At 47.1% G+C, this 72,089-nt stretch overlaps 1 protein-coding gene across 1 annotated transcript; it reads left to right on the top strand.

Annotated features, from left to right (window-relative positions):
- The first annotated feature begins 50,899 nt into the window (after nt 1–50,899).
- plppr2a (phospholipid phosphatase related 2a) lies at nt 50,900–71,598 on the top strand. Its single transcript, XM_072248259.1, has 8 exons — nt 50,900–51,109; nt 53,312–53,403; nt 57,571–57,759; nt 58,764–58,887; nt 60,687–60,937; nt 66,567–66,743; nt 67,665–67,783; nt 69,237–71,598. Exons 2-8 carry the CDS (start codon nt 53,338–53,340, stop codon nt 69,337–69,339), a joined length of 1,029 nt encoding a protein of 342 aa, XP_072104360.1. The 5' UTR covers nt 50,900–51,109; nt 53,312–53,337; the 3' UTR covers nt 69,340–71,598.
- Nucleotides 71,599–72,089: the final 491 nt, after the last annotated feature.

The following is a 72,089-nucleotide window of genomic DNA, read 5'->3' as shown; positions in this document are numbered from 1 at the left end:
CTGTTTTGGGCTGCGAGTGGTGTTTTATTTCCCACCTGCCCTGTGTATCTAGAGAGCATTCCCCAATCCACCACCCGGGAATGTACCCAGTGTGGGACAGAAAACCCCTCATGGTTTATTATTATTGTTGTATTTTTATTTTTTTCAGCTCAGGCTGGTAAAGCTTGAGGTACGCGCATAGCCAAGCACACTCATTTCTCAATTGCTAGGAGCTTTCTAACTATTCTAGTGGTGTTTAATACTGTGGCTTTCTGGAAGTTTACGTAAATATTGCTGTGTAGGCCAAATTGTTTATTGCTATTGTGTAGAGCATTTGGGATGATACCAGTTGTGGATATTACTATTGGTACAATGTATACGCTGTTAATGTTCCATAATCTTTCAATTTCCTCTTTAAATTCTGCATATTTCTGGCACTTTTCACATACTGATTTCTGTATGTTACATGTGTTTGGAATGGCTATATCTACTAAGTAAGTTGTTCTTATTTGTTATCCTGTATTATTATATTATGAATTGTTCTAGCTGTAATAACAGATCGATCGTAATATAATCTGTGGGATTTTTGACTCTAAAACTGGATTAGGCTTGTATTTATAGTAAGCTGTGGTTTCTAGTGTGAGTTTGTATTTTAAAGCAAGATTTTAGTGAATCATGTTTGCCACCTGATTGTGCCTGTGTAAGTAATCAGATTGTGTTAAACTGCTACAGGATCCTGTAGTGTGTTAGATTGTTTCTAGTTTCTCTTTGCATTTTCTAGCGTAGCCCCCCCCCCCCCGGCAAGCCTCAGGGTCGCTCAGCTCGCTGTCGTCTAGGGAAACAGCCCTCGGCCCCACCAAACTGGATAATAGTTTGTGTGGATGCTGTGTGATGTACCCCACCCCGCCCAAATAACAGACAATACACCAGGAACTATATGATTAATAGAGAATAAAATATAAAAGGAAAATAAAGGGCACCACACTTATCAAAGTTCAATCTCTTCATGCACAAACAGTTGGAGCTCAGGGCCCTCCTTCTTCACCCTGCGATCCTCTCAGACCACCCGACCTGCTGCCTGGGACCAACGACAGTGGTCGACCAGACGCTCCACACGAGTCCTCCTCCGTCTCCTCTCTTTGCTGAACACCCTGGACCTCGGACTCCTGCTCGGGGTCTGACCCCGTTAGCGGACTCACAGCACCTTGTCCATCCTGTCTCTCTCTCCCGTCTTCTCCCCAAAAACCCGCGCATTACACTAACTTACAGACACACAGAAAGAATAACATCTCTCCCGATTGGTTTTTTCACCCTCTTATCAGTAACATGATCCAAACAAACTGCTAGCGGGAGGAGTTTCTCAGCAGTTAACATAACAAAGAAGCCATTTCAATTATAACATAACAAGGAAGCCATTTTAATTAGACTACGCAGTAACATAAAAGAAGAAACCCCTTACACTACATTTATCGCCTTGACTTTGCTGTTTTCTTATTGTGTATTTTTGATAATTATTTGTGTTAACCACCTGGCCCTGTATTGCCACAAGGAACCCAACTGTTTCTGGGAAGAGGTCTCCAACTCTGAGCCAGGTGCTCAATGTTTCCTTGTGAACACCTAGTCTGCTCAGATCATGGGGATGTCTTCCATGGAGGGTCATGCTCTTCCATTGGTTAACCTTTTCTTCCATAGTGATAATGTCTTCATTTTTCTGGGCCGTGTTCTCATTTATGTCTAGTGGTGCATACTTCTTATCAGAGCTGCATATGCTCACATAGAGTGCTGAATCCTGGTTTCATTGATGAAAATATATCCTTATGAAGTTTTATCTAACTATTGTGTAAATTTTAATGACTGTTATTCCACTTCCTCCTTCTGGCCTACATATTTTTTTTATTTGCGTGGTTTATCTTCTTTTGCACATTGGTTGTTTGTCAGTCTTTGTGTGTAGTTCTTCATCGATTCTATTGTACTTATTTGTTCTACAGTGAATGCCAGCAAGGAAATGATTCTCAGGGAAGTAGTATATGGTGATATTTACATACTTCAAAATAAATATACTTTGAAACTTGAGTAACAGGGTGACCGACCAGGGAGACGCTCTGTAAAGGACAGATAGTGGCAGCTTGATATTGTGTTCCTCCCAAGTAGCGTCAGAGGGAGTCTGACACCTACGAAAGAGAGTGGACAGAGCCTTGATCTGGTACTTCAATAATGCGTGGCATTCCCAGTGGTGCAGAATCCCTGCAGTGCTGCACTGGGCATTTCAACCTACCCTACGGTCTCAAAACTCTCTCAGGTGAGACTCTAGCCTTTGACCTCTGACTCCGAGCTGGAAGCTTGGCCTTTGATTGGCCTTGTTCTTTATCTTCCAAATGCCAGGATAGGGGGAGGGGGATCAAATAAAGGCTCGTACGTTGTGTTTCTCTTTAGTCCCTATGTTGTCCTGAGATTTTCATCCTGTGGCATCCCTGGCAAGCTGAACCTGAATTATTTATGTCTGACATTTGAGAAGGGAATCAGATGTCAGGCAGCAGGCTTGCTCTCCCAATGTCATGAAGCGGATGAAAACTTGAATGAAGAACAAACCAAGGAGTCGGTTTCCCTTGGCCATTGGGTGGCGAGTGGTGGAGGGGTGCCCTCATCTCAAGAGGTGGCTCATTCACAATGCCAACTCTATTGTCACCTGGGAAGGGAGCTGGTCAAGTGCCAAGAGCAGCTCAGCACACAGTTTTTAATGGCGTTGACCCAGGGACCTGTATCGGGCAGGACCATGGGACATGGAGAGAGTTCAATAAGAGTTCACCAGACTGATCTCCAGTAAGGCAGGACTGACGAATGAGAGGAGATAAGATCAAGCTGATTTTTAAGCACCACGGTTAAGGTGGTTGGCGTCAGTGGAGATCATCTAAAATTCTTCAGGTATGGACAGATTAGATACAGGAAAGATATTCCCAATGGACCGGGGAGAGAGTCTAAGGACAATATAGAACACAGAAGAGGAGTAGTACAGGCTCTTCTTCCCGTGATATTGTTCCAACCATTATAAACCTACTCCACGATAAATCCATCCCTTCCCTCCCACACATTTTTCTTAAATGCATGTACCTATGTTAGCCCATAGGCAGCCTGTCAGAGTACTCTGTCCTGGGCCAGTCTTTCAAGTTGCCTCTAGGTATAGCCCAGTGAAGGGTCTCGGCCCAAAATGCCGACTGTTTACTCTTTCCCTAGGTGCTGCCTGGCCTGCCGAGTTCCTGTAGCATTTTGTGTGTGTTGCTGCGGATTTCTAGCATCTGCAGCTTTTTAGATTATGAGAACACTCAGTTCTCTTTTATTGTCATTTAGAAATGCATACATGCATTAAGAAATGATACAATGTTTCTCTGGCGTGATATCACAGAAAACAGGACAAACCAAAGACTAACTCTGACAGAACCACAGAATTATAACATATAGTTACAGCAGTGCAAAACAATACCGTAATTTGATGAAGAACAGATCATAGGCACAGTAAAAAAAAGTCTCAAAGTCCCCGAGTCGATCGACTCCCGAGTCCCCGATAGCAGGCGGCAAAAGGGAGAAACTCCCTGCCATAAACCTCCAGGCACCGTCAACTTGCTGATGCCTTGGAAGCATCCGACCACAGCCGACACTGAGCCTGTCCGTCCGAAAACTTCGAGCTTCCGACCAGCCTCTCTGATACAGCCTCCCGAGCGCCATCCTCTGCCGAGCGCCTTCGACCTTGCCCCGGCCGCTGAAACAAGCAAAGCCGAGGATTTCGGGGCCTTCTGCTCTGGAGATTCCGATTACCACACAGTAGCAGCGGCAGCGAAGCGGGCATTTCAGAAGTTTTCTCTTGTTTGTGAAGATCCTTCCTCTCCCAATGATGAGGACTTCTTTAGTCATTGTGTAGCGTGGGCTTTTTTATAGGATGGAGATGCTAATCCTGTGCCAACCCTCTCCTTTCGCAGCCCGGCTGGGGACCATCCATGCCAGAGTTACGTGTCTGTGTAAGAGTTTTTTAAATGTGCATCTTGTGTCAGCCTCTACCATCACCCCCGACAGTGTGTTCTGGACACCTACCACACTGAGTAAAAGAACTGTCTCTGATATCTCCTTTCTAAGACTGAAATGTGGAGAAGTTCCTTCTTCCAGGGACTGGTGAACTTCTGGAGTCTGTTACTACAGAAAACAGTCAAGAGCAAATCAAATGACCTGCCCTCAGTAAATTGAAAGGTCAGTGCATACTTACGAGGGAAATATTCTATTGGTGTTCTGGTAAGATGGTAGCGTGTTCGTACACAGTGGCCGCTCAGGGGCCAACAAAGGTGCTTTTCTCTTTGTTAAGTGTCATGTTTTGTGATTGCAAGACAATGCTGGACTCCAAGGACTTTGGGTACTGCAGGTCTACCTGTCAGTGAGCTGCTGGACTGGGTGCCGACCGTACTATCAGAAACGGTGCACAAAGGTGGCATGTCTTCTTGGATGTTTCTCTTACGATCACAAGACTCTATTGGATATTGATAATGTAAGATGCTGGAAGCCTGTTTCCCCTGTTTGGTGGTGTGACACATGGCAGGGGCGTTGCGTGGCCTCACTTGTAGCAAGGACTAGGTCTCAAGCTGCAGGAGTCTCCAGAACAGATTTGAGCTCAGTTGGGGATTGTCCTCTCCCTTCAGTGCTGCCCTCTAGTGCTCAATCAGTGAAATGACAGGCTGGATTGCATGCTTATGTTTGTCTGTGCGCTGCCAAGCACTGCACTATCAAATTGTGGGACATGCCACTTGGTGACTTGAGCTCTATATATGTTTTTTTTTTGCATGACTGTGTGTGTGCTTGCTATTTTGAATATGCTGTGTATGTTTTGCATCTTGGGCCCAGAGCAACACTGTTTCATTCAGCTGTGTTCATGTATGGTTGAATGATAACTAAGCAATTTGAATTTGGTGTTCCTTGCCTTCATACAAGGCCACAATACAGTACTGAGTCAGAGCCTCAGTGTTATACCGCACAGAAACAGACCCTTCAACCCAACTTTTCCAGGATGTGTACTTGAACTCGTGCCATTTGCCTGTGTTTGGCCAGTGTCCCTCTCAACTTTTCCTAACTGTGTAGCTGTCCGAATGTCTTCAAGCACTGTAACTGTACCCACCCCTACAGCTTCCTCTGGCAGCTTGTCCCAGATCCACACCACTCTCTGCATGAAAGGTTTGTCCATTTGGACCCTTTTGAGTTAGTCCCCTCTCACCTCAGACCTCTGCTCTCTAGTTTTAAACTCCTCCACCCTGGGGAAAAGGCTGTGACCATCCACCTTATTGATGCCTATGTGACTTTATATTCTGTTAGAAGGATGACGCTTAGCCTCCTGCACTCCAGGGAAAAACGTCCCAGCCGATCAAACACCTCAAACCCGCCAGTCCTGATAACAACCTCGTGGATCCTTTCTGCACCCTTTCCAGCTTACTGATATCTTCCCTTTAGCTGGAACAGGACTCCAACTGCGGTGTCACCTTTGACTTGCACAGATGTGTAATGCCCTGGTTTGATTTTTTACTGTTATGCTGAATGTATTTAATTTTGGCATTTCTGTAAGAGCAGCTAGATTGCAGCTTGCTCCGTTTTCAGCTTGTTCGGGTTACTGTCGAAGATAAAGGGGTTTAGTGGGAGGTTTCCTTGGTGAGAGATAATAAGGTTGGTCTTGGGCTTTTTTTTTTGGTTTGGTGGGAGATGAAGGGAGAGGACACTGGGGAGAACCGGTCGTAGCATACAATCCGGTGGGAGACCTGTTCATTCGAGGTGGACTGCGAGCGACATCTGGAAGGTGGTGTGGGCACTCACGCTGATGTGGGCCCAGCTGGTGAGAAGTTCAAGATGATCTTCAACTTGTGCACATTTGACTGTTCAATTAGAAAGGGCCCTTTTCTTTTGTTATTCTTTACTAACCCTTTAGGTTAAGATTCATAAATATAATTTCTTTAATCGTATGCCGTGCCCTGTCTGTTATTTCCTGGCACCGGTTTGTAACGGGGTAGCAAATCACACAGAATCCACACAAACCGGGGTTTGGGGTGGAAGAGCACCTCAATCTCATGAGTTTGGCGAGGCTGGAGGTTAGCTTCCCTAGACTTACTCAGCCAAGGAAACCAGGGGGTTTCAGGTGCAACATTCAACTCCTTTATAAAGACTCCTAGTGCACTCCAATGGATTGGAGGGGACAGTTGACATGGAGCAGAGTGGTGGTTGGTTCAAAGCTTTGTTATAGATACCAGAAACCACGCCCGGCATGTCAAACAATGAGAGTCTTGAGACATTATTGGAACTACAATGAAACCCAAGGTGTTCAATTGATGCTCTCACTGGGGAGTCAGTAGATAAAGAACAAGGTTAGATAACAGTGAAATCAGATGAAGGTTGCGTCTGCTCTTTTGGGATGATCCCTCTTGCGGGCTGCCACTGTCTGTCCTTCACGGAGCATCACAGTGGCCAGTCATCCTATCATTGCCCCGTTGCAGAATGTGGGATCCCCGTGTACGTGAATTGGCTGCAATAGACATACTTCACTGCAACTTCTACAAGGACTTTAGGTCTCTGAAGGAAACTGCTACATGTTGCCTCATTTCCACCCCTATCTCCCCTGGAGTACAACTTTGGACTGGATACCCGACCTACTGAGTGTGGTTCCACTGTGGATGAACCGATGTTCCAGCACTGTGTTCCAAAAGCATTCGTGAAGAATGAAATGGCAGTTCTTTTATGCAGGTCAGGCATTTCTGTCCTGAATTACACTCAGTGGCCACTTTATTAGATACACCGGTACACCTGCTCTTTAATGCAAATCAGCCAAGCGTTTGGCAGCAACTTCATGCATAAAAGCATGCCGACATGGTCAAGAGGTTCAAGGAGCTCAATACATCCAGGATAAGGTGTTTTGCTTGACTGCCACCCTTCCATCACACCAAACATTCATTCCCTCCACCACAGTGCACTGCGGATGCAGTGTGTACCATCTACAATGCAGGAATCCTTGTCTTCATCCACTCCACCACACAAGGCAAAAAAACTCTCAAATACTATATGATCCAAGGAGGCTACATGTGCAGCACTGGCCCTCAGTACACAGAATGTTCTTACACTACTATGAGACAGATTTATGGAGCCATACATAAGCTGAAGAACATATCTACCCAAAATTAGTGAATATCTTCGATCTACTTATTAAGAATGCATTGTAAAGGCCCATAACACAAGACTGATGTAACACAAACTTAACATAGCAACTTAATCAAAAAATATCTCTCAGGAAACAGTGAGCACAAGATTGAACATTTACTCTATAGTTTCTTTAATGTATTATAAACATTACAAGACAATCCAGAAGAGTATTTATCATACAAAGATTCACTCCAGTGATATTAAGTGTCATTAGGGGAAGTGATTACATGCTTGGTTGAAGAGGCAGATTTCAAACGGTGTATTAGTAGAGAAAAGAGAAGGAGAGCACTTTACCTGCCAGTCTGCTGGGGCCGTCTATTGTTTTGGTGCTCCCGATGCGGCTTCCTTTACATTGGTGAGACTCCTTCTAAATTGGAGGACCGCCTCATCAAGCGCTTCCACTCCATCCGCCAAAAGCGGTACTTCCTGGTGGCCAAACATTTTAATTCCGCTTCCTGTTCCCCTAGCCTCCAGCCTGATAGTTGTCAAATTACCGAAGGGTGAATGAAGACAGAGGAGAAAGATTAGAAGCAGCCATAGGTCATTCATCTGGAGCCACATCTGGAGTACTGCATGCAGTTCTGGTCTCCCTACTTGCAGAAGGACATACTGGCCTTGGAGACGGTGCAGAGGGGGTTCACCAGGTTGATTCCAGAGGTGAGGGGGCTAGACGATGAGGAGAGATTGAGTCACCTGGGACTGTACTCACTGGAATTCAGAAGTATGAGAGGAGATCTTATAGAAACATATAAAATTATGGAAGGGATAGATAAGATAGAGGCAGGAAAGTTGTTCCCACTGATAGGTGAGACTACAACCAGGGGACATAGCCTCAAGGTTCGGGGGACTAGACTTGGGATGGAGATGAAGAGGAACTGCTTTTCCCAGAGAGTGGTGAATCTGTTGAATTCCCTGCCCATGAAGCAGTGGAGGCTACCTCGGTAATTATATTTAAGACAAGGTTGGATAGATTTTTGCATAGTAGGGGAATTCAGGGTTATGGGGAAAAGGCAGGCAGGTGGAGATGAGTCCATGGTCAGATCAGCCAGGATCTTATTGAATGACGGAGCAGGCTCGACAGGCTGGATAACCAACTCCTGCTCCTATTTCTTACGCTCTTATGCTCTTTTTCAGCTTCCATACTTTCTCTGCAATTCCATGAGATCATGGCTACTTCTGTCTTCTGTTCATTTCTCCACTCAATCTCTCACAGCCTTGGATCCAAACTTCTAGAATCTATCACTCCCTGCCCTGAATGTACTTATCACCTGAGCATCCACAGCTCCCTAAAGAAATCTTTTTCCTCTTCTCAGACCCAAAGATAAGTAATATGGCTTGTTGCATGCCTCTCAGTTCTAAACTCACCAACTGCACAAATTAGCTGCTCCTCAAAGTTCAAAGCTCAAGGTTCAAAGTAAATTTATTATGTCACCATACACTACCTTGAGATACATTTTCTTGCAGGTGTTCACAGTGGAACAGAGAACTACAATAGAATCAATGTAGAACTACACACAAAGACTGATAAAAAAAAACCCACAGAATTCTGGAGGAGTTCATCAGGTAGGCAGCATCTTTGGAGAGGAATAAAGAGCCAGCATTTTGTGTGTGCTGCTCTGGATTTTCAACATCTGCAGAATCTGGCTCTGAACTTGGTGATGGCCACCTAAGGCTGTTTCATCCTTTCATCTGTCACTGAATCCTATACACTTAAATGAGTTCACCTCTCATGTTTCTTGTCTCCAATAAGTACAGACTACTCCTTCAGTTCCTCATCAGAGGACAATCTCATGCGAGGAAACAATCTATTAAACCAAATCTGCATTTTTGTAGATGCTAAGACCAAAGTTAAATGGTTTTGCTGTGATGGATATTCACTGTTTTGGGCCAGGGGTCCTTTTGTCTTTGCCCCGCTCAGCTTTCTAGCATAGCGGCCAACACTTGTGAAGGTTAAACCGTCGCTTTTGAATCAGTTAAACTTCCAGCTAATATTCTTTGTTTAGCTTCTGGTTGTAAACAGAAGTCAGTCTTCATTTCTTAATGTATATAGTCATAGTCATAGTCATACTTTATTGATCCCGGAGGAAATTGGTTTTCGTTACAGTTGCACCATAAATAATTAAATAGTAGTATGTAAATTATGCCAGGAAATAAGTCCAGGACCAGCCTATTGGCTCAGGGTGTCTGACCCTCCAAGGGAGGGGTTGTAAAGTTTGATGGCCACAGGCAGGAATGACTTCCTATGATGCTCTGTGTTGCATCTCGGTGGAGTGAGCCTCTGGCTGAATGTACTCCTGTGCCCACCCAGTACATTATGTAGTGGATGGGAGACATTGTCCAAGATGGCATGCAACTTGGACAGCATCCTCTTTTCAGCCACCACCATCAGAAAGCAGTAATCAGCTTGAAGTTAAAAAGACAGCTTTGCAAACAGTACCATTTGAGAAACACAGACTTACTGGCTCATAGGATAAGGCTTGTTGTTGAAGGGGTGCAGTATAAGACAATGAGTTATTTAATTTGGCTTTGTCCAAAACAGTTAATACTGGCTAAGTTGTTCAGTTCAAGGAAGCTTGCAGACTAGATGGATATTATTATTTAGCATTTGAAAACTGATCGGTTAATGGTTGGAAAGTTTTATGTACTGAAAAGAGTCATCTTCACTACATCAAATGCAGGTACCTGGGAACTCTGTCTTCAGGAACCTTTAGACCATTTGTGTGGAAAACTATCATGTGTGTGAAGTCACCCGGGTGGTAGAAAAACACTACAAATCGAGAGAGCAGTTCGGGATTTTTAGGAATGGTCCAGGTAATCAAGAAGAATAACAGAGACACGGGGTGAACTAGAATCCATTCTTCTACCATCAATTTCCGCGACGAATGACTAGTTCATTTGCAACTCAGGCATATGTCTTTTTAGCTTATATGCATTTTACCTGTGCTTTGGAAATCCCTAATGTTTTCGAAATTGTAATTTAGAACTCCTTTATGAGATAGAAATCCTCTGTGAGGTTTAAATGTTTTTTAAGGACATTGTTTGGATTTAAACGTGTATCAGTGAAAATAAATGAACTGTGTTTAAACTACTTTGTCAGCTGAAGGTATTTTCCCTTTGTAGAGAGGGGGGATACCACCACTCAAATAGTGGGTATTGGCAGCTACACTCACAGTGGGGGAATAAACAGGGAAGTGAAGCTTGGGTAGTTACAGTATCATCTCCCTTTAGTGAGAGTACTCATGACTATTTATATCAGATAGGGCTCAAGGTCGTTGTTTGAGCTTAAAGTTTCATGGTCAGTGCATCACAGAGCAAGACATCCCTATTTACATGCCCCAAACTGCTTGCAATAAATCCCAGCAAATTATTTACACCTTGATTGCCTCTGGTACCCTTCCAGTAAGATGGCGGTGTATTCGGTCACAGCAGCTTCTATGGGGTCAACAAAAGGTTATTTCAACGTATTTTTGATGATCACAAGATCATGCTGTACATTAAGTACTGTAGGCCTACACCATCAACGAGTTGCTCGCTGGCGGAGGAGTAAATAAAGGAGCTGTGCATCGTGCTGCTGCCTGAGTCAATGGAGGTTTACAGTCCAATAGGGAGTGGCTGTCACGGTCACTTTTCTTGTGATCGCCGGACCCCCTTGGACATTGTTCATCTGGTATGCCACAAGTTCGATTCACTAATGTATTGGCTGAGAGCAGGGTGGATGGCACGGGAGCTGCGTGACCTCGGATGTAGTGAGGACTGGGCCTCAAGCCACAGAGTCACCTGTTTGCAGCCGCCTGGAGAGAGGCATTGAAGCCAGGGCGCTCCACCAGGGAGCAGTGTGGCACAGTGTCCAGGATGGAGTCAGTGCTGCCCTCCCAGTGCTTTGGTTGGCAGAAGACAAGCACTGTTGTGTTCAACTGTAGATTTCGGCAGCACTCAATGGACTTGGGCCTCAAGCCGCGGGGTCAACTGTTTGCAACCACCGATAAGAGAGGCATCCAAGCCAATGTGCTCCACTGGGGGCGGCGTGGCATGCATCCAGGTTGGAGTTAGTGCTGCCCCTCCCTTCAGCGTTCACTCAGCTGAGAACAAGCTCTATTGTGGTGGACTGAAGACTGAAGGGTCTGCACTATATACATGTATATTTTGCGTGGCGTTTTTTGCTGATATTCGGTGTGTGTTTGCTGCATTGTGTATGTGAGGACTGGGCCTGAAGCCGCAATGTTGCCTGGGGGGTGTCAAGACCGGTGCACTCCACCGGGGGGGGGGGGGGGCGGGGTGCTTCCTCCCCCACCTTCTCCGGCGTTCTCTTGGCAGAAGACAAGCTCTAATATGGTCGACTTCAGATTTCAATGGGCTGAAGGTCCGGATACATACATGTATATTTTGTGTGTTGCATTTTACCAACATTCCATATGGGCTTGTTGTCTTGCATGTGCAAGGACTAGGCCTCAAGCTACAGTGTCGCGTGGGAGGGCAGAAGAGGTGGTGTGGCTCAGCATCCAGGCTGGAGTAGGTGCTCACTCCCCCCCAGTGTTCAATCGGTGGAAGACGGACTCTACTGTGGTTGACTGTGGATTGATGGTGCGAGTTTTGGAATCTTTTCGTGTGTGATTGTGATACCATCTGTGCTTGCTATCTTGTGTGTGCTTTGTTCTGTGTGTGACTGTCGGTACTACGTTTTGCACCTTGACCCCGCTGTAACACTGTTTCATTTGGCTACATTCATGAGTGTTCAAGTATAGTTGAATGACAATTAAACTTGAATTGAACTGATTGCTTACTCTCTTCATCTCATAAATCCCTCCGTACATTGTGCTTAAAAGGTTGTCACTGTTTAAAAAAATGATTTACAGTTTTCCCTTCAAACTGTAACCTTTGTTTTCCTAAATTATGCTCAATCTACCATCTTCTTGTCTATTCATTCCAACTACCCGTATCGCAATGTCAAAAACACAGTTCAGTATGTTTTGAGCTCAGTGATATGCCAAAAGTTAGCTTGTAGGAATTTGATCAGAATGGTTGAGATAGTCATTGTAAGAAAATATCAGCAACATCGCAGAATAGTAACACAGGGTATTGTGGGCAGGAAGGTAATCAAAGGAAGAAAGACAGAACCAAGGATATTGAATCACCATTAATCAACTTCTTTATAAGCCGACCAACCACTAGATGTATCATTTTGTGCTCCTAGTACCCAAACAAGACCAGGTCATATTTCTCCTGAGAAAACAGAAGCACATCATGCTAGTTGGGTTTTTGATAAGAGAAAGGAAATGCCAGTCCATTTAGAAAGATAAACAAGTTAAACTGGTGCCAATAGTGTGGGTTTAGCAGAAGGAGTCTCAGCAGGAATTAGCAAGATTCTGCAGGTTCACGCATGGCTTCAGGTAAGTTAGTGATGGATGGAGATGCCATGGAATCGATTGTTATATACACAGTTGGATCCTTTTATGATACAAAGGTTCATTGAAAGTCATGAATGAGGCATAAAGTTCATCACTCATGTTTGTTTTATTAAGTGAACAAGAGCAAAGGAGAAGCCGATGAAGAAGAGAGACAAAGAAAAGAGTAGGTTTAAACGTAGTCACAAGAGGTACTGCATATCCTGAAAATCTAGAACAATACACACAACGTGCAGATCAGGCAGATCTCTGACCCTCGACTCAGCCCAGCTTCAATCACCTCATGTCTTCAGTGCTTGTTTAGCATAATTTTTTACAGAAAAAGAAGTTATTAATGAAGTATTAGTTGTATTTCTTATTTTGTTATCTGCCAGTAATTAGTTGCTAGGCTTTAATGGATGCTTATAAGTGACTAAGGATAAACATGCCAATGGATTACGGACAATTGAGGAGAAAGGAGAGGACAGATCTGATGTGATGTCACTATCAAGTGAATTGTCTCCTTGACATTAGCTCTGACCTGTCCACACCAGTGCTCCCAGCAAGTCTGGATAAAATGGCACCTGGGGGTTGTGCTTGTGAAGTGGTGGGGCTCAGTACCTTAATGAGGAGGTTTGCTGCAGCCCTCGCCCAAACCTTGAGCAACACACTAATAGATAAAAGACCCTGAGAGACACAGGTCCAGAGGTACAGAACAAGACTGATTTGGAAGAAGGGTGAAGTAGTCACTGTGAGAAGCCAATAAATAAGAAACACGCCTGGTCGATTATATTATTAAATCTTCAAAGTTTATTTGTACAACATCCTGGACACAGGAACTAGTGCTGGCTATTGAACACAAGGCCAGGGAGTCACAGGATAATACAATGAGGAAACACACCCTTCTCCCAATTCATCCATCAATGCTCGTCCCATGTGCCTGACCTTTGCCCATATCCCTCTAACCCTTTCCTATCCATGTACCTGTTCAATTGTCCTTTAAATGGTGTTACTGTAACTGCCCCAACCTCCTCCTCTGGCAGCTTATTCTCTATATGCTCCACCCTCCAAATACCTTATAAATCCCTCAAGTACCTTATAAATTCCCTCTGTTTTTTTAAGTTCCCCTTCCCTGGAAAAAAAGACTGTGCATTCACCCTATCTATGCCTCTCGTGATATAATGCACCTCCACAAAGGTCAGCCCCTCAGTTTCCTGCACTCCAAGGCATAAAGTCCTGTTCAGCCTCTCCTTATGACTCAGGCCCTCAAGTGCTAGCAACATCCTGGCAAGCTTCCTCTGCCAGTTTAAAAATGTCTTTCCTGTAACAGAGCAATCAAAGCTGCAAACAATATCCCCAGTGCGACCTCACCAACGCCTTGCACAGTTGCAGCAGAAGGTCCCAACTCCTGTACTCATTGCCCTGACTGATGAAGACCGGTGGACCACACACCTTCGTCACCACCCTGTCTACCTGAGATGCCAGTGGGGGCTGAGTGCTGGATCCTGACCCTTGGGCATAAGGTGGTGGAGGCATGGGTGTCAGGAGTTGAAGATTGGATGTAAGGTTGTGGCTCTTGGGATTTGGGTAAAGGATTCTGGGTCCCTCACCCACTACCCAGTGCATTGTAACTAGTGTCTTGGTTCCCAGTTCCCAGATACAAGGTCTGGGAGCCAGCCCCCAACATGAGGTCACAAAAAACAAAGGAGTGTCCAAGGTATTAACGTCGGGGAGAAAAGAACAGCAGAACCTAGAGGTCTGGAGGAGATGTCATTACAGCTTCAGTCCAGGACAGGAGAGTTGCTATTGAAGAACACAAAGCAGAACACATAGCAACACATTAACAAGCTGGTGAAACTTGATGGGCCAGGCAGCATCTATAGAGAAAAATGGACAGTCGATGCTTCAGACTGAGACCCTTCATCTACTCTTCCCAACCCAAAATGGCGACCATCTATTTCCCTCCATGGATGCTGCCTGACCTGCTGAGTCCCTCCAGATGTTTTTGCATGCTGCTCCAGATTCCAGCATCAGCCACCCCTTGTGTTTCCATTCAAGACTGTGAAGGTCAGGTTTAAGACAGATATCAGTGGAGGTTCCTTCATGATTGCGGGTGGGATGAAAGTTAAAAGGGGACGGATCCAAGTTCTGCCTCAAGTTATAGTCATTAACTGGTGGGCCTACATCCACTGACCTAGATTATTTATCAGACAGATGGGTTCAACTTACCTCGTCACTCAAGGAAAGAAATCATCTTTATCTGCTCTAGTCCTCATGTGAATAGAGACCCTCCAACGAGGTTGACTTTTAGCTATGGGTGCCCTGTGAATGAATAATGTTTTTACACGAAGATACATAACAGAAGGTCACTAACAAAAGGTTTGTGGTTTCCCATGCAGAACTAAAAGGTGGAGCAGTTAAGTGGGCAGGACATTGGCTATAGAAGCACACAAAACAAGTTTAATTCCAAGGGAAGCCAGCCAAGTAATTTAATTTGGAAAAGGGCACAAGTGACTGAGAGATAAGGTTAGTACACGATGCACAGTATAATTGTTGAAGTGAAGAGAGTAAGCAATTTCAAGTTTTAAGATGTCAAGATCTCTGGGGATCTAAATAACCTGGTCCCAACATATCGATGCAGCTATACTTCATTGGGAGTTTGAGGAGTGGCTGTACTTCATTGGGAGTTTGAGATTTGGTAGGTCAATTAAAACACATTCAAATTTCTAAAGGTTTACTGTGAAGAGTGTTCTAACTATCTGGTATGGGGGAGGGTGTGAATCAAAATAAGCTGCAAAAAGTTGTAAGCTCAACCAGTTCCAATATGGGCTCCAGCCTCCGTAGTATCCAGGACTCCAGAACGTCTTCAAGGAGCAAAGCCTCAAAAATGCAGAGTCCATCATGAAGGACCCTCATCACCCAGGACGTGCCCTCTTCTCATTGCTACCATCAGGGAGGAGGTACAGAAGCCTGAAGGCACACACTCAGTGATTCAGGAACAGCTTCTTCCCCTCTGTCATCAGATTCCTAGATAGACATTGAACCAGTGAACACTACCTCACTATTTTTTAATTTCTATCTTTGCACTTCTTATTCAACTGTTATACACTTACTGTAATTCACTTTTTTCTATTATTATGTATTGCGATGTACTGTTGCCACATAACAACAAATTTCACGACATGTGTCAGTGATATTAACCCTGATTCTGGTGCTCACAGAGTTTAAAAGTGGAAGGAATGGCATCCAAGATTCTGAGGAATCAAGCGATCATTAAATAATAAATTTTGTTAGTGCACCATATGACTATTTAGTAAACCAGATTATTTGGTATCTGGTTCACCTGCACCTTTTTACCTCACGAAAGTCTCAGCGTCCATCCCTTCGACATTTTTTAAAATTGCGAAGAAAGCAAGACAGCATCCCTACTTCCCTAGGAGTCTGTGGACATTTGACATGACATCTAAAACTTTGATAGACTTCTATAGATGTGTAATGGAGAGTGCATTGACTGGCTGCATCACAGGCTGGTATGGAAACACCAATACCTTTGAAAGGAAAACCCTACAGAAGGTAGTGGATTTGGCCCAGTTCATCATGAGGAAAGCTCTTCCAATCATTGAACATATCTACATGAAACACTGTCATAGGAAAGCAACACCCATCATCAGAGTTCCTCACCACCCAGGACTTGTACTTTTCTCACTGCTGCCATCAGGTAGCAGGTACATGACCCTCAGGACCTGCACCACCAGGTTCAAGAACAGCTTCAAACATCAGGCTCTTGAATAAAGGGATTAACTACACTCACTTGCTCATCCACTGAGATGTTCCCACAACCAATGATCTCACTTTAAGGTTTATCTTGTTATCTCATGTTCTTGTTATTTATTTGTAATTGCATTTGCAGAGTTTGTTGTCTCCTGCACTCTGGTTGATCTTTCATTGATCCTGTTATAATTACTATTCTATAGATTTGCTGAGTATGCCCATAGGAAAATGAATCTTAGGGTTGTGTGTGGTGACTTTGATTGTAAATTTACTTTGAACTTTACCAGGTTCAACTCGAAATTGTGCAAGCCCTAAATAAAAGTGAATTAAGATTGTGTTGGGTATTATCGGAATAGCAACCAGCAGTCTGGAAAATCTGCCTTTCTGACACCACCAAAGTGCTGTGCGTGCTGGTTTAGAAGTGGAGAGGCACCTGAAATAGCAGTTAGTAATCAGCTATGAAAACCTCATAATGGGTTAAATCACAGTGCCTTTGAACAGCAAAGTAAATCATAAAATTTCAAAGAAATGCTGGAAATCGGTGATAGGAATCTTTAATTTCAACGTTTGAGAGAAACTTGGATAGGTACGTGGATAGGAGGAGCATTGAAGGCTATGGTCCACGTGACCAAGCAGAGTGATGGTTCAGCATAGGAAGGTCAAAGAGCTGGTTTCTGGGCTGTAGTTTTCAATGGCTCTATGAAATGCTGGAAACACTGATGAGACACAAGTTCATGAAGGGCTGCCAAAACGCCTGCCCCACCACAGAATGCCAGGAGAAGGCAATACGAGCACCAGCCCATGATTTTGGCAAATCCTTTGATATGGTTCTCCTGGATTGGCCAAGAGTAAACGGATAATGGGCGGTAACAAAGGAATCAGTAAAGCTTTAATACTCCAGAACGCTCGGGGCTACTGTAACGTCAGGACTAGCATATTGGATGTTATTAAATCCCAACATATTTTAATTCAGATTTTTAAATTTTATACAGTATTATAATAAATTTTCTGGAGAACCTGGCATTTTTTAAAGGGAGTACAGGAATTGGTTCTCTGTTAATTCTCATCAGCTATGACTGACTGAGCCAGATTCCAAACCAACCATATTTCCTCACAGTGGTGTGGTGGATTATCTGAGTTTTATTGTATTCTTCTGCATAATTCCTTGACCACTTCACTAAACTGGAGGTGAAGTGATTGTCAGTGAGGTGGACCGTGGTTTTCCTCGCCCGCTGCCTATTTTTCTAGAGAATGAGATCAAATGCTTCTCTTCCCCTGTTTCAATTCAGATCCATGACCCTGAGACGGACTTTGCCTCAGTCTGTTGAAGAAGAACAAGCTCATGCTGGAAATCTAGCGCAATATATGTACCGTGCTGGAGGAGCTCAGCAGATCAGGCAGCATCTACGGATGGGAATAAACAGTCAACGTTTCAGGCCGAGTCTCTTCACTGGGACCTGTCATGAGCTCAAGATCTTCTCGTACAGAGCCAGGAGAGCCGAGATGTCAGATCGCCAGGACACTGTGGATGTGGGGATGGACGATGATGGATGGAGACTGAAAGAGATTGTGCAGAGTTGAGAGAGAGAGATCAGCCCAGGAACTCGGTGACTGGAATGAAGCAAAACTTGTCTGTTAAAGTTAGATATTAAGGTAGCCATGAAGACAGTGTCCTGGGACATTTGTGCCACCTGCACCGAGTTGTCTCATCAGATCATGGGCCAGAGGCAGTCACGCCAGGTTTATCACTGCTGTTTCCTCCATGTTAAAGCAGCGGCACAGTCCGAGGTGTGACAGTCACTCGACAAACCAGGCTTTCAGCGTTACATCACCGCACAGCACTGGCAACGCTTCCCTTTACACCGGGCCACATCCAAAGCATGAGCTTCGCGTTGCCCAGTCTGCCGCTGGCCCGCGCATCTGTCTGTGCCAGCAAACGCCACTCCATCCCGGCAAGGTGCGGGCAGCTGAGGGACCAGCGCATTTGTTGGGAGACTTGTACAATGACGGTCACCGTCAGCAGCCGAGGCCAACAACAGAGGCGACAACTCATTGGCGACCCCTTCCTCTCGCTCCAGTCCCACCCCATCCTGTAGATCAGTGCCCGCCCCCTCAAGTTGGTCACTCACCAGTCTCTCCCATAAGTCACAGCCTGCTCCCTCCATGAGGTCACTAATAACCCCCTCCGGTAGATCAGTTCCCACTGCTTCCTGCAGATCTCTAATCACCCCCTCTTTCCGATCGCTGACCGTCCCCTCCTGTAGATTGCTGGCCAGTCCTTCTTTCCAATCGCTGACCGTCCCCTTCTTTTGACCAGTGCCCACCCCCTGCTGTAGGTCACAGTCTGTCCCCACCATGATGTCATTACCTGGCCCCTCCACTGGATCACTGACATCCCCCATCAGCAGATCAGTGCCCATCACCTCCAGCTGATCAGTGCCCATTCCCTCCCTCAGATCATTGACAGCTCCCTCCCGTTTATCAGTGCCCGTGTCCTGAGAGCCTGGTCCCTCCTGCAGATCGCTAACCTCCTTCAAACCACCCACCATCCCCTCCTTCAAATCACCGAACGTCCCTTCATTCAAATCACCAACAATCCCCTCCTTCAAACCACCAACCATCCCTTCCTTCAAATCACCAACCGTCCCATCCTTCAAATCACCAACCATCCCCTCCTTCAAATCACTGACCGTACCCTCCTTCAAATCACCGACCGTACCCTCCTTCAAATCACCAACCGTCCCCTCCTTCAAGTCACTGACCGTACCCTCCTTCAAATCACCGACCGTACTCTCCTTCAAATCACCGACCGCCACCTCCTTCAAACCACCCACTATCTCCTCCTTCAAATCACTGAACATCCCCTCCTGCAGATCACTGACCGTCCCCTCCTTCAAATCTCCGACTGTCCCCTCTTTCAAATCACCAACCGTCCTCTCAATCAAATCACCGACCGTCCCCTCCTTTAAATCATCGACGGTTCCTTCCTTCAAATGACCGACCACCTCCTCCTTCAAATCACCGACCGTCCCCTCGTTCAAATCACCGACCGTCCCCTCCTTCAAATCACCGACCGTCCCCTCCTTCAAATCACCGACCGTCCCTTCCTTCAAATCACCGACCGTCCTCTCTTTCAAATCACCGACCGTCCCCTCTATCAAATCACCGACCGTCCCCTCTTTCAAATCACCGACCGTTCCTTCCTTCAAATCTCCGACCGTCCCCTCATTCAAATCACCAACCGTCCCCTCCTTTAAATCACCGACCGTCCCTTCCTTCAAATAACCAACCGCCTCCTCCTTCAAATCACTGACGGTCCCTTCCTTCAAATCACCGACTGTCCCCTCCTTCAAATCACCAACCGTCCCCTCCTTCGGATCACCGACTGTCCCCTCCTTCAAATCACCGACCGTCCCCTCCTTCAAATCACCGACCGTCAATTCCTTCAAATCACCGACTGTCCCCTCCTTCAAATCACCGACCGTCCCCTCCTCCAATTCATGAGCGTCATGTTGCCCAGTCTGCCGCTGGCTCTCACATCTGTTCGTGCCAGGAAACACCACTCCATCCCAGCAAGGTGTGAGCAGCTGAGGGACCAGCACATTTCTTGGGAGACTTGTACAATGATGGTCACCATCAGCACCCGAGGCCAACAACAGAGGCCAGAACTCATTGGCGACTCCTTCCTCTCGCTCCAGTCCCACCCCATCCTGTAGATGAATGCCCACCCCCTCGAGCTGATCACTGACTGCCCCCTCGAGTTGATCACTCAACACCCTCTCCCGTAAGTCACAGCCTGCTCCCTCCATGAGGTCAATGATAACCCCCTCCGGTAGATCAGTTCCCGCCGCTTCCTGCAGATCTCTAACCGCCCCCTCTTTCAGATCTCTAACCACCCCCTTCTTTTTACCAGTGCCTACCCCCTGCTGTAGGTCACAGTCTGCCCCCACCATGACATCATTACCTGGCCCCTCCACTGGATCGCTGACATTCCCCAGTGTCAGATCAGTGCTCGTCACCTCCAGCTGGTCAGTGCCCCTTCCCTCCCTCAGATCATTGACAGCTCCCTCCCGTTTATCAGCACCTGTGTCCTCAGAGCCTGGTCCCTCCTGCAGATCGCCAGCCTCCTTCAACCCACCCACCATCCCCTCCTTCAAATCACCGACCGCCCCCTCCTTCAAACCACCGACCGTCCCTTCCTTCAGATCACCAACCGTCCCTTCCTTCAAATCACCAACCGTCCCCTCCTTCAAATCACTGACCGTACCCTCCTTCAAATCACCAACCGTCCCTTCCTTCAAATCACCGACCGTACCCTCCTTCAAATCACCGACCGTACCCTCCTTCAAATCGCCGACCGTCCCCTCCTTCAAATCGCCGAACAGCCCCTCCTTCAAATCACCAAGAGCCCCCTCCTTCAAATCGCCAACCGTCCCCTCCTTCAAATCACCGACCGTCTCCTCCTGCAGATCGCCGACTGTCCCCTCCTTCAAATCACCGACCGTCCCCTCCTTTAGATCGCCAACCGTCCCCTCCTTCAAATCACCGACCGTCCTCTCCTTCAAATCACCGACCGTCCCTTCCTTCAAATAACCGACCGTCCTCTCCTTCAAATCACCGACCGTCCCCTCTTTCAAATCACCGACTGTCCCCTCCTTCAAATCTCCGACCGTCCCCTCATTCAAATCACCAACCGTCCCCTCCTTCAGATCACCGACCATCCATTCCTTCAAATCGTCGACCGTCCCCTCCTTCAAATCACCGACCGCCCCCTCCTTCAAATCACCGACCGTCCCCTCCTTCAAATCACCAACAGCCCCCTCCTTCAAATCACCGACAGCCCCCTCCTTCAAATCACTGACCGTCCCCTCCTTCAAATCACCGACCGCCACCTCCTTCAAACCATCCACTATCTCCTCCTTCAAATCACTGAACGTCCCCTCCTGCAGATCACCGACCATCCATTCCTTCAAATCGTCGACCGTCCCCTCCTTCAAATCACCGACTGCCCCCTCCTTCAAATCACCGACCGTCCCCTCCTTCAAATCACCAACAGCCCCCTCCTTCAAATCACCGACAGCCCCCTCCTTCAAATCACTGACCGTCCCCTCCTTCAAATCACCGACCGCCACCTCCTTCAAACCACCCACTATCTCCTCCTTCAAATCACTGAACGTCCCCTCCTGCAGATCACTGACCGTCCCCTCCTTCGAATTACCGACTGTCCCTTCCTTCAAATCACTGACCATCCCCTCCTTCAAATCACCGACCATCCATTCCTTCAAATCGCCGACCGTCCCCTCCTTCAAATCACCGACAGTCCCCTCCTTCAAATCACCGACCGTCCCCTCCTTCAAATCACCGACCGTCCATTCCTTCAAATCACCGAATGTCCCCTCCTTCAAATCACCGACCGTCCCCTCCTTCAATTCACTGACCATCCATTCCTTCAAATCGCCGACCGTCCCCTCCTTCAAACCACCGACCGTCCATTCCTTCAAATCACCGACTGTCCCCTCCTTCAAATCCCCGACTGTCCCCTCCTCCAATTCATGAGCGTCACGTTGCCCAGTCTGCCGCTGGCTCTCATATCTGTTCGTGCCAGGAAACACCACTCCATCCCAGCAAGGTGTGGGCAGCTGAGGAACCAGCACGTTTCTTGGGAGACTTGTACAATGATGGTCACCGTCAGCAACCGAGGCCAACAACAGAGGCCAGAACTCATTGGCGACCCCTTCCTCTCGCTCCAGTCCCACCTCATCCTGTAGATCAATGCCCACCCCCTCGAGCTGATCACTGACTGCCCCCTCGAGTTGATCACTCAACGCCCCCTCCCGTAAGTCACAGCCTGCTCCCTCCATGAGGTCACTGATAACCCCCTCCGGCAGATCAGTTCCCGCCGCTTCCTGCAGATCTCTAACCGCACCCTTCTTTTGACCAGTGCCTACCCCCTGCTGTAGGTCACAGTCTGCCCCCTCTATTACGTCATTACCTGGCCCCTCCACTGGATCACTGACATCCTCCAGTAGCAGATCAGTGCCCGTCACCTCCAGCTGGTCAGTGCCCATTCCCTCCCTCAGATCATTGACAGCTTCCTCCCGTTTATCAGCGCCTGTGTCCTCAGAGCCTGGTCCCTCCTGCAGATCGCCAGCCTCCTTCAAACCACCCACCACCCCCTCCTTCAAATCACCGACCATCCCTTCATTCAAATCACCAACAATCCACTCCTTCAAACCACTGACCGCCCCCTCCTTCAAATCACCGATTGTCCCCTCCTTCAAATTGCCGACCGCCCCCTCCTTCAAATCACTGACCGTCCCTTCCTTCAAATCACCGACCATCAATTCCTTCAAATCACCGACCGTCCCTTCCTTCAAATCACCGACCGTCCCTTCATTCAAATCATCAACAATCCCCTCCTTCAAACCACCGACCGCCCCCTCCTTCACATCATCGACTGTCCCTTCCTTCAAATCACCAACCGTCCCCTCCTTCAAATCACCAACCGTCCCCTCCTCCAATTCATGAGCGTCACGTTGCCCAGTCTGCCACTGGCTCTCATATCTGTTCGTGCCAGGAAACACCACTCCATCCCAGCAAGGTGTGGGCAGCTGAGGAACCAGCACATTTCTTGGGAGACTTGTACAATGATGGTCACCGTCAGCAACCGAGGCCAACAACAGAGGCCAGAACTCATTGGCGACCCCTTCCTCTCGCTCCAGTCCCACCCCATCCTGTAGATCAATGCCCAGCCCCTCGAGCTGATCACTGACTGCCCCCTCGAGTTGATCACTCAACGCCCCCTCCCGTAAGTCACAGCCTGCTCCCTCCATGAGGTCACTGATAACCCCCTCCGGTAGATCAGTTCCCGCTGCTTCCTGCAGATCTCTAAATGCCCCCTCTTTCAGATCTCTAACCGCCCCCTTCTTTTGATCAGTGCCCACCCCCTGCTGTAGGTCACAGTCTGTCCCCACCATGATGTCATTACCTGGCCCCTCCACTGGATCACTGACATCCCCCAGCAGCAGATCAGTGCCCATCACCTCCGGCTGGTCAGTGCCCATTCCCTCCCTCAGATCATTGACAGCTTCCTCCCGTTTACCAGTGCCTGTGTCCTCAGAGCCCGGCCCCTCCTGCAGATCGCCGATCTCTTTCAAACCACCCACCATCCCCTCCTTCAAATCACCAACCATCCCCTCCTTCAGATCACCAATAATCCCCTCCTTCAAATCGCCGACCACCACCTCCTTCAAATCACCAACCGTCCCCTCCTTTAAATCACCGACCGTCCATTCCTTCAAATCACCAACCGTCCCCTGCTTCAAATCACCGACCATCCCCTGCTTCAAATCACCGACCATCCCCTCCTTCAAATCACCGACCATCCCCTGCTTCAAATCACCGACCATCCCCTCCTTCAAATCACCGACCATCCCCTCCTTCAAATCAACAACCGTCCCCTCCTTCAGATCACCAACCGTCCATTCATTCAAATCACCGACCGTCCCCTCCTTCTGATCACCGACCGTCCCCTGTTTCAGGTCAGTGACCATTCCCTGCTTCAGGTCAGTGACCGTCTCCTCCTTCTGATCTCTGTCCGCCCCCTCTTTCAGATTGGTGACCACCCCCTCCTTCTGATCTCTGACTGCCCCCTCCTGCAGATCACTGACTGTTCCCTCCTGCAGATCAGTGACTCTCTCCTCTTCCTGATCACTGATTGTCCCCTCTTTCAGATCACTGGCTGTTCCCTCTTTCAGATCACTGACCGTCCCTTCCTTCTGATCAGTGACCGTCCCCTCCCGCAGATCAGTGCCTGTCCCCTCTTTCAGATCACTGGCTGTTCCCTCTTTCAGATCACTGACCGTCCCTTCCTTCTGATCAGTGACCGTCCCCTCCCGCAGATCAGTGACTGTCCCCTCTTTCAGATCACTGGCTGTTCCCTCTTTCAGATCACTGACCGTCTCCTCCTGCAGATCAGTGCCTGTCCCCTCTTTCAGATCACTGGCTGTCCCCGCTTTCAGATCACCAACCCCCTCCTTCAGATCGGTGGCCACCCTCTCCTGTTGATCAGTGGCCGCCCTGTTCCTCATCGTTGAAAGTGAAGACTTTGGGTCAGTGTCACCAGAGACGTTCTGTCCTTCAACAGCCCTTGGTTGACCAGATCTTTCCCAGCACATCTGCCACTCTTCACTCACAGTGTCCCTGTTTGTCTTGGGAAGGTGAATGTTTTCATCTGAAGTGCGATCCAGTGAGGCTGCTGGTTGTTGTACCAATCTGTCATCACCCTCTTCGACATTGCTTGGCTTTTCCTGGTATACTGTCTGCGTCTTAGAACTGCCTTCCTCCCTCTGACCCAGGGCAGGACGGTCATCTGCACCATCAGTGAGAAGCACCAGCTCAGCTTTAATGATTCCATCGAACACCCCTCTGAAACCACATTCAGCACCCGCAGAGCCACCCGGGCCGGCCAGGTCATCCACTGGTTCCTGGTCCTTGAGACACGATTCCACTTCACTGTCCTCCACTGCACCGGTATCGTGCAGCCCTGCGTTTACGTCCAGGTTACCCAACCGACGGAAGCTGAGACTCCTCTGAGGGGGGCCGTCACACCCACTGTGCGGGTTCACCTCCTTCTCGCACAGCTTGGGGTTCGTTCCTTCTAGAACAGAATGCCGTTTCCATATCTGCTCCTGATTCTGCCGGAAACGGTGGGTGCCCTGCTTCCTAACCTCACAAACTGCAGACTGCGGACGGAGCTGATCTTCGTCTTCCTCCGCTTCCCTCTCTGAGCAAGCCGCACAACGATCATTCACTGCCGCTCCTGCTTTTATCTGTGAATCCTCCAAACCACTACAGCTTCGAGGACGATTTATACTTTCCACTCCTCCCCGGACTTGAGTCGCAGATTTCAGTTTACAACACAAGAAGACGTTTGAACCGGTGCTGCTGTCTTCACTGTCCCATGCATTCCTCGTGGCGATGTCCACTCTCTCTTTGCAGTTTCCTGTCCCCGGATCTTCCCGTAAATGTCCATCACATTTGCAGCTTTTCTTGTTCTGTACCTCATTCAGTGTACCAACATCTTCCCGCTCATTAGGCGTAGAGAGAGCTCGTGACGCTTTACTTTGGATCGATAGGAGATCATTGTCTTGTTTGTGCTCCCTTGGTGCTTGATCACTGCTGATGCTGAAGACCAATTCAGGAGCATTGCCGTCTGTTGCAGGCACCAGAGAGACGGTGTCATTTCCACAAATGACATCTATTGGCAATTAAAATAACTTAATCATGAACTTAAAAATTAAAAGCATATTAGCAATTAGATATTGACTTTTTACATGACAGTTATGAATTGTTATTAATCATTTTATAGCACATAATTATCTGCGATTACTTTTAGATTCCCGTAACCAGCACGGCACTCCCACATGCCATCCACCCACACCTGGCACATCACAGAGCAACTGCTCAGCTTATGACTCACCCTAATTCGTAACGACAACTGGGAAAAGTGCACGGCGGGTACAGCCACTGCCTCACAGGGCCGATGACTCAGGGTTCCACTTTGACTCTGGATGCAAACGCACGCGTGTACAGGTGGAGACACACACATTCTTACATACAAACACAAACAGATGCCAGCATACACTCAAACGCATGCAAACAGATGCACATGTATACACAGATATATATATACAAAGACAGAGACAAAGATACACTCACACACACGATCAGTGTTATGAAGATATGAACACTGGAACCAGGAGCAGCAGCACATGACCTGTTGAGCCAGTTCCCCATTCTATAATATCAATGTGGATCCAATCTTCTGCCTCACTGCCATCTTCCTGATTGACCAACAAAGCACTCAGTTCTCAAGAATCTCTCTCAGTCTTGGACATACGTAATGACTCGACAACCATACCTCTCTGGAGCGAAGAATTCCAAGAGATTCACAATCTCTGAGAGAAGAAATTGCTCCTCAACCCCTCGTCTTGGGACACAGCCTCAAGTTCTGCACTCCCCCCTTCTCACAGCTCCCACCCTCAGAGTTTTATCCATTTCAGCAAGATGTCCTTGCATTTTTCTCAATCCTCTTTCCTTACCAAACAATTCCATCATCCAGGAACAAAAAAACACAACAGCTGGTGGAACTCAGCAGGTTATGGAGGGAGAGGAATTGTTTCATGTCAGGATCTTGAATCAACATCCAAACTCTTTAGTGTCTCCATGTTACGATTTTGTAACGTACCAGCAGCAAGAGATGACAAAGTGAGTCGGGTTTTAATATTAAAACCACTATATTTATTTATATCTACTCAAAAATGTAGAAAATTAAATAAACTACTTTCTTAAATAGAAGTTAACAGTGTTATGCGTCTATAGCTCCCTTACAGTCAAAATTAGAACCCGTTTTTAACAAATCTTACTCAAGCACAGTCTTAAAGTGGCAGTTCAGAGAGTCCCAGTAATTCACAAAATCGGTGAGAGGAGAGACTTGTGGGTTCACAGTGCAGCGACGAGGCAATCACGATGAATTCCAAAGATTCCACGGCTAGCGAAGAAACGGTTACTGAAGATCCCAGCTGAGTAATACTGTTACGAAGTCCACGAAGAGCGATTTCACAAGGTGACTGTCTCAAGTCCCACACCCATGGATCATACGAAGGACAGACACGTCTCCACAATGCACAGTGTGCCACTGATTAACCCAATCCTTTGGGTCTGGGTAAGCATTAGACTTTACCCTTCTCGATCGTGAGCTGTTCTGTGATAGCTCGATGTCTGCGATCTTCACTCTCTCTCTCTCTCTCCTTCAACTCCTTCCCAGCCCTATGCCCACATTTCTTTTATACCATCGGCATAAGTCATAAGGTAACGCCCACAGTAAATGAAACTATGGACTCCCAGGAAAAAGAAACTGTGGGCACGTAACACCCCATTATTCCAGGAATTCATTATTAAATCATCATTGTATTGTCTCTCTAAGAAGTATGCCTTTTCTTGAATAAAAGGGCCGAAACTGTACCCACCTCTCATCAGACATCCCACCTCTCCTGGAAGTTCCGGGAGTCTCCCGCAAATTAATGGTGGCTCCCTGATGCCCGCAAATTATATACAATGTCCCGGAAATTGATTTTTTTGAGAGCGAGCGTGAGAGAGCGCGCAAGAGAGAATGAGAGAGCGAGAAAGCAAGCGCGAGAGTGAGAGCGAGAAAGCCAGCGCGATAGAGAGAGAGCGCGAGAGAGCGAGAAAGAAAGCGCAAGAGGAAAAGTGAGAGCAAGAGCGAGAAAGCAAACGCGAGTGAGAGTGACCATGAGTGAGAGAGCGTGCACGCGCGCGATAGAGAGAGAGCAAGAGCGAGAGTTCCAAAAAAAGTCAGAATGGCAGAGTGGTCCAAAAAAAGAAAATATAAAACATACGTCACCCCAGACTACACTAAAGTGTACCCCTGCCTAATAGGGGTCAAAAATAATGACAGTGTTGCTCGTTGCGCTGTTTGCAACAGTGACTTTTCTATTGCCCATGGTGGGTTAAGACTGTAAAAGACATGTTGAGGTGAGTTTAACAGGTGTCATTCGTTCATTGGCATAGCCAACGTTATTTAAACTAGCTGGCTAGCTGCTAAGGAGCTACTCTGTTGCAGACGTCCCACCTCCCCTGGAAGTTCCAGGAGTCTCCCGCAAATTGATGGTGCTACCTCCCTGAAATGAGTTTCAATGAGTTAGTGGATATATGCACTAACAAACAAACACACACACACACACACACACACACACACACGCACACACACCACGGAGATATTATATCACAAACACAAGAAAATGCTGGAGCAACTCAGCAGGCCAGGCAGCATCGATGGAAAAAAGTAAACAGTCGAGGTTTCAGGCCTAATGAAAGGTCTTGGCCTGAAACGTCAATTGTTTAAGTACTACCTGACCTGCTAAGTTCCTCCAGCATTTTGTGTGTGTCACCACAGAAGTATGTCTTTTCTTGCATAAAAAGACCAAAACTGCATCATAAATGTCCAGACATGCCCACACACAGACATAGAAACATAGAAAACATACAGTACAATACAGGCCCTTCGGCCCCCAAAGACAACATGTCCCTACCTTAGAGCTACCTGGGCTTTACCCATAGTCCTCTCTTTTTCTAAGCTCCATAAACTGACTCATGGACACAAGCACACCACCCCCTTCCCCTACACACACACACACACACACACACACCTTCTGTGTAATAACAATGGTAAAGAAGTATTTGGGTGGCACTGCCTAGTCACGCAAGGGAGGATATCCCATCAGAAAGGACAAGAATTGTTTCAAGACCACTTCCAAACAAAGGCAGAAAACAGAAAGCATGAACTTGGCCATTTCAGCTCCAACAAGCTTATTCTTACCTTCTGTCCACGTCCTTTCAAGCACCTGTGACACAAGAACAAGTGAAAGACATAATTTTACATTTATAGAAATAGTAGGAAAAATCACCCCTGTAAGAGAAAAACCCTAATCTCCACCTCAGAGAAAGATAAGAAACATATACTTGTTCAAATCTTGCTGAACAATTATTACAGATTTTAACATCTAGTTAGATCATTCCAGGTATTAGAATCCTCAGCTCACAGGTTTTGTGAAACTTCACACCACCGACGCACTGGGATTCAGACAAGTGCACCCCAGATTCCCGAGCATGTGTTTCTAAACCAGGCATGGAATTTCAATAAAGCACCACCCCACACTGTTGATTATTCTCACCAATATCCAGACTGTAAACTGACAGAACAATAGCTGAGGTTGGTTACAACAATAAAGGAACCTGCTTCTAGACATGGGGATTCAGTGATACTGTTCGGGAACTCTGCATCCATCCTCACACTATGTGCTGGTACCATCAGACCGGAGAAGTGGAAGATGAACGTAGACAAAGAGGAAATGTTGAATAAGTTAATATTTCTGATAATAACAAATCAAAAGTCAGCAATGGGTGTCTCTCAGTTTACTATAAGTCGTTGGGTTTCGGTTCTCTGAAACAATTTATCTGTTCAGAGATGCACTTGACTGCATCAATGTCACAGGAAACACATTGTCCAATAGGTGTGGGAGATCTCAGTCCAGTGAACCCAATCAACAAAACCCATCTTAGTGCTGCTGGCATGTAGGGCAGCAATCAAGACCCTCTCCATCTCTGTCTGACCTTGGCCATCTTTTCTATTGTGCCTCAGGTGTGGTTTGGGGTCCACATTTCTGCCTCTTCTCTACGGCACTAAGTTGCTTTTGGTCTCCCATGTTTCCTCTGCCCCTCAGGGATCCAGTGAAGTGCAGTCTTGATGACGGAGTTGGCCTTTCTCCTCATCACATGCCAGTCCACCTCCAGCATTTCCTCATGATGATCGTGGCCTGGTCTTGGCGGTGTTCAGGGCTTCATTCATCGTGCCAGTAGCATCGGCTTGGTTTTCAATGGTCAAATCCCGGTTGGAGACTCAGCAATACCATCACACACAGATATAAAAGGATTCTTCATTGCTGCTTCTGTAACAGATTTTTTGATCAATCAGGGTTGTTAGCCCTGAGCTAAACCCCTGAACCTGGAGGACCAGTGGACCAATCTTAGTCTGACCTCTCCCCTTTGACCTGTTTGGCATGGGTGACCCTACCAAGAGTACGAAGCTCTTGGTAGGGCTTTGTACCTACCTCCAGCCAACATAACTCTTCAGGTCATTTAGGTACACAAGCCTCCGACCCTACGAGAGGTTTGTGGTCCTCTTGGAGGAGCTTGATGCCCTAACATTCACAACTTGAATAACAAACGGAATCATTTACCTGAACTTCATCCCCTGGGAGTGAGGCTGAGGGTTCCGGTGCGGTGCTTGGCTGAGCGGTCAGCTCCAAGCGTTCAATTTCCAGCTGACGTCTGTGAAAATGCTGAGAGTCAGAAGCACGATATGAAAACATTCTTTCCCTTTCCTATCACCGGAGATCTTGTTTGAGCTTCCCCCAATTAATTTCCTTAAACTTGATGGAAGATTGAGAGAAACCCTGTTTACCCTGTACCTATTGAGCACTAACCCTGTCGCTACAGCATAGAAACAGGCCCTTCGGCCCATCTAGTCCATGCTGAACTGTTATTTTGCCTAGTCCCATCAACCTGCACCCCATACTCATCCTCATGCAATTACCCAAATTTCTCATCAATGTTGAAATCAAACCTGCATCCGCCAGAAGCTCGTTCCACATTTTCTCCACCCTCTCCGAGTTAAGTTCCCCTTAAATATTTCACCCCTTTAACCTATGACCTATATAAGGTGTTGCTCTTCCACCCTGAGGGTGGCTTCAGCTTGGGGAATAATACTAACGATAATTTATTTATAAAGCACTTTTCATATAAAGTAGTTCAAAACACTTTCCTATGGGATAAAGTGCAAACGTGAAAATAAAAGACAAAACGATAGAAGTTAAAAAGGTGTGAGTTAAAAGCAAAGTTAAACAAATAGGTTTTAGCCAGCATTTAAAAGTGTCGCATATTTACTTTGAACATTATCTTGCCTCTTTTCTATCAATATGTTCTAGCTCACATTTTTCTTCACTGAATTGCTTCTGTTCTCATCTTTGCCCATTTTACTGGCTTTGTCTCCTCTTGAAACCTGTCACTCTCTCCTTCGCTGTGCAAGTAAATGGTCCTACTTAGCATTAAATGGAACATTAACTAAAAAGTGGGTTTCTCTATTTTCTCAGGGTAAACAAGGCAAGTTTATTTTTTTACAAAACTATAGAAGTTTATTTACATCACATATACACAAGGTACAGACATTCAATATTTACAAGACAGTAAGTATACTCAGATTAAAATATGGTTGCTACCGTCCATGAAACAGTCAGTACCCTGGGTGGGGGGCTCACCACTCCCGGAAGTTTTCCCGTGTACCCATTGTGACCACATGCTCCCTCTCCAAGGACAGCCGGGCAGGAATGTATCCTCCGAAAAGGGGCAGGCAGTCAGCCCCGGCAGCGCCCGCCACCATCCCCTGCCTAGACCCGTGAGTGGCGATCTTGGCCAGGCCCAGGAGCAAGCCCACCAGGAGATCCTCCTCACGCCCCGCCCCGTTCTGAACTGGGTGCCCGTACATGAGGAGCGCAGGATTAAAGTTCAGTCACAATCTCGGCGGCAGCCCCTTGAGAAACTCAAAGAGGGGCTGCGACCGTTCACATAGTACACTGACTCCTCCTGCGCGCAGAACGGACAAGCAGAAAAGTTTATTGACATTTAACTATATACATGTATACCGTCAAACGAGACAACCAGGGTGCAAAGCACAGTAGTACACATAACACACATATAACATGCAATAATTTAGGAGAGTAAGAATTAAATCTACAGATGAACTACACATAAATAAAGCAGATAAATTAAATATTGTGGGGTTCAGAACAGACTAACCAGTGACACTTCAAATGCGAGGCAGCAAAGAGTTCAGAAGCCTGGGGGAAGAAACTATTTCCCATCCTGACCGATCTTGTCCTTATGTTTCATAGTCTCCTGCTGGATGGTAGAAAGCCAAAGAGGATGCTGGATGGAAGGGTGGGATCCTTGATAATACTAAGGGTCCTGCATATGCAGTGCTCCTGATAAAGGTCCCCAGTAGATGGTAGGGAGACCCCTATGATCCTCTCAGCCATTCTCACAGACCTTCGTGCAATTTAGAGTGGGGGGAAAAAAAACAAGCTGCTTTTTCTTTTGCTCCTCATCCAAGCAGTTTCCTGGGTCAGCATTTTAGGTCATTTGATGAGCAAAAGTTGATTTGTGATGGAATACATTGAGACCTGCCACAGTAGCTGAGGAGTATTTGCCTAAGGGAAAGGGTCAGGTATTAAGTGTAGCCTCTTCCTATGTTCAGAACGTCATCCAGAGTCAAATGCATAGCTGGTAGCTGGTGGATACAGGACTGATGCAAAAATAGGCTGAAGGGCAGGTGGTGTTGAGGGAGCAGGGAGACTGCAGAAGGACTGAGATGGATTGGGAGAATGGGCAAAGTGGCAGGTGGAATTTAATCTAGAGAGGTGTATGGTCCTGCACTTTGGTTGAAGGAAAAGAGGTGTAGATTATTTTCTAACAGGAAGAAAACTCCAGGCAAGTCCCGGAGGATTGGAAGACAGCAAATGTCACGAAACTTTTAAAAAAAGGATGTAGGCAAAAGACGGACAACTATGGGCCAGTTAGCTTAACATCTGTAGTCAGGAAAATGCTTGAAGCTGTCATTAAGGAAGAAATAGCGAAACATTTTGAAAGGACTGGTTCCGTTAGACAGACGCAGCATGGATTCAGAAAGGCAGGTCCTCTTTGACAAACTTACTGGAGTTCTTTGAGGACATAATGAATGCAATGGATAGAGGGGAACAGGTGGATGTCGTAAACTTGGATTTCCAGAAGGCGTTCGATAAGGTGCCGCACAAGAGACTATATTTGCAATGTCAATTATTAATAATGTAATCCCAATCTCAGTTCATTAATACTGTTGTTATGTTTATAATTTTGAAAATTAATAAAAAGTTTGGAAAAGAGACCTATAAATAAGATACAGATGCATGTGTCGGAGGAAGTGTATTGGCATGGATAGTGAATTGGTTAATGGATAGAAGGCAGAGAGTCGGTATAAATGGGCGTTTCTCCGGTTGGCAGTCAGTGGTGAGTGGGGTGCCGCAGGGGTCGGTGCTGGGCCCGCAGCTATTTACCATTTACATCGATGATTTGGAAGAGGGGACTGAGTGTAGCGTAGCAAAATTTGCTGATAACACTAAACTGAGTGGAAAATCAAATTGTACAGAGGATGTGGAGAGTCTACAGAGGGATATAGATAGGTTAAGTGAGTGGGCCAAGGTCTGGCAGATGGAATACAACGTTGGTAAATGTGAGATCAGCCACTTTGGAAGGAATAATAGAAGAGCAGATTATTATTTAAATGGTGAAAGATTGCAGCATGCTGTTGTGCAGAGGGACTTGGGAGTGCTTGTTCATGAATTCAAAAAGTTGGCTTGCAGATACAACAGGTTATTAAGAAGGCAAACAGAATGTTTGGCCTTCATTGCTGGAGGGATTGAATTCAAGAGCAGGGAGGTCATGCTGCAACTATACAGGGTACTGGTGAGGCCACATCTGGAGTACTGTGTGCAGTTCTGGTCTCCATACTTGAGGAAGGATATACTAGCTTTGTAGGCAGTGCAGAGGAGGTTCACCAGGTTGATTCCAGGGATGAAGGGGTTAACATATGAGGAGAGGTTGAGTCACCTGGGACTATACTCTCTGGAATTCAGAAGAATGAGATGGGATCTTATAGAAACATACAAAATTTTGAAAGAGATAGATAAGATAGAAGTAGGAAAGTTGTTTCCATTGGTAGGTGAGACTAGAACTAGGGGACATTGCCTCAAGATTCAGAGGAGAAGATTTAAGATGGAGATGAGGAGAAACTGTTTTTCCCAGAGAGTGGTGAATCTGTGGAATTCTCTGCCCAGGGAAGCAGTTGAGGCTTCTTCACTAAATATATTTAAGAAACAGTTAGAGAGGTTTTTACATAGTAGGGGAATTAAGGGTTATGGGGAAAAGGCAGGTCAATGGAGCTGAGTTTACAGACAGATCAGCCATAATTTTATTGAATGGTGGGGCAGGCTCGATGGGCCAGATGGCCTACTCCTGCTCCTATTTCTTATGTTCTTATGTTCTTAAAGATCTGAGCTGCAAAGGGACTTGGGGGCCCTCGTGCAAGATTTCCTAAAGGGTAGCTTGCAGGTTGAGTTGGTAGTGAGGAATGAAAATGCGATGTTAGCAATCAATTCACAAGGACTCAAATATAAAGGCAAGGATGTAATGCTGAGGCTCCATAAGTCATTGGTCAGACCACACAGGGTACTGTGAGTAGTTCTGAGCCTTATCCAAGATGGAAGTCCATTTAGAATGGAGATAAGGAAGAGTTTCTTTAGCCAGGGGGTAGTGAATCTGTGGAATTCATGGCCACAGGACAATGTGGGGGCCAAATCATTTAAAATGGAGGTTGATAGGTTCTTTACTAATCAGGGCATCACAGGTTATGGGGAGGAGGCAAGAGAATGGGGTTGACAGGGATAATAAATCAGCCATGATGGAAAGGTGGAGCAGACTCGACGGGCCGAATGGCCTAACTCTGCTCCTATGTTTTTATGGCCTTATAGAATGTCCGACAAAGCAATGTGTAATTTTATGACTCCAAGAATTCCTCAAATAAGTCATTGAGTCATACAGCATGCAAACAGGCCATTCAGCCCATCAGGTTAGTGCTGACCATCAAGCACCCATTTTACATTATCATATATTAACTCCACTGAATTCTCCCCACACTTCTATCACCTCTCCACTTCACCAGTCACTCACACACCAGGGGCACGGTGCAGTGGCCAATTGACTTGAATATCTTCAGGATGTGTGAAGAAACTAGAGCATCCAGGAGGGGTAGAGGAGAGCTCACACAGTTACCAGGAGAACATGCAAATTCTGCACAGAAGTCAGAATTGATCTGTGTCTCTGTAGGTGTGAGGCAGTGACTCTACGAGCTGCACCTCTGTGTATCCCAACTCCCGATGAATATGCTCGTCTGTATTGGTTGTCTTAGACAATAGGATACGACGATATTGTGTATTAGACAATAGACAATAGACAATAGGTGCAGGAGTAGGCTATTCAGCCCTTCGAGCCAGCACCACCATTCACTGTGATCATGGCTGATCATCCACAATCAGTACCCTTTTCCTGCCTTCTCCCCATATCTTTAAGAGCTCTATCTAACTCGTTTTTGAAAGAATCCAGAGGATTGGCCTCCACTGTCTTCTGAGGCAGAGCATTCCACAGAACCACAACCCTCTGTGTGAAAAAGTTCTTCCTCAACTCCGTTCTAAATTGTCTGCCCCTTATTCTTAAACTGTGGCCTCTGGCTCTGGACTCCCCCAACATCGGGAACATGTTTCCTGCCTCTTGCGTGTCCAATCCCTTAATAATCTTATATGTTTCAATCAGATCCCCTCTCATCCTTCTAAATTCCTAATATACAATCCCAGTTGCTCCAATCTTTCAACATATGACAGTCCCGCCATCCCGGGAATTAACCTCGTGAACCTACGCTCTCCCTCAATAGCTAGAATGTCCTTCCCCAAATTTGGAAACCAAAACTGTACACAATATCCCAGGTGTGGTCTCACCAGGGCCCTGTACAACTGCAGAAGGACCTCTTTGCTCCTATACTCAATTCCCCTTGTTATGAAGGCCAGCATGCCATTAGCTTTCTTCACTGCCTGCTGTACCTGCATGCTTACTTTCAGTGACTGATGAACAAGGACACCTAGATCTCGTTGTACTTCCCCTTTTCCTAACTTGACACCATTCAGATAGTTATCTGCCTTCCTGTTCTTGCCACCAAAGTGGATAACCTCACATTTATCCACATTAAACTGTTAAGGACAGGTTTTAGAAAGTACTCAGAGCTGGGCCACGTTAAGAGTGAGAAGAGGTTTTGATGGAGAGGTTTTCAAATATTTCTGTCACAGAGACATTAGATGCAGACAAGCAACACTAGACAAGCTGAAACAATCTTGCCTGTTAATGCTCTGCTGCAGGGTCAGTGCCTCTGATAGCCTGCGGCTCAAATCAAACCATTCAGGGATCTCTGATTCTGTTGGAGAACTCATTGATCCTTCCAGAAGCCATCTCTCCCGCAACGATCGCCTCTGAAATATAGATTAGATATTGAGAACCAATTCCTTCTGACAGCTGAACAAATCCCTTTTATTTGTGATACATACCTTCATCTGCCTCAGCAGGAGTCTCTCCACTTCCAGCTCCCTCTTCATGGCTTCAATCTTTTCCTGGACCTTTCTTTCTTGCTGAACAAAATAAGTTAGATTTTTTGAAGCAGACTTTTATCTGAAGGGTTTATCGCATTATGTTTTTGGTCGTATGAAATGTTAAACCAAGCAGAAACACAAGAAAATCTGCAGGTGCTAGAAATCCAAGGCAACACACGCAAAATTCTGGAGGAACTCAACAGGCCAGGCAGCACATGTGGAAAAGAGTAAATTGTTGACGTTTCGGGCCGAGATCCTTCATCAGAACTGAATAGAAATGGAGAAGATGCCAGAATAAAAAGGTGGGTGGGGGGGAGGGAGGAAGAGGTACAAGGTGGCAGGTGATGGGTGAAACCGGGAAAAGCAGAGGGGGTGAAGTAAAGATCTGGGAAAGTGATTGGTGAAAGAGATAAAGGGCTGGAGAAGGAAGATCTGATAGAGGACGGAAGATCATGGCAGAAGGAGGAGGAGCACTAAAGTGAGCTGATGGGCAGGCAAGGAGACAAGATGAGAGAGGGGAAAAGGGGATGGGGAATGATGAAGGAGAGGAGGTAATTACCAGAACTTTGAGAAATCGATGTTCATGTCATCAGGTTGGAGGCTACCCAGATGGAATACAAGGTGTTGCTCCTCCAACCTGAGTGTGGCCTTATCGTGGCAGTAGAGTAAGCCAAGGACTGACATGTCAGAATGGGAATGGGAAGGAGAATTGGAACGGGTGGCCACTGGGAATCCCGCTTTTTGGGGCAGACAGACCGAAGGTACTCGATGACTCAGAAGCACACCATGGCAAAATTAAGTAGACATTTTGGAAGAAAGCCTTTGACCAGTTAATAATTAGCCAGTATCTCCTAAGAAGCTAGGCATTTAAATCAATAGGTCAGATTAAAGGAAAGTAAAAGCTGGAGAGGGCCAGTGATGGTGCAGACTGCAAGATGAAAATCACAACCATTGCATTTCGATTTTGTTTCCTGCATCTTGAGTTACCATTCTATACAGAGAGACATTTCAGTCAGAGGAAAGCTAGACTGAAGGTGCAATGGCTGTGGGCAACTAGAAACCATTATTCCTGTCACTAGATTGCCCTTTCCTTTAAAGCCATTGCTTTAACCAAAATGCACTTTCAAATCCCTTTCCAGCCTTCTTCTTACTGCCCGCTACACCACTGGCAGTTAGGGCAGCAATGAAGGCCCTCCATCACTGGCCGTGTTCAGGGCTTCCTTCACCATGTCGGTAGTTTCCTCTCAGTTTTCACTACTGTCAGTCATGCAAGTTCTGGGTGGACACTCAGGAATACCGTCGCACTCAGATTTAAAAGGGTTCTTCATTGTTTGATCTTACCGGTCAGGGTTGTAAGTCCTGAGATGAACCCCCAAAACGTGGACTACCCTTGGTCTGGCCTCTACCCTTTGACCTGTTTGGCCTGGGTGACCCACCCAAGAGGCAAAGCATAAAGCTCTGACTTCAGCAATCATAGCTCTCCGGGTCATTGAGGCACGCAAGCCTCCAAACCCAAGGTTGTGGTCCTCTTGGAGGGCCCTTTTCCAGTATCAAGGAATAACGTTTGAACTTGTCCCATATTGCAACAAAGCTGGAGAAACAGGAAAGAGAAAGGAGGTGCAAGACATTCACCCGCAATGCATTTAATCAGAAACACCGGTGCAAATTGGCTTTAACGAAAACCAATTTCCCCCAGGATTAATGAAGTATGACTATGACAAACCGTGATGCCATTGTAAGTTTTGACCCCAAAGCGATCCCTGATAAAGGCAACTCTAGAGTTACCGGGGGTGGGGGGGGGGGGTTTATGTTCCTGCAAAACAGGTCTTATTACAATTTTCTGAAGCATGTTGAAGATGGTGGAAGTTATGGAGTATTACGTGTTGGATTTGAAGGCTTGTGGGGTGGTAGATAAGGACAAGGAAGACACTATCCCTGTTGTAGCAGCGTAAAAAATGAGGTGAGAGCAGATGTCCACAAAATGGAGGAGTCATGGGTGAGGGCAGCATTAATGGCAATGGGAGGAAATCCTGTTCTATAAAGAAGGAAGACATCTCCAATGTTAGAGAACGAAAAGCCTCATTCTGAGAAGAGATGTGGCAGAGACAGAGGAACTGAGAAAAGGGAAGACAGTTTTACAAGTGACAGGGTGGGAAGAGCTATAGTCAAGATTGCAGTGAGAGTCAGTAAGTTTATAAAAGATATCAGTAAGTATCTGTCTCCAGAGATAGACCCAGTAAATTTGAGGGCAGGGCAAAAATTGGAAGCAAAGATGATGGAATTGATGATCTCAGTATGGGTGCAAGAAGGAACTGGTTAGATCTGTTGCGCAGAAAGAAGCGGAGAGCTTTAAGGCCTTTCCAATGGGGGATATAAGTGTATAGAGAATGGATGATCAAAGCTAGGAAACTTACTGAAGTGATTGCGAGTGTGTCAAGTGTCACCACGGATCTAGCTGGAAAGGGACTGAACCAAGGGTGAGGGGGCAAAGTGAACAAGGTATACAGACGGGTGTTCAATGGGGTGTGAGCAGGCAGAGGTACTATCACCTCCCAGCACCCTCCTCCACCCACGCTCTGGCTGCTCCCTCTTTGCCCCTCATTTGGTTTCACCCATCACCTACCACCTCGTACTCATTATCCTTCCCCACAATCTGGCTTCTTCCCTCTTCCTATCCAGTCCTGATGAAGGGTCCCAGCCCAAAATGTTGACTGTTTATTCCTCGCCATAGATGCTACCTGACCTGCTGAGTTCCTCCAACATTTTGAGTGTGCTGCCCAAATTTTTCGCTACGGTAGTGATTTATAATTTCTAAAAGTACAAATTTCCATTACCCAATGGCTTGTAACACAGATGTCATGTGGCATTAATGGACATGCTGGCTCCAGTGTAAACCTTGACCCCAGTATAAATTCTGGCTCCAGTGTAAACCCCGACCCCAGTGTAAATTCTGCATCCAACACAAACCTTGCACTCTGTGTAAATCCGGACTTCAGTATAAAGCTTGACGCCAGTGTAAGTACAATGACCCAGCCCCAGGGGAAGACAGTGAGTACAGGTTAGACAGCAATTCCAGTAGAGAGCATGACCCCACACAGACAATGGACTCATTCAGAGGGCTCCTGTGGGTACCCAGTAAGCATCATTTACTCAGTAAAATCAGTCCTCTTCAATCATATTTTCTACTGTTACAGAAACACCTTTGCTATGCAATCATTTTCTAGTCTAACACTACTACATTCCTCTTCGTCACTCACCGTTATCGCCTGAATTTTTTGTTTCAGTAGCTCCGTGTCTGTCATTGTGACCCTAAAACAAATGTAGTAAGCAATGGTTAAAGATGCTTGGTTGTTTTTCGGATTGCGGTGAAGTTCTTCACCCACCGTTCTTGCCCGCTGTGCCAATGAGACTTGGCGGAGGTTGCCTCTTCATGAAAAGTAGCAAGCCACTTTGTAAAAATTAGTTATGATCATGCAAAGACACCATATAGAGACTCAGGCTGGTTTCTCACAAGGCAGAGTGAGACAAGTATTCCAAAGCAGTCATTGTACAATATTTATGTGTTTGGCCCCGTGAATTTTGGTCTGACTGGATGCATTTCTGCATGAAATTTCACAACATAAGCCAGTAATATTAACCCTGATTCTGATCAAATTAAAGTTGCAGATTCCTATGAGAAACCCAAACTTTGCTGTACAAAACACCAGGTGAGGGTGTCTCTTCAGCCAGTGGGGCAGATTGAGTATGTCCTGATTTGAGTAATGGGAAAGGCCTGCAATGGCCCTGAATGGCTGACTGGGCTGTGCCAGCAGAAGTGGGCACCTGTTAACAAGGGTCTCCAGAAATTAAGGCCCTCCACATCCTACGTGAGGAACACCTCAGAATCACATCAGCACTTCATCCCAGGTAAGAATGGACACTTTACCCCACACAGTAGGAAACATTGTCACATGGTGTGAGCAGAATTATCTGCAGCTTGATATGAAAAAGACTAAGGAGCTGGTAGTAGACCTGAGGAGAGCTAAGGTACCGGTGACCCCTGTTTCCATCCAGGGGGTCAGTGTGGACGTGGTGGAGGATTACAAATACCTGGGGATACAAATTCACAATAAACTGGACTGGTCAAAGAACACTGAGGCTGTCTACAAGAAGGGTCAGAGCCATCTCTATTTCCTGAGGAAACTGAGGTCCTTTAACATCTGCCGGACGATGCTGAGAATGTTCTACGAGTCTGTGGTGGCCAGTGTGATCATGTTTGCTGTTGTGTGCTGGGGCAGCAGGCTGAGGGTAGCAGACATCAACAGAATCAACAAACTCATTCGTAAGGCCAGTGATGTTGTGGGGATGGAACTGGGCTATCTGACGGTGGTGTCTGAAAAGAGGATGCTGTCCAAGTTGCATGCCATCTTGGACAATGTCTCCCATCCACTACATAATGTACTGAGTGGGCACAGGAGTACATTCAGCCAGAGACTCATTCCACCGAGATGCAACACAGAGCATCATAGGAAGTCATTCCTGCCTGTAGCCATCAAACTTTACAACTCCTCCCTTGGAGGGTCAGACACCCTGAGCCAATAGGCTGGTCCTGGACTTACTTCCTGGCATAATTCACATATTACTATTTAATTATTTATGGTTTTATTACTACGTAATTATTTATGGCGCAACTGTAACGAAAACCAATTTCCCCCGGGATCAATAAAGTATGACTACGACTATGACTGCGGGAGCAAACATTAACAAAGCTACAGATGCGGCAAATCTGAAATAAAAACAGTAAATACTGGAAACAACCGGCAGGTCAGGCAGCATCTGCAGAAAGAAATACAGAGTTAATGTCTCAGGTTGGAGATCTTTCTTTAGAACTAGGAAAAAGAGATTAACAATAGTTTTAAGTTATAGAGAGAACAATGGAAGGGTTGTGTAAGGGGAAATATCTCTGATAGATTTCAAAGTTCTAAGTACACTTATTATCAAAGTACATCTATGTCATCATATACAAGCCTGAGATTCATTTCCTTGTGGGCATATTCAGCAGATCTACAGAATAACAATCATAACAGAATCAATGAAAGATCACACCAACTAGAAATTTCAAGCAAAGTGCAGAAGGCAAGAAACTGTGCAAATATAAAAAGAAGAAACAATAACAATAAATATCGACAACATGAGATGAAGAGTCCTTGAAGGTGAGTCCGCTGATTGTGGGAACATTTCAATGATGGGGCAAGTGAAGTTGAGTGAAATTATTCCCTTTGGTTCAAGAACCTGATGGTTGAAGGGTAATAACTTTTCCCGAACCTGGTGGTACGAGTCCCAAGGCTCAAGTATATTGACTGGCTGCATCACAACCTGGTATGGAAACACCAATATCCTTAAATGAAAAATCCTCTAAGAAGCAGTGGATACAGCCTAGTCCATCACAGGTAAAGCCCTCCCCACCATTGAACACATCTACATGGAGCATCCATCAACAGGGACCCCATCACCCAGGACTTGCTCTCCTCTTTCTGCCACCATCAGAAGGAAGATACAGGAGCCTCAGGACTCACACCACCAGGTTCAGGAACAGTCATTACCCCTCAACCATCAGAAAGAAGGTAAAGGAGCCTTGAGACTCACACCACCAGGTTCAGGAACAGTCATTACCCCTCAACCATCAGAAAGAAGGTAAAGGAGCCTTGGGACTCACACCACCAGGTTCAGGAACAGTCATTACCCCTCAACCATCAGAAAGAAGGTAAAGGAGCCTTGGGACTCACACCACCAGGTTCAGGAACAGTCATTACCCCTCAACCATCAGAAAGAAGGTAAAGGAGCCTTGGGACTCACACCACCAGGTTCAGGAACAGTCATTACGCCTCAACCCTCAGGAAAAAGGTAAAGGAGCCTTGGGACTCACACCACCAGGTTCAGGAACAGTCATTACCCCTCAACCATCAGAAAGAAGGTAAAGGAGCCTTGGGACTCACACCACCAGGTTCAGGAACAGTCATTACGCTCAACCATCAGAAAGAAGGTAAAGGAGCCTTGGGACTCACACCACCAGGTTCAGGAACAGTCATTACCCCTCAACCATCAGAAAGAAGGTAAAGGAGCCTTGGGACTCACACCACCAGGTTCAGGAACAGTCATTACCCCTCAACCATCAGAAAGAAGGTAAAGGAGCCTTGGGACTCACACCACCAGGTTCAGGAACAGTCATTACCCCTCAACCATCAGAAAGAAGGTAAAGGAGCCTTGGGACTCACACCACCAGGTTCAGGAACAGTCATTACGCCTCAACCCTCAGGAAAAAGGTAAAGGAGCCTTGGGACTCACACCACCAGGTTCAGGAACAGTCATTACCCCTCAACCATCAGAAAGAAGGTAAAGGAGCCTTGGGACTCACACCACCAGGTTCAGGAACAGTCATTACCCCTCAACCATCAGAAAGAAGGTAAAGGAGCCTTGGGACTCACACCACCAGGTTCAGGAACAGTCATTACCCCTCAACCATCAGAAAGAAGGTAAAGGAGCCTTGGGACTCACACCACCAGGTTCAGGAACAGTCATTACCCCTCAACCATCAGAAAGAAGGTAAAGGAGCCTCAGGACTCACACCACCAGGTTCAGGAACAGTCATTACCCCTCAACCATCAGGCTCTTGGAATTGTGGGGATAACTTCACTCACTTGCCACAACCTATGGACTCACCTTCAAGGACTCTCCGTCTCATGTTCTATATATGTCTTGCTTAGTTATTTATCACTGTACTTTTCTCTCATTTTGTATTTTCACATTTTCACGGTTTGTTGCCCTTCGTATATCGGTTGTTTGTCCCAACTATATGGTGCGGTCTTTCTTAATTCTGATGTGTTTCTTGGATTTACTGTGTATGCCCCGAAGTAAAACGAATCTCATGGCTGTATATGGAGACAGATATGTACTTTGATAACAAACTTACCTTGAACTTAGACGATTTAATTGGGATAGTTAGCGACAGGAATAGAGCACAAAAGCTGAAGTGAGACCAGTTAGTGAGAATGTAAACAGTAGGGCAGGAAAACTTGTGAAAAGCAGGGATGTAGGACATAACCTGGGGGTCAGGTTGAGAGCAAAACTGAGGCAATATTACAGATGAATGACTTACAGCAGACACAGTCAGTTCTGACACAGAAAAGGCTGCCCTCTGCTTCTCCTGTTCAATTCCTGGAGTTAGTCCTGACGAAGGGTCTCGGCCTGAAACGTCGACTGCACCTCTTCCTAGAGATGCTGCCTGGCCTGCTGCATTCACCAGCAATTTTTATGTGTGTTGCTAGTATAAAAACACAATTAAGATAAATTATCAGATGAATGAACCTCCAATCTTATCCTTCCCACTGGTTTTCCATCGTCACTTACACAAATGCTCGCTGCCTGGAACATTTAAAACATGATGCGCCTGCCACTCTTCTCCACCCTGGGGAGGCCCCACAGCCACACTGTCCCATCTCGGTCTTCACTCACAGGCTGGGCTGAATCAAGGTTCGGAGACAATCCGATAAGTATTCTAGTCTTACCTCCGGACAGTGAGCAGAAGCCTGACGTCAGGAGGAGCAAGGTGAGAGGGTATAACCGCAGAGCAGGGTGAGCGAGGCAAATCACTCTTCACCCATCTCCCAGGGCGGGCGAGTCCTTCCCCGTGGCTCTCCTCTCATCTCCAGTTTAAAGTGCCGACGGCCTCTCACAGGGACTTTCTGCAGCTCGACACATACCAGGAGCATGGACTGATGCCCAGACCAACCGGTCCCACTTGAGAAAGAGTCTGACGGAATGCTGCCCTGATGACTGAAACACAATCATTTTCAGGTAAATAATTCACCACCATTTCTGGGCTCAGTTTACAGGCAGTAGAACAGAGAGGCAAAGTAAACAAGTTGTGCTCACTCAGTCTCGCTCCTTTCTCCTTCCCCTCCCTCTCCCCTCCTAAACCCTCCTCTCTCCTGTTGTTATCTCATTCTCCTCCTCGCTCTTTATTTCCGTTTACTCTATTTCCATTTTCCTTCTCTTCTCTCTCCATTTCTTCCATCTCTCTTTCAAACCTCTTCTTCCTTTTCCTCCCTGTCCCTCTCCTTCCTTATCCCTTCTCCCCCTTTCACTCACGTTATTTACCCTTCACTCCCCTTTTTTATTCCTTTTCTCTCCATTCTTCAGAATCAGGTTTAATATCATCTGCTAATATCGTGAAATTTGTTAACTTTATGGCAGCAGTACAATGTAATATAAAGCAATAGGAAAAAATGTGGATTACAGTAAGTATATATTATACAGTTAATTAAATAAGTCGTGTAAAAATTTAAAAAATTCAAAAAGTAGTGAGGTAGTGCTCATAGGTTCAATGCCCATTCAGAAATCATATGGCCGAGTGGAAGAGTGTGCCTTCAGGCTCCTGTATTACCCCCTGAGAACAAGGTATGACCTGGGTGATGGAGGTCCTTAATGATGGATGCCACCTTTTTGAGGCATCAGTCCTTGAAGATGTCCTGGAGGCTAGTGCCTATGAGGGCGCTGACTGAGCTTACAACCTTCTGCAGCTTGGATAATCAACATCAGCGGTGTGTAAAAGGAGTTAGCTTTCATTATCAGCACGGCGATCAAGATTTTAAAGGCAGAGCTTTACAGCAGTTTCTCTGACTTGAGGAGCAACCAATCAGCAAGAGCGATTCATTACAAAGGGCCAATAAAAATAATGCAGGGGCAAAAGGAGCGGCATTCTTTGGAGTGTACCAGTGCTTAGAGTGGCTTTGGCTCATCATGCTTGGGTGAGGTTAAGTACTTCATAAGTTTCTGTCTTTCTGTTCTTATTTGTTCATTCCTCATCTGTTAGGGCATGGTAGATTTATGAGAATGGCATCAGGGGCAGTATTTCGTACTGTTGTGGGATGTGGGAAGTCTGGGAGACCTCCAGTCTCCCAGATAAAATTATCTGCAACAGTTGCACCTAGCTGCAGCTCCTGAGAGAATGTATTAAGGAACTGGAGCTGCAGCTCAATGACCTGCGACTCATATGGGAGGAGGTGGGGTTCAGATTTCTGGATCATTAGGATCTCTTCTACGGGAGGTACAACCTGTACAAAAGGAATGGTTTACACCTGAACCTGAGGGGCTCCAATACCCTTGCAGGCAGGTTGGCTAGATTTGTCCAAGAGAGTTTAAACTAATTTGGCAAGGGGATGGGAACCGGCGTGATAGTGCTGAGGATAAGGTAGCTGGTTTACAAACAGGCAATGTGTAGTGAGGAGAGGTTGGTGATAGGGCAAAATTGCAGTCAACAGGATGAGTTGCAGTGTAAAAAGTGGACAAAATTAGAATGACTGAGGTTGTTATATTTGAATGTGCACAGTATACAGAGTAAAGTTGATTAATTTGTAGCATAGTTACAAATTGCCACGTTGTAGGCATCACTGAATTGTGACTGAAAGAAGATGATAGCTGGGAGCTTAATGTCCAAGGGTACACATTGGATCGAAAAGACAGGCAGGAAGGCAGAGAAGGTGGTGTGGCTCTGTTGGGGAAAAAAAGTCAAATCCAATCATTAGAAAGGTGATGGAGGCATTGAAGGTGTTGAATCATTGTGGATAGAGCTAAGGAACAGCAAGGAGAAAAAGACCCTGATGGGAGTTGTATACAGACCCCAAAACATTAGTAAGGATTTGGTCTACAAATTACAATGGAAGATCAAAAATGCATGCCAAGAGGGCATTGTTACAATAGTCAGGAGGATTTCGATATGCAGGTAGATTGGGAAAACCAGGATGATGCTGGATTCCAAGATTGAAAGGCTTGTCATGTGAAGAGTGTTTGATGGTTCTGGGCCTGTATTCACTCGAATTCAGAAAAACGAGGGGTGACCTGACTTAAACCTATCGAATGCTGAAAGGCCTTGATAGAGTGGATGTGGAGAGGATGTTTTCTGTGGTGGGAGAAGCTAAGCTCAGAATAGAGGGGTGTTCTTTTAGAAGAGAGATGAGGAGGAATTTCTTTAGCCAGAGAGTGATGAATCTGTGCAACTCACTGCCACAAGCAAATGTGGAGGCCAAGTTTTTATGTCTATTTAAGGCAGAGTTGGTAGATTCTTAATCAGTCAGGGAATGAAGGAATACAGAGGGGAAAGCAGGAGATTGGGGCTGAGAGATCAAACAAGATGAAAGGGCAGAGCAGACTTGATGTGCCAAATAGCCTAATTCTGCTCCTATATCTTATGGTCGTATCATGCTATTCCGATCCTGTGCAGTAGCCCCCTCCCCCCAGCACCCCATACCAGACAGAGATGCAGCCAGTTAGAATTCTGTCCATGGTACATCTACAGAAATTTATGAGTGTCTTTGGTGACATACCAAATCTCCTCAAACTCATAATGAAATATAGGGACTGTTTCACCTTCTCCTGTACACACATTCTGTATCACTCTTCTCTTTTCCAACATGCTCTCTCTTCTCAGCCTCTCCCTATTTCACTCCCCTCTGTCCTACTCTCCAATTCTCTGACATTCACTCTCCTCATTCTCCCACCCTTCCCTACAGACTCCACTCTCCTTCCTTCTCACCTCAACTACCTCTTTCACACATTCCTGTTTGGATGAAGACTGCAACACGAAACTCTCAAGAAACTATCACGAGCAAGTTGTTGGTTAAAGTGTACTTGGTAATGCAGTTGACCACACCTTCGATCATAGCGTCAGAAAGCCTCACAGTACAGAAGCGGCCCTTCAGTCCACTGAGTCGAGGGACTCAGTTATGGAGAGAGGTTGAGCAGGCTCTGACCTTTACCAGAAAGCACAGGAGAACGAGGGGTGATCTTATAGAGATCTATACATTTATGAAGGGGATAGATGGGGTGAATGTGCACAGTCTGTTTCTCACCATTATTATGTGCCATGTTGTATGACATGGGCAATCATAGGCTATGACCATGATTGTTCTTGGCAAATTTCTCTACAGAAGTGGTTTGTCACTGGATCTTTCTGGGCAGTGTCTTTCCAAGAGGGGTGGCCCCAGCCAGGATCAATACTCATCAAAGATTGTCTGCCTGGCATAAGTGATCACATAACCAGAACTTGTGATATGCAATAGCTGCTCGTACAACCGTCCACCACTTGCTTCACGTGACTCTGATCGGAGGGCTAAGCAGGTGCTACACCTTGTCCAGGGAGACCTCCAGGCTAGCAGAGGAGGGAAGGAGCATCTTACATCTCCTTTGGTAGAGACGTATCTCCACCCCGCAAGCCAAGATTGCCAAAGCAATAATTAGGAGGCACAAGTTCAAGGTGAGAGGAGAAAGATTTAAAAGGAATCTGAGGGGCAACTTTTTCACCCACTATATGGAACGAGCAGCCAGAGGAAGTGGCTGAGGCAGGTACATTAACAACATTAAACAGGTAATTGGGTAGGAAAAACTTAGAGCAGGGTTCCCAACCCGAAGTCCGCAGACCCCTTCGTAGGGGTTGAAGGCATAAAAAAAGTTGGGAACCTCTGGTTTAGAGGGGTACAGGGCACATAGGCAGCACGTTAGTGTAGTGGTTAGCGCAATGCTTTAACAGCACCAGTGATGACTGATCAGGGTTCGATTCCTGCCAGTGCCTGCAAGGTGTTTGGATGTTCTCCCTGTGACCGCGTGGGTTTCCTCTGAAACCCTCGCCGTTTCTTCCCACATCGCAAAGGCCTACAGATCAGTAGGTAAATTGGTCACTGGGCAACGCGGGCTCATTGTGCCAGAAGGGCCTGTTATCGTGCTGTATTTCTGAATAAAACTCAAAACTAAATAAAATGAGTGTGGGCAAATGGTAGAAACTTAGCCGGAAACCTTGGCCAGCGTGGTGCAGTTAGGCAGGAGGGCTGGCGTCTGCGCTCTGTGACTCTGTTTGAGTCCACGTGGGGGGCCACAGCAGCATAGCGCTGGAAGTGACATATTTACAGCTTGAAGTGGCCCGGAACTCAGAATTCAATTCCGGCGCCATTCTGTAAGGATTCTCTGTGCATCCTTCCCATAGGGAGCGTGGGTTTCCCCGGGTGCTCTGGTTTCCTCCCACAGTCCAAAGACGTGACAGATAGGTCAACTGCTCATTGTATATTGTCCCGTGATTGGGTTGTGGGGTGGCTCGGAAGGGGCTACTCCACGCTGTGTCACTAAGTAAATTAAAAAATAGTCAAACACCCACTCTATTCCCATTTCATTCTCCCCAGATTGTCCAACGCCCCCCAGATTCCTCCACTCACCCAGACACCAGGAGCAAATTAGTGGCCAATTAACCAACCAACCCACCAACCCACGTGCCTTAGGACTTGGGAGGTGTGAGGAGACCCATGATTCTCACAGACAGCACCCGAGTTCTCAGGCACAGTGAGGCAGAAGCTTTATCTGCTGCATCGTTCTGCCAGCACTCTGCTAATGACTGACGATAGACTGATAGACAGTCTTGTAACAATAGACAGTCTTGTAACTGTCCTGGACCAGCTCAGCTGGATGTGTAGATAGTTCTGAAGTGAGCAACAGCAAGGATGTTGACACCAGGGACTGCAAAAACTGTGACAAACCGGTGGAGGAACTCAGCAGGTCAGGCAGCATCAGTGGAGGGAAATGGACAGTTGACGTTTTGGGTCAAGACCCTTCATCTAAACTCAGATGACACCCAGGAAATTGGGACACCCAGATGAAGGGTGTGACAGATGCTGCCTGACCCACTGAATTCCTCCAGCAAGGATGTTGTCAGGACCCATGGCATTCACTATATCCAGTGTCCACAGACATTATTTTTCAATCCTATAAATAGGCTTCATCAACCAGGTTTGTAATCATTCACTTCTGGGCTTTCAGCACCGCCAGACTCTCATTATAGTTCAATGACAGCGCCAGCTCCGTTCCCCTCTGTCACCAGCGCTGGCTCAAACTGAAAGCTCACTCCTGCAATTGCGAGGACTCAGAAGCTGATGGTGGAAGAGAGTGGGGAAAGAGGTGGAGGGGAAGAAGGGAGGGGTGAGGGAGAAGAAGGGAGGGGTGAGGGGGAAGAGGGGAGGGGGAGGGGACAGTGCAGGGGGTTGGGGGAGGGGGAGGGGGCAGAGTGGAGGGAGTTGAGGGGAAGGGGCTGTGGAGGGTGAGGGGAGGGGAATGGAGGAGAGAGGAGGGTGGAAGGAGAAGGGAAGGGGAGCCAAGAGGGGAGTGGAGAGAGGGTTGTGGAAGAGGTGGTGGAGGGTGGTGGGGGAGAGGGGAGGGGGAGAGGTTGGAGAGTGTGTAGAGAGGGTAGTTGGAGAGAAGGAAGTGGGTAGGAGGGAGGAGGGAAGGGGAAAGAGGTGAAGGGGAAAGAAAATGGATGGAGGGAGGGGTGAGGGGATGGGGAGAGAGGAGGGGGGAGGCAGGAGGGGGAGAGGGGATGGGGAGAGATGGAACGGGTGGAGAGGATGGAGGGGGAAGGGTGGAGAGGGGAGTGGGGAGGAGGGAGGGGGGAAGGGAGAGTGGGAGGGGAAAGGAAGAGGAGGAGGGAGGGGAGGAGGGAGAGGGATGGAGGGAGGAGGAGAGAGAGGGGAGAGAGAGGGAGGGGAGAGAGAGGGAGGGGAGGAAGGGGGAGGAAGGGAGAGGAAGGGGAGGAAGGGGAGGAAGGGGAGGAAGGGGAGGAGGGGGAGGGAGGGGGAGGGAGGGGGAGGGAGGGGGAGGGAGGGGGGAGGGAGGGGGGAGGAAGGGGTGAGGGAGAGGAAGGGGTGAGGGAGAGGGAGGGGGAAGGAGGGGGAAGGAGGGAGGGGGAAGGAGGGAGGGGGAAGGGGGAAGGGGGAAGGGGGAAGGAGGGAGGGGGAAGGGGAGCGGGAAGAGGGGAAGGAGGGAGAGGGAAGGGGAGGGATGGAGGAAGGGAGAAAGAAGATGGAAAGAGAGGGAGGGAGGGGGAGAAGAGGGAGGGAGGGAGAAGAGGGAGGGAGGGAGAAGAGGGAGGGAGAAGAGGGAGGGAGGGCGGGGGAGAAGATGGAAGGAGGGAGGGAGGGAGGGAGGGGAGAAGATGGAGGGAGGGAGGGGGGAGGAGGAGAAGATGGAGGGGGGAAGGAGGAGAAGATGGAGGGAGGGAGGGAGAGAAGATGGAGGGAGAGAAGATGGAGGGAGGGAGGGAGGGAGGGAGGGGGAGAAGATGGATGGAGGGAGGGAGGGAGGGGGAGAAGATGGATGGAGGGATGGAGGGAGGGAGGGAGGGGGAGAAGATGGAGGGAGGGAGGGAGGGAGGGAGGGAGGGAGGGGGAGAAGATGGAGGGAGGGAGGGAGGGAGAGAAGATGGAGAGAGAGAGGGAGGGGGAGAAGATGGAGAGAGAGAGGGAGGGGGAGAAGATGGAGAGAGAGAGGGAGGGGGAGAAGATGGAGACGGAGGGAGGGAGGGAGGGAGGGGGAGAAGATGGAGAGAGGGAGGGTAGAAGATGGTGAGAGGGAGAAGATGGAGAGAGGGTGGGAGAAAGACGCTGGAGGGAGAGGGAAAGAAGATGGAGCGATGAGGGTTTCTCATTCGGCTTCTGTTGAACATGGCCGTGGCTGTTGTATCTCCGCTCTGGTACAGTACTGTACTCACGTGGTGGGCTGTGCCACGGTCGGGGATGGGGATGTTGTGGGAACCTCCTCGCCCCGCTCGCGTTTCATTGTCCCTGCCATTCCCGGTGAGATTTGATGGGGCGCTAGTTCGGGCGGTTGCCGCCACTGGGCTCGGGTTGTGTTTGCGCCCGCCGGTTGCACCTGGCGGCGGGGTGAGAGCGATCGTGCTGGCCGACGCTCCGTCTGGGTCCGGGTCCGGGTCCGGGTCGGGACGTGCTCGGACTGCCGATGCGCCGCTCCCCTCGCTCGGGGTCGGATATGTGACCGGGTTTGGGGGCTGGCTGGAAGAGGGGTTTCCTGCGGGAGAATGTGCGTCTACTGAAGGTGAGCTGGTGCTTGGGCGCTCTCCCCATCCCCGGGTCCCTGTATCCCCGGCTCCGGTTCTGAAACAAAGAACTGGGCTGGGCCATTGATGCACGGAGCTGTTGTCCCAAGCTCCACCATGCCGGGGTGACCTGACCCACCCGGGTAAGATGCAGCCTCTCCGAAGCGGCGAGGGCTCGGGCTGGGGCTGGGGGATGTTGCTTCTCTTCACCACGGGAACGGCAGGTTGGCGCGGGAGGGTTGCCTCGGCCCACCAGTTGGACCCACGGTTCACCCGCCAGCACCCTCCTCCTCCCCGGGAACGAGCTGCGAAGGCAAACCCCGAGATACGGAGGGAGCGGGTGCGGCTCCCGGAGACCTCCAGCTGTTGCTGGCCTGCCGACTGAATACGGTTCGGCCGCTGAGGGAGCGCCACGCTGTTGGGGCGGGGGGTGGCGACAGTGAGGGAGCATCGTGCTGCCGGAGGCCCAGCAGTGAGGGAGCGCCGCGCTGCCAGGAGACCAGTAGTGAGGGAGCGCCGCGTTGCCGAAGGGGCAGTAGTGATGGAGTGTCGTACTGTCAAAAGGGCAGCAGTGAGGGAACGCCGCTGAGGGGCGGGTACTGAAAATGTCTTTGAAGGGTAGTGTTCTTTACAGCTGGGGGTGGGGGGGGGGGGTGGAACAATAATCCCTCTCTCGATAAGTGCCTGCTCTCAGGCCTCTGACTCGCCTGGGAATATATACTGTGCTCCCTTCTACGCACCCGAGCCCTGGCTCCCACGCTCCCTTTAAACTTCAGAGGGACTGTGTGACATCTCAAGCAAAGTCAATTAAAAGTCTGTTGGGCCTTTAAGAAATAACATTCAATGGTGTGGAAGATCTGCACTAGGTCCATAGCCCTGGTCACAGGTGCGTTACAGGATGGACAGCAGTGAGGGTGTATCCCACTGCTGCAGGGGCAAATGTGGGAGAGAGTCACACCGAGGGGTAATACCTTGTAGAGAGTCACACTGAGGTCAGTACCTTGGAGAGGGTCACACTCAGGGTTAATACCTTGGAGAGAGTCACAGTGAGGGTTGATACCTTGGAGAGTGTCACACTGAGGGTCGATACCTTGGAGAGTATCACACCGAGGGTTAATACCTTGGAGAGTGTCACACTGAGGGTTGATACCTTGGAGAGTCACATCGAGGGTTGATACCTTGGAGAGTGTCACACTATGGGTCAATACCTTGGAGAGTCACATTGACGGTTAATACCTTGGAGAGTCACATTGAGGGTTAATACCTTGTAGAGTGTCACACTGAGGGTTAATACCTTAGAGAGTGTCAGACCGGGGATTAATACATTGGAGAGTGTTGCACTGAGGAACAGAGCTGTGAAGAGTATTACACTGAGGGTTAATTCTGAGAGAGCACTATACTGACGGACAGTACCAGGGGAATATTGTACTAAGGGACAGTACTGGGAGAGGGTCAGAGCTGTGGACAGTTATCTGAGAGCATGGACTGAAGAAGAACTCACAGTATGAACGCTTCATGGACCCTTGTGTGGCTCCAATGAAGCTCTATCTCCCCCAGCATCAATACCCCATTCAGGCATCCAGCTGAAGTAGATGTGGCGCTGGTCACACCCCAGTCTAACAAGGGAACAGAGCTTGAGGATCACCAGCTACATCACTGCTCAAAACTGTGCATGAGTATTAGGAGGAAAGAGAGAGGGTGAATGGCCAAGAAGAGTGAGAGGTGAGATGGAGACTGAGGAGTTGAAAGTATTCTTGAGCCAAGAAAGTTGAACAGAGACTTGGGGAAGTTAGCGTGGTCAAAAAGGCAATAAGGAGTGTAGGAGTGATTTTCAAGGCTAAAATGGAGTGATAACGGAGGGGAGAGGAGAGGTAAAGCAAGGGGGCAGTGGAGGCAAGCTGGTCTGAGGGGTTATTTGTTACCTTCATACAAATAACCAGTTAATCCCAAGCAAGGTTAAAATGCCAGACCTTGATTCTTCGAACAAGTTTTGCATTTTTCTTCTTTGACTCTTGCTGTGTCCGCTGGAGCACTCATTTGGACTGAGATCAAATCTTATAGATTCGGCCACCTCTCAATCTTTCCTCCTCTGCCGAGAACATGCCCGATTAGATAATTCTTCCTTTATAATCTAATCTTTCTGGCTGCTCTTTTCCGGACATTGTACGTTAATTGCTGAACACAGCTGCAATCTCCTTCAGGTCCGGAGAAGCCTGTGGTGACAAAGATGGCTCGTGAAGAGAAAGACATCCATAGGAGCGATTCCATCATCCCATGCTTCCTAACAATCGAGGTGCGTTTGAGAAAAGAATGCCGTACTTCCCTCATGGTTGTGAAAGCCTACCAGACTCAAATTCTCTTTCAGTTTCCTGACCACATCCCCAAACCCACCCACTCCCCCGTTCACTTCCTCCCAAGTTCCTCCCCTCAACATACAAAGTAGAAGCAAGCGTTGGCATTTCACCCTCTGCAGCCTGGTTCTGCTCCACCATTCAGTAAGAGTCATGGGAAATCTATACATGGTTCACTTAATCCTCTTATAAGACCATAAGATATACGAGCAGAATTAGGCCATTTGGCCCATTGAGTCTGCTCCGCCATTTCATCATGTCTGATCCATTTTCTCTCTTGCCTTCTCCCCGTATCCCTTCATTCCCTGACCAATCAAGAATCCATCAATCTCTGCCTAAAATATACCCAATGAGTTGGCCTCCACAACCGCCTGTGACAATGAATTCCACAGGTTCACCACTCTCTGGTTGAAGAAATTCTCATCTCCGTTCTAAAAGGACATCCCTCTAATTTTGAGGGTGTGTCCTCTGGTCAGACTCCCCCCCAGCACTAGAAACATCCTCTCCACGTCCACTGTATCGAGGACTGTCAACATTCAATAGGTTTCAAAGAGATTCCCCGTCACTCTTCTGAATTCCAGTGAGTACAGTCCCAGGGCCATCAAACACTCCTCATATGACAAGCCTTTCAATCCCGGAATCATTTTTGTGAACTTCCTTTGAGCCCTCTCCAATGTCAACACATCCTTTCTGAGATGAGGGGCCCAAAACTCCTCACCAGGGCTTTATAAAGCCTTAGCTTTATCCTTTGATTCCTTTAGAACCCAAAGACCTGTGGATTATGCCTTGAGGAACACAAGAGTGAGGTTAGAGACTCCAGGGATTCACACTCCGTTAGGAACAGAATTTCACTCTTGAGTGCTCAAACACCCTGAGACAATGTTCCCTAAACGTAGATTCTAGCTGGGAAAAAAAAATCAGTATCTTCTTTTATAATTTTAAACATTTTAATGAAATCACCTCTCTTTCTTACAAGCTCTGATGTTACAAGCATACAGGGTATCTGTGGAGCCACATAAAGTGCACAGTTTTGGTCATGTTATGTAAAAGATATACTGGCAAGGGAGGCATAAAATGGAAAATTGGGCTGCCCTATCCCCAGCAGCTAAAGAAATGAGATTTGTATTTGAAGAGCTTGCTGTACATCTTATTGAAATATATAAATCACTGAGGGAATTTGACAGGGTAGATATAGAGATGTTTCTATTGCTGGGAGAATGTCTAACAAGGGGTACAGAGTTACAAAGTTAGGCCACGGTCATTCAAACCTCTGGATTCCAGGAACATCTTCTCACAGAGGGTGCTGAGTTACTGGAATTCTCTATCCCAAACGATTGCGGAGGCCAAATTATTGGTTATATTTAAAGAAGGCGGCACAATAACGTAGTGGTTAGCACAATGCTTTACACAGCTCATGACCTGGGTTCATTTCCCACTGCTACGTATAAGGAGTTTGTACGTTCTTCCCATGATCATGTAGGTTTCTTCTGGGTGCTCCGGTTTCGTCCCACAGTCCAAAGACGTACCAGCTGGCAGGTTAATTGGTCATTGTAAATTGCCCTGTGGTTAAGCTAGGATTTAATTGGGGGCTTGCTGGGCAGTGTGGCTCGAAGGACAGGAAGGTCCTGTTCCATGCTGTATCTCATAAATAAAGGTGGGGGGGGGGAATTTTTTATTTTTGAAATATGGCGAAGTGAGGGCTGCATGGAATTGGCAGAAAAAGAGATGAGGCCTAAGGACAAATCAGCCATGATCATATCAAATGAAGGTGCAGGTTTGAGGGGCCGAGTGGCCTACTCATGGCTTAATTTCTGATGTGACACACACACAATGCTGGCAGAGCTCAGCGGGTTGGGCAGATTCTATAGAGAGGAATAAAGAATTAACATTTTGGGTCCAAAACATCAACTTTTTTTTTTTAACTCCTCCATAGATGCTGCCCGGCCTGCTGAGTTCCTCCAGCATTTCCTGTGTGTTGCTTTGGATCTCCAGCGTCTGCAGAATCCCATGTGTTCCTATTTCCAAATGTTTATCTTATAACACTTCTCATTCTGGGAATCAGTACCATTCTCTCTCTCCCAACAAACAACCCTCCACCACCACCAACCTCACCCCAGCTCCTGAACCACTATATCATGCTTTCCTTCTCTCCCTCCACCTTCACAGCTGAGCTGGAGTAAAGGTGCAGTTGGTAAGACTGTAGAGGTGGAAACACGAAACTGTAACGTCAACACTGGGGCTGGAGCTGACCTGTAGGTCAAAACTGTTATAGGTGTCATGTATAGCTTTGCCCAGTCTCAGAAGGTGTTCTCTTTTCCAGACTGAAATCTCAGTGTACAGATACTGCAGATTATTTGAGGAGTTGTGAATCTTCTGATACTATGTGGCCGCAAGATTGTTGGGAGCTGCTGAGGAGTGTTCGATCTCACACACTGCCCTGGGGCTCAGACGACTAGCCAGTCATCACCGTCATTGTGTTGATGTCACAGGCAGCCCTTCCCTCTTCACATCCTGATCCAGCCCTGAGGTCCAGGTTTGGACCAAGGCCGTGATGAGTTCTAGGGCAGAGAGCTCCTGACAGAATTTCAAACTGAGTGTCAGTCACCGAGTTGCCTGGCACTCACACTGGGCATAATCACCTTGGAGATCAGGATGCTCTTAAAGCCTCCTCGTCTCCTTGAAGGCTCAGCAGGTTTCACAGTAGGGGTGACAGCACCAAGTAGCTCTGATCTCATCCCTTAGTCGGGGGTTCATTGTATGCTGCTTTCAGAATTTAACACCTGTGCAATTCTGTTTTATAGCTCTTTTTCTTAATTTATTCCTGATTAACTTATTCAACAGTTGGCATAGATGAGATTTACTTGAATTCTTCTAGGGATGAAGGAGCCATATGGAGAAACTGGGGAGATGCGGAAGGACGAGTTTCAAATCATGAAGAAGCTGGGGAGATACCAAAGGAGGGCTCCCAGATCATAAAGAGTGGATCGAGAGAGACTTCCCATTTGATAGGGAGGGTCAATAAACGGGGACATGAAATCAAAATAATTGACTAAAGCACCAGTACATGCAGGAGCAAAAACCTCTTCCACGGAGAAACGGTCCTGATTATTTACTAATATTTAATCTACATTGATGTAGACATTACATTTATTGTCACGTTCTAGTTGTTCCAGAACTGAATAAATAGGCCAAAATACACAGATGGATTTGAAGTTACAAATGGGTTCACTATGTAAGACTGCAAATCTTTACTGGAATCTCTTTACCATGGTGGACCAGATGGGTTTCAGACAAGCCATATTTTTTCTTTTCCGAAATGTCATATTTATTTTTAAGTTTCTCATGGTCCATGCTGAGATTTCAACACACTCTCTTTGGATTAATGACCTAGAACTCTGTACTCTTAGTTAAATCAGTACTGGATTGTAAATATTTGAATCTCCAAATTCCCTTGGTGATTACAATTTACTCTGTAGTCTTTCAAGATATGTATTCTCTGTCACAGTGCCCATTTCTGGATTCCCCACTGCCCCATTTGAATATCTCTCTATTTATTTCATTGTCTGTGTATAATTAATCTTTATACTGTTTTGTTTGTTTTTATATCACTCTGTTTTACTCTGTTTATTTCTCTCCTCTCACTGAAATTATCTTCCTATCTCCCTTCCTCCCACCCCCACCCACTTACTGAGCTTTCTCCTGCTCAAGTATTTTTTGCCTGTTTCTCCCCACTCCCTTTGTTTTGTGCTCTCTTCTTTAATTTCTATTTTCCTTCAATCCACTTCGCTTCACGTTTCTCCAATGCTGTGTTTCAAACTTTCAGTTTCATTCCATAATCCTCTGCGTAACTCTCTCTCCACTCTGCCCCCTTCTCCCATTTTCCTCTCTCCCTCTGCCTCACTCTCTTCCCTGCCCTCTCCCATCCTATTTTCACTCCATCTCTCACTCTTTCTTTCCCTTTCCCTCTGTTCCTCTACCCCCTTGCCCATTCCTTTGTCTCTCACTCTTATACCCCCGTTCTCTTTCTCCCTCAATCTCTCCCTCTCAATCGCTCTCCCTCCCATAATCTTTCTCTGCCACCCTCTCACTAACGTTGCATTCTGTTCCAGCTACTGATTATGGTTGGGATGGTCTTGCTCACGTACTACTTTGAGTACACGGACACATTCACCGTGCACCGGCAGGGTTTCTTCTGCTATGACAGTGCTTACATGAAGCCATACCCAGGGCCGGAGGAGATGAGCGTTCTTCCACCAGTCCTGCTCCAGTCGTTAGCGTCAGCCATTCCCATGGCAACAGTAAGAACCATTTGATGTTCATATACAGTGCTACACTCTGAGGGAAATACTCGTTTTACCAGGATCAGGTTTAATATCACCGGCATATATTGTGAAATTTGTTAACTTTGCAGCACCAGTACAATGCAATACATGATAAATATAGAGAAAAAAATAAATAAATGAATTACAATAAATGTATATAAAATAGTTAAATTAAAAATGGTGCAAAACCAGAAATAATTTTTAAAAATGAGGTAGTGTTCACGGGTTCAATGCCCATTTAAAAATCAGATGGCAGAGGGGAGGAAGCTGTTCCTGAATCACTGAGTGTGTGCCTTCAGGCTTCTGTACCTCCTTCCTAATGGTAGCAATGAGAACAAGGCATGACCTGGGTGGTGGGGTTCCTTAGTGATGGACACCACCTTTCTGAGGCACTGCTCCTTGAAGATGTCTTGGATACTATGGAGCTTGGTACCCAAGATGGAGCTAATTTTACAACTCCCTGTAGCTTCTTTCGATCCTCTGCAGTATCCTCCCTTCCCCCCCCCCCCCCCACACAGAAAGCTCAGAATTCTAAAATTCTAGTCAATGGCACCGGCGGCGGGGGTGGGGGGGGGGTTGCATATCCACTGGCACTGATGGAGCGGGGGCTATTCCTGGGAGCAGAGTTGTGGTGTTGCAAGGCGTCCCAGTCCTGTCACTGACGACTTGATCTTGCCAACTGAAGTCTAAAGTATTCTCCACTGAACAAAGTTTTTTGCTGCTGATGCTCATGTAGTTGGTGGCCCTGAGCGTGATGTTTTATTGACTTTACCCGGAGCTGTTCAGACTAATGGGAGTGTCATATTGCCAAGCAGTCCCAGAACACCTTTCCTCTCCACTCCACCCCCACCCCACTCGTCCCATCACCGGTTCAGCCCCCACCATTATCCACAACCAGTTGTATATGGAAAGGTTTTATACTCGTCTTGAAGTGTTTTTTTTTCAACGAAGCAGCAAATTTCTCCGCCTTTCTCTTGCAGATAGTTCTGGGCGAGTTGGCTGCGTTCGCCTTTCGGTCAGAGTTTATCCGCCGCGAGCGCACCATCGTGACAGCGGATTGCTGCACCCTGAACCCTCTGGTCCGCAGGGTCATCAGGTTCTTGGGTCTGTTTGGTTTCCGTTCCTCTCCGTTGGTTCACTGTAGTCCACTCGTTACAAGTAGTGGACATAGCGAGGGAAGGGAAATTCGCTGAGACGCCTCCTCGTATCGTAGCTTCCTTCATTCACTCTGGGTTCAGGGAGGTAGACACGATCTGCTTCCACGGATGGGGGGAGTGGGTGGGTGAAGATGGAGACACCCATCTCGCAGTGGGTAGAGATACCATCAGAGTAAGCTGGGGGGGGTGGTAGGGGTGCCCTCGGTGTGGGGTCAGGCCACAATGTGTGTGAGGTAGCGAGGGCAAAGAGAGAGTAGGGATGTATCAGCCTCAGCCCTCCATCTCAGTGGTTCCTCGACGAGGTGAGATCTCAGAACCCCAGGAGCGCAAATCAGATCAAAGCTGAGAAAAGGAACGGCCTCCCTCACACCCCAACCCCTCAGCGTGACACTTGTATTTTGGATGCTGATTTCTAATGCTCTTACCTTCTCTGAAGGATGGAGGTTTGAGGGGCTGTAGTATACACAGGCTGTATAGTTGGCCAGCTATGGGTAGAAAAGGCTTGAGGGGCTGAATGGTCTCCTGTACTACTTCTACAACAGGATTAAGGCGGAACCACCTTCCTCCTGTTCTTACCCCAAGGCCGCCCTCTGCTCTAGAATTGGCCGGAGTAGCAAACACATCCAAACCTGTACGTCACAGCTGCTTATAACCCCTGGAATTTCCCCAACCACTGGGTGGCAACACACGTGCTCTTGTTGAGAGTAAGGGCAAGCACGGTGAGTAGATCAGAACACGGTATCACTGAGGCTGGGAGGCAGCCATGAGCAAGGCAAAGAGATGAGGAGAGCAGCCCAGACATCCCAAGGGCGGTGCCCAGAGCAAAGCCCAAGCCCTCCCTCTGGATCCCGGCTACCCGAACCCAGCGTTAATTGTATACCTGGTACAGATTCCTCGGTCATGGGTTTGTAGACCAGTGTTGGTGGTGGGGTACTGATTTTTAATTAAATTTGCACATTCGTTAAATGCATTTCAAATGACATGGGCAATCAGGATCGATCCATGACCATTACTGTTCTTGGCAATTTCTTCTACAGAAGTGCTATGCCATTGCCACCTTCTGGGCAGTCTCTTCACAAGACGGGTATCACCACCCCCCCGCCCAGCCATTTTCAATACTCTTCAGAGATTGAGAGATTGGCTGCCTTGCGTCAATAGTCACATAACCAGGACTTGTGATATGCACCATCCACCAAATGCTCCCATGACTTCACGTGACCCTGATTGGGGTTGGGGGGGGCTGTGGGGCTAAGAAGGTGCTATGCCTTGTCCAAGGGTGACCTGCAGGATAGTGGAGGGAAGGAGCACCTTGCATCTCCTTTGGTGGAGACGCACCGGCACCTTGACACCCAAAATAAAATTACCGGTCTAATTGGAAACATCCATTCAGATCTACAAAAAAATCTTTTGCCAGGAAGAACTTTGGGGAAGTTTTACGTTTCCAACCCAAAGGACTCAATAAAATGGAATCTATGAATGTTACCCTGGGACGTTATCAGTTCAGTCTGGGACGAGATCCTCAATCTGGGATTTGGGATGTGTGGTACTGTTTTATTATTGTCACATGTACCGAGCTACCACGAAAAGCTTTTCTGCGCACCATCCAGACAGGTCATGCCATACATGAGTATGCTGAGGAGGTTAGAAAGGGAAATGAGCAACAATTGGAGCCACAGGTCAAGGGTGGGCAATGAATAGATGACGCGAGTTCCTTACTGGTCCTCCTAACCTTCGCTTCTCTTCCAGGGGTTTACGCATTTGGCCTGTTTGCCACCGATATATTTGTGAACGCGGGGCAGGTGGTGATGGGAAGCCCCACGCCGCATTTCCTCACCGTCTGTCAACCCAACTACACGGCTCTGGGCTGCAACCAGCCTTCCCAGTTCATCGTCTCCCCAGATGCCTGCACCGGAAGCCCGAGACTGGTGTCCAGTGCCAGGCGAGCTTTCCCTTGCAAGGATGCAGCGCTCAGCATGTACGCTGCCGTCTATACAGTGGTGAGTCAGGCACGTGGCCCAAATGATCACGCACACAGCAAAAATTATGATGCACTTTTCACAGGAATATAGGAATACCATCTCTGACAGAAAGTTTTATTGGATCCATGAGCGGGCCCACATTAGGGCTGTCAGTGACAGCCGCAGACCCCTACGTGTTCAGTCCTGAGAGGATTATTCTGACTTCAATCAGTGGCCATTTACCAGGCTCTGATTGCGGGCAGCAGGCCATGGGTACATCCGGGGAGCAGAACTTTCTGTCGGGGGAGAGAGCTGAGGACAGGAGGCTGATGGACAGGGTTCAGGTGAGCGGTGAAGGAGCAAGTTATTCACAGGGCTGGTGGCCTGCAAGACACTGAGGGCATGGCCAGGAAATGAGGAGAAAGCAGCTGAAACATTTGAGGGAGACTGAATCACATGCTGCCCGCCAACAGTTGTCAGGAAGAATCAGGTGGGTGAGCACAGGACAAGAGATTATGTCGGGGGGAATGAAACAAAGTGAGGATTTCCACTCAAGACGTCTGAACGGATGTCATAAGTTTATAGAAGTATGGCATGATGTCTTTTTCCTTCAAGAGGACCACAACCTTGTCGTAGGGTTTGGAGGCTTGAATGATCCAGAGAGAGATGTTAGCTAAAGTCAGAGCCTTGTGTTTTGGCTCTTGGTGGGGCCACCCATACCAGACAGGTCAAAGGGTAGAGGTCAGACAAAGAGTGGTCCAGCTTCAGGGGTTCAGCTCAGGGCTAACAACCCTGACTGGTCAAAAAACAAACTGTTACAGAATCAGCAAGGAGGAATCCTTCTTTATCTGCATGCAATGGTATGGCCAGACAGACGGAGGACCTTCATTGCTGCAGGATGTCTTTGGATAAGTGTAAGTTTAGGCAGTCGTGTATATGTGTGTGAGAGTGAGAGAGCCGTAGTGTATTCACTGAATGGGTAAGCAGATGACAAGTCCAGCATTTATCACTCATCCCTGACTGCCCTTCAGAAGATGTTCTTTTGGATAGCCACTGTCTACACATGTGTGGACCACTCCAGATATCGAACAGCCCTGATGGGTCTCGGCCTGTTCTCGCTGGAGGTTAGAAGAATTGGGGGTTGGGGAGGGGATCTCATTAAAACCTATTGAATATTGGGATAGAGTGGGCATACAGAGGATGTTTCCTAGAGTGGGGGAGGCAAAGGACGTCCCTTTAGAACAGAGATGAGGAGGAATTTCTTTAGCCAGAGGGTAGTGAATCTGGGGAATTCATTGCCACAGATGGCTGTGTAGACCAAGTCATTGGATATATTTAAAACAGAGATTAATAAGTTATTGATTAGTAAAGGTTCCAGGGAGAAGGCAGGAGAACGGTGTTGAGAAGGGAAAAAAAGCAACCATGATTGAATGGTGGTGCAGACTCGATGGACTAAATTGCCTAATCGTGCTTCTAAGTCTCATGATCTTTATTTGGGACAAGAGATGGGACAGGTATAAAATGTGTCATCATCAGTCCAGTATGAACCTAGCTCAGCTACCTACAGGCTTGGTATAAATGGGCAGTAACAGGACGGTGGGGAAGGTAGTCACTTATACTTTATACTTGTACTTTATACTTCATTGTCACCAAACAATTGGTACTAGAACGTACAATCATCACAGCGATATTTGATTCTGCGCTTCACACTCCCTGGATTACAAATATTAAATATTAAAAATATTAAAAATAGTTAAAATTAGTAAATATTAAAAATTTAAATTATAAATCATAAATAGAAAATAGAAAAATAGGAAGTAAGGTAGTGCAAAAAAAAACAAGAGGCAGGTCCAGATATTTGGAGGGTACGGCCCAGATCCGGGTCAGGATCCGTTCAGCAGTCTTATAACAGTTGGAAAGAAGCTGTTCCCAAATCTGGCCGTATGAGTCTTCAAGCTCCTGAACCTTCTCCTGGAGGGAAGGGGGACGAAAAGTGTGTTGGCTGGGTGGGTCGTGTCCTTGATTATCCGGGCAGCACTGCTCCGACAACGTGCGGTGTAAAGTGAGTCCACGGATGGAAGATTGGTTTGTGTGATGTGCTGCGCCATGTTCACGATCTTCTGCAGCTTCTTTCGGTCTTGGACAGGACAACTTTTATACCAGGTTGTGATGCACCCTAGAAGAATGCTTTCTACAGGGCATCTGTAAAAATTAGTGAGGGTTTTAGGGGACAGGCCAAATTTCTTTAGTTTTCTCAGGAAGTAAAGGTGCTGGTGGGCCTTCTTGGCAGTGGACTCTGCTTAGTTGGACCAAGTCAGGTCATTTGTGATATTGACCCCAAGGAACTGAAAGCTTTAGACCTGTTCCACTTGCACACCACCGATGTAAATTGGGTCGTGCGGTCCACTACCCTTTCTGAAGTCAACAACCAATTCCTTCATCTTGCAGACGTTGAGGGATAGGTTATTGTCTTCGCACCATGCCACCAGGTTCTTAATTTCCTCTCTGTACTCAAACTCATCATTACCCGAGATACGGCCTACAATTTATCCAGATTTCTGGTGAAAGGTGATGGAACAAAACAGTTCTGGTCACCCAGTTGTAGGAAGGATGTTGGGGTATTGAAGAGGGTGCAGAGGAGCTTCACCAGGATGCTGACTGTTAGAAGGCGAGTGCTATCACAAGAAGCTGAATGAATTGGGTTGTTTTGTCTGGAGCGCCAGAGGCAGAGGGGAGATCTGATAGAGATTTATAAGATTATGAGAGGCATAGATAGCGTAGACAGGGATAGAAATGTCTAGTACCAGAGAGCATGCATTGAAGATGAGAGGGGGTAGGTTCAAAGGGGAATGTGAGGGGTAAGATTTTTACTGAGAATGGTGGATGGCTGGAATGTGCTGCCTGGTATGGTGGTAGAGGCAAACACATTAGAGGCTTTTAAGAGATGTTTGGATAGGCACATGAATATGAGGAAGACGGAGGTATATGGACATTGTGTTGGTCAGAGGGATGAGTGTTTTCGTGTTTTTGATTCGCTCTTTAGCTGGTCCGGCAATACATTGTGGGTAGAATGGCCTGTTTTTGTGCTGTACTCTCCCATGTTCTGTGCAAAACTGAGGGCAAACAGCCACCCAATCAGAGTAACTAAGCAGAAACAGAGGGGCAAAAGCAAAGTGAGTCAAGGAGCAGGCTTCTGAAATACTCACCACAGCGGTGTCTGTGACGAGAAGTCAGAGTTGTACGTGCGCACAGTTCAAGCAGTGGTGCTGGGAGATGAAGTGCATGTGGGTTATCACAAAGTGCTGGAGGAACTCAGCAGGTCAGGCAGCGCCTATGTAGGTGAATAAAGTGTCAGTGTTTTGGGCCCGAAAAGCAACTGTTTATTCCCCTCCACTAATGCTCCCTAGCCTGCTGAGTTCCTCCAGCATTCTGTGTGTGTTGCTCTGGATTTCCAGCATCTGCAGAATCTCTTGTGTGTGTGTATGATCAAAGCACCTGATGTGCAATTTGGACCACGATAAAATCAGGCTTTGTTCAATTTGATGGGCCTGATAGAATTTTTATTTTTAATACATCTCCTGTTAAACACAGTAACCATCCTGAATTGACGCTGAACTAAGCGGCAGATAAGAATTTAACCACGTTAGTGTGTCTGGAGTCACATACAGAGTGCAAACCAGGCAAGGACAGCAGATTTCCTCCCCGGGACATATGATTTAAAAAACTAACACAGGTTATAAGTAAAATTACAGTAATTGCAAATGTCATCACGCTACCACGTGATGTGTACATACCTCGCTTAAACTAAAGGTGAAGTTATTTCCACGTTTCAGACTCCCCATGTCTTTATTTGAATTAGTTTAATGTTTTGAAATTACAAAACATAACAGGTTCAATAAAGCTAATCACTTCGTGGTTACCGTTACTACTTAAATTAAAAATTGATTTAATTACTTCTGTTGAAGAACCCCAGTTGTAAAGGTGGGATTTAATCTTGCCTCTGGATCAGTGATCTAGAATTCCAGCTGTACATCCAAGCCACGCAGACAACGTGGTGGTCACTATCGACTGGCAGAGACACTACATCACAACTCCAGTAATCCGGATCCAGGCCTGACCTTGGGTGCTGTCTATGTGGAGTTTGCACGTCCTCCCTCTGACTGTGTGGGTTTCCCCGGGTGCTCTAGTTTCCTCCACATCCCAAATACAGCCATAGAAAAGTACAGCAAAAGAAACAGGCCCTTTGGCCAATCTAATCCATGCTGAATTTTTAAACTCCCATCAACATGCACTGGAACCATAGTTCCCCACGCCCCTACCATCCATGTATCTATCCAACTTAAACGTTGAAATCGGGCTCACATGCACCAATTGTGCTGGCAGCTCGTTCCACACTCTCATAACCCTCTGAGTGAAGAAGTTTTCCCTCATGTTCCCCCTGAACTTTTTACCTTTCACCCTTAACCTATGACCTCTAGTTGCAATCCCATCCAACCTCAGTGGAAACAGCCTGCTTGCATTTAGACCACAAGACCACAAGACAAAGGAGCAGAAGTCGGCCATTCAGCCTATCGAGTCTGCTCGGCCATTTTATCATGAGCTGATCCATTCTCCCATTTAGTCCCACTGCCCCGCCTTCTCACCATAACCTTTGATGCCCTGGCTACTCAGATACCTATCAATCTCTGCCTTAAATACACCCAATGACTTGACCTCCACTGCTGCCCGTGGCAACAAATTCCATAGATTCACCACCCTCTGACTAAAAAAATTTCTTCGCATTTCTGTTCTGAATGGGCGCCCTTCAATCCTTAAGTCATGGCCTCTCGTACTAGACTCCCCCATCATTTACCCTGTCTATTCCCCTCATGATTTTCTAAACTTCTGTCAAATCTCCCCTCAGTCTTCTACTCTGCAAGGAATAAAGTGCTAACCTATTCCATCTTTCCTTATAACTCAGGTCATTCAGACCCTGCCACATCGCTGTACTCCTTCAACCTTATTTCCATCTTTCCCAAGGTTGAAAGAGTGCGGAGAAATGCTTACAGTTGCTAGGTTAATTGCCCACTGTCAGTACCTCTGGTGTGTAGAGAAGAGGTATGTAGAACATACAGCACTACATCAGGGTACAGGCCTCCGTCCATAGTGTTGTGCTGACCTTTTAACCTTCTCTAAAATCAATCTAGCTCTTCCCTCCTACATAGCCCTCTATTTTTCCTATCATCTATGAGCCAATCTGAGAGCTTCCTGAACACTCCTAATGTACCTGCCTCTTCCACCAGCTCAGTGGCACATTCCACACAGCCACTACTCTCTTTGCAAAGGACTTGCATGGGTGGAAACTTGGACGTTGAGGGAATGTGAGGAGAGCGTGTCCAGGGAAGGTTATTGGGGAGCGCTATAGTTCTGTGAGTTATCATAAAACCGATGGACCAAAGTGTCCTGCTTCCACATTGTATGGTATTTCTCTTATCAGTCTCCACCCACTACTCCTTGCAACTGTGTAAGTCAGCGAGGTGGAGGAAGTTCAACCACCTGACCATGGCAATGGAGATCAGTTGGTGTAAGATACAATATGTTGGAACTGATGTTGAGAACTTGAAAGCCTTTCATGTCTGGTTAGTCCCACAGAGACCGCTGTGTGAGTGCGGCTTCTTCCTGTTCACAGATGTACGTCACAATCATGTTCCAGGCGAAGGGGACGCGGCTGACCAAGCCCGCGGTGTGCCTCACTCTCCTGTGCCTGACCTTCCTCACCGGGGTGGTGCGGGTGTCTGAGTATCGGAACCACTGGTCAGATGTGCTGGTGGGATTCATGACTGGAGCTGCCGTTGCGGTGTTTCTGGTGAGTGCCAGGAATCTCACAGGTCGTCCAAGCGATTGGGTGCCGGGGCAGAGAATGAGACCAGCCACTGGTCTGGGAATCAGGCGGGGAGGTGGGGGGTTAGTCTTGGCCACACTTGTCCCAGGCATACACTGCAGGTTTGAGCCAGGAAAGGCCCTCAGATTGATCCATTTATCATAAGGCAAATTACTCAAATTTCAGCCTGAATTCAATCCAACTGTTATCTCCAAGCTCAATCTCTCATTCAGTTCCGGCTTTGGTGTTGCAATGCCAGTTGTGGCCACTTCCCATTTACCAAGGGGAGCAATACGCATTCAGTCTAAGTATACAGAGTTGGTACTCAGTTGGGCACCACAGCAGCCGAGGGGTTAGTGCAACGCTATGGCAGCTCGGGGCGTCGGAGTTCAGAGTTCAATTCCAGCATCATCAGTAAGGATTCTGTACATCCTCCCCAGGAATGCATAGGTTTCCCCCGGGAGCTCCAGTTTCCTTTCACAGTCCAAAGACATACCGGGAAGGCTAACTGGTCTTCGGAATTTGTCCTGTGATTAGGTTGGGGTTAACCAGGGTTTTAGGGTGGCTCAAAGGGCCTACTCTGTGCTGTTTCCAGCAGATTGTGACTTTCAGCAAACAACCTGCTGGAAGAATTCAGGTTGAGCAGCATCTGTGCGTGTGTGGGGGGGGGGAGGAGGGGAGAATTGTCAACGTTTGGACTCAAAGCCCTTTAGCAGGGTGCAGAGTTTCAACCGAAATGTCAACAATTCCCTGCCTTCCTCAGGGGTGGCTCGACCTGCTGAGTTCCTCCAGCAGATTGTTAGTCGCTTTGGCGCCTTGTGACTCCAGAATACCCCCGAAAGGCTGCTCTGATAGTTCGCAGGAATCAAAGAATGAGCTCTAAGACTCTTCAATGACTTCCGACAGGTCTGCTGCGTCGTGCACAGATTTAGAGGGTCAGACCCTGTCTGTAAGAAGGTGGGGAACGTCTCGAAACCAGTCCGTGTGATGCTCGCCCTCCCCTGTGTGGAAAGTCCACTAGAAAAGTTAAGTGTTGTTCAGGTAAGAGGTCGACACCACAATGGAACTTGGCAGGTTGCTGGCCAAGGATGGTCCACCTTAATTCAGCTCTGATGTGGAAGAAGAACATGTGGACAATCCACTTAACTGATCCTAGATCTCTTCAGGATCGGGACTGTAAATTGGAACTAAATAGGATTTATCTCCAATTGTGCCACCCATTCCCAACTTCCAACAGAGTATTTTTTTTTATATTTTGTTCTTGTAGAGTATGTTGTTCTCACTGACTTCTCTGCACTGTTAGTTAAGTTGTGAGATCAGGGACAACAATTTAGACATCAAGATAGAGTCCTTTATCTAATGCAAGGCCTGGCCTAACCTCTTGACCCTCAGCTCCTATCTAATCCTTCCTACAGATCGCAGTTTATGTCCATCCTTGTCAGGCAGTGTCAAAGTCTCTGAGGTGAGAATGACTGCTGTTCCCTGGAGTAACTCAGACCTTTAATAAACAATTACCACGACCTGTGAGTAACTAGGTACCTAGTCCTGGATGATGTTGCTGGACCTGAGCAACACTGGGTAATTTTTGTTGTCTTAGAACAGGAGCAGGAGCTGGCCTTCTGGCCCCTCGAGCCTGCTGCACTTGTTCGTCAAGATCGTGGCCGATCTTCCTCGGCACTATTTTCCTCTACTATTCCCATACTCTTCAAAGTCGCTGTCTGCTCTGAATTAGCACAATGACTAAGCCTCCCCAGCTCTGGAAGCTGAGAATACCAAAGGTCCATTAACCCCCAAATGAAGAAACTTTTCACCTCAGTCTTAGTGATCTGCCCCTTATTCACAAATTGTCCCTCTTGTGCTAGACTTCCCAAATTGCAGAAGGCATTCTCTTGGCGCCTGACTTGTCAAACCTTCAAAGGATTGTATGTTTGGATGAGATCCCTCATTCTTCTAAGGCCTAACACTGGCAGGAAATCTCTCCTCATCGAACAAACCCAGCACCCCTGGAACTCATCCAGTAAATCTGTCTGCATTCTTTCAATGGCAAGTACATCTCTTCATGGGTGGAAGACATAGTACCTGTACACAACACAGCGAGTGTAGATAGAATTGCAATAAGACTATCTTAGAAGTATTATCAAACCCTCTCATAATTAAGGTTAACATTACATTTGCCCTTCTAATTGGTGACTGCACCACCTATTGGTGACTTGTTAACAAGTACGTCACGGTCCCTTTGCAGATCTATACCAGCCATTCTCCTACATATTCACTAGTACTCCGCTCTTCTACGTGTACCAAAGTAGGAAACCTCATGTCCTTCCATTTATTGTGAGATCTGTACAGGTGTGGGTACAGTTTCAGAGTGAACTCTTTCCCTTCCAGAATTGTTCAGCTGAATTACCTCCAGTCGTTCCATTTATTGTGAGATCTGTACGGATGTGAGTGCAGTTTCAGAGTGAACTCTTTCCCTTCCAGAATTGTTCAGCTGAATTCTCAGAAGGAACATGAACGATCCTGCTTCTTCCCCTCGACGCCGGATGTGTTGATTGCCACTCGGTCGGTGATGAGTGAAGTCTGAATTCCAGACGGAGCCCAGTGCGTGTACAGCTTTGCATGAACTGCAGTCTCACTCATGTAGAGTCTAGTGATTGTCAGATTTGTAGGAACATTTCCCTGTGGTATCACCTTTTGTTTCTGTTCTTCTCAATCCTTTTGAGTGGAGCACCAATCCTCTCTGTTGGCAAACGCCATCCTTAGGAACAGGTACGAGATCCCCTGTAAGTGTTGCTGCTGTTACAGCTGCCCCCACTTCTGCTTGGAGCCATGGTTTGTTATCGAGGCTGTTTGTGACTGGTCTGGGGTGGGTGGGGGGAGTGTCTCTCTGCTGCTGGTTTACTAAGTGGATTAGGGGTGACTTTTCCATACTTTCCCAGGCCAGGGCCTTCCAACAGATGGGCTCTGACCTTCATTATCGCTGGAATTCCACAATGTCATTTCACTCATCATCTGACTATGGGAATAAGCAAAGATACCCTCACAAGATCAAGGGGGAGCTGGGGTAGACATCATCTGGATAATGGATGGGGAACGTGCGAGATCATCTGGACATTGGTGGCTACTGGCTGGACATTCGGTGAGGACTGGCTGGCTCTCTGGTACAGTCACATACGTTGGACATCGAGGGGGGAGATTCTCTAGACATCGGGTGGGGATATTGGCTGGGAATCAGATTGACATTAAAGACAAGATTATCTGTTGACATTGGGTGGGGATGGTATATCTGGATGAACTTAATGAAGACTGTGTGGAGTTTGGATGTAAACTGTCTGGAGCTTAGATAGGATTATTATTTTGGGGTCAGTAGAACATTAGATGGGGATGACTAGAAATTAAATAAACACTGGGGAGAGACTTTGTGCATGGACTGTCTGAATACTATCTAGAAATTTGGAAAGGGTAGCTTCAAACTGTACATCAGACGTAGGTTGTCTGTTCACCTTCTTAACATTTGGTGGACACCAACAAGGACAAGAGTGGGGATAGTTTGAACATGCAGTGGAAATTGCCAGAGATCAGTATCATAGCTTTCCAAAGGAATAACACAGGCTTCCCTCTCTTGGCACGGTTGGTCCAAATGGCTGGTCTAGATAAGGACACGCTGCTGATAGGAGGTGAGAATCCTGGACTTTCTGTGCACCAGCCCTGGAAGAAGATCTCGGGTAATAACCTGCAGGGATTTTGCCTCTTCCTGCACTTTGGGGATGCAGGGATGTAGTGTAATATAAATATACAGCTGCACCAGAAGGAGCCACTTCAGAATTATCTGTCATGCTGTCTTTGTAATAGAGAAGTGTTTGCCAGAAGGAAAGGAACCTTGGAGCTACAAAAAGGCAGAGCTCTCGCAGCTGGATGACACAAGAGGTTCTTCAGATGCTGGAAATCTGGTGGAACTCAGCAGGTCGAGCAGCATCTACGGAGGGAAATGAACAGTCAATGTTTTGGGCCGAGGCCCTTCATCAAGACTGAAAGGAAGAGGGCAGAAGCCACAATAAAAGGGGAAGGGTTGGGGGGAAAGGTGCACAATCTGGCAGGTGAAAGGTGAGTGCAGGTGAAAGGGTGGTGGCTGGGGGAGGGAGAAAATAATGTGAGAAGCTAGGGTATGACATACAATAGAGGCAAAGGACTGGAAAAGAAAAAATCTGGTTGGAGAGGACAGGAGGCCATGGAATAACGCAAAGGAGGTGAGGAACCAGAGGGAGGAAAGTGAAGGTGAGGAAGCGGAAAGAACAATGGTAAGGGGGCCACAGGATTAATGGGAAACAACACGGGGGACATTGGGAAGTGGTTATCACTTCCAATTTCCACACTAACAGGCCTGTCCACGGCCTCCTTTACTGCCACGTTGATGCCATGGAACAACACCTCGTATCCCAACTTGTTGGCATCAACATCAAATTCTCTAATTTCTATGGACTGTGCACCCCCACCCGGCCCACCGAGTTCCTCCAGCATCTTGCCTGTGTTGTCACAGGTGGGCGAGTAGCCCAGGCATGGCTTGTGGATGATAGCATTGTGTTCTCACCACTCTACTTGGCTGTTAGTGCCGTTGCCAGTAGCAGCATCAAGCAGACGTGAGGATGAATGGAACAGACTCCCAGGAACATTAAGACAAGGATCAATCCAAGGTGCTCCTCAGCAATTAACTAATCCTTTTGGGAGTTCAGTGACTGATAAGCTGCCTGCCCAGTGCAGAATGTGAATTTTCATTAAATGTTGAAATACTCTGATGATTGAAAAGAAGCACAATGTGGTGTATGTTTGGATTAAACTGATATGAACAGAATAAAACGCATCTTGAAATTCATTGAATTTGACCAAACTACAGATGCACAAAGGAAGCATTCCCTGATGGTGACCATTGGGTTTGGTGGAAGGAAGTTTATGGGCGGGTTTGGCTAAGACTTCAAATGATTCCAAAAGCCATGGCTGCATAGATATTGGATTCATAAGTCATGATATTGCCGACTTCCTTAAGTTCAGGGACATTTTCAACTTCCTTAGATGCAGGGACATCCCCAACAGGATGAAAGGTAGCAACAGAAACCATCAGTAAGTATGTGGTAGAAGTCATCTCGAATGATAATGTGCCACTAGCCAGACTAGTCCAGCATAAAGCAGTACTGACACCGACCTGGCAATGTGGAAAGTCGCCCCAGTAAGTCCAGGTCAAATCCAGTCTAATTACCAGCCAAGTCACTCATCAGTAAAGTGCTGTTGAGGATGCTGTGTAAAAGTATTTACTCACCGATAACCTGCACACCAAACCTT

The sequence above is a fragment of the Mobula birostris genome, chromosome 32 (genome assembly GCF_030028105.1).
Source record: "Mobula birostris isolate sMobBir1 chromosome 32, sMobBir1.hap1, whole genome shotgun sequence".
In the NCBI taxonomy this organism is placed as follows: Eukaryota; Metazoa; Chordata; class Chondrichthyes; order Myliobatiformes; family Myliobatidae; genus Mobula; species Mobula birostris.
The sequence above is the reverse complement of the archived record's forward strand: the minus strand, read 5'-3'. Positions and strand labels throughout refer to the sequence as shown.

Excerpts from the sequence above, each read along its gene's own strand:
- plppr2a (XM_072248259.1), top strand. The coding sequence starts at position 53,338 with ATGGCTCGTGAAGAGAAAGACATCCATAGGAGCGATTCCATCATCCCA. Across the intron at positions 53,404-57,570 it reads CATGCTTCCTAACAATCGAG|CTACTGATTATGGTTGGGAT; the intron begins GTGCGTTTGAGA and ends ATTCTGTTCCAG. Across the intron at positions 60,938-66,566 it reads ACGCTGCCGTCTATACAGTG|ATGTACGTCACAATCATGTT; the intron begins GTGAGTCAGGCA and ends TCCTGTTCACAG.